The 67391-nt window shown below is 50.5% G+C and overlaps 5 protein-coding genes across 21 annotated transcripts in view; 3 read left to right on the top strand and 2 right to left on the bottom strand.

The window, feature by feature from the left end:
• The window catches only part of MFSD11 (major facilitator superfamily domain containing 11), a 17839-nt gene extending 10365 nt beyond the window's left edge, over positions 1–7474 (bottom strand). The window contains exons 1-7 of the mRNA XM_038157298.1: positions 7254–7474; positions 6874–7045; positions 5316–5371; positions 4223–4330; positions 3719–3798; positions 3528–3624; positions 1805–1863 (exon numbers count right to left, since the gene is read on the bottom strand). Coding sequence (XP_038013226.1) covers positions 1805–1863; positions 3528–3624; positions 3719–3798; positions 4223–4330; positions 5316–5371; positions 6874–6969 — 496 coding nt within the window. The 5' untranslated portion in view covers positions 6970–7045; positions 7254–7474. The remainder of the gene's footprint in view (positions 1–1804; positions 1864–3527; positions 3625–3718; positions 3799–4222; positions 4331–5315; positions 5372–6873; positions 7046–7253) is intronic.
• Positions 7475–11128: 3654 nt separating this feature from the next.
• On the top strand, positions 11129–15866 carry SRSF2 (serine and arginine rich splicing factor 2). 8 transcript variants are annotated; one of them, XR_005259345.1, is made up of 5 exons: positions 11129–11329; positions 11465–11873; positions 12412–12722; positions 13078–13181; positions 13837–15866. XR_005259345.1 is itself a non-coding variant. In XM_038157079.1 (4 exons), exons 2-3 carry the CDS (start codon positions 11512–11514, stop codon positions 12713–12715), a joined length of 666 nt encoding a protein of 221 aa, XP_038013007.1. In that variant the 5' UTR covers positions 11129–11329; positions 11465–11511; the 3' UTR covers positions 12716–12722; positions 13078–15866. The 8 variants fall into 8 exon arrangements, 3 of the variants coding, with proteins under 3 accessions (XP_038013007.1, XP_038013006.1, XP_038013008.1); XR_005259346.1 differs by having other exon boundaries at positions 11139–11329; positions 12412–13181; positions 13837–13946; positions 14459–15866; XR_005259347.1 differs by lacking the exon at positions 13078–13181 and having other exon boundaries at positions 11146–11329; positions 13837–13946; positions 14459–15866.
• METTL23 (methyltransferase like 23) lies at positions 15691–17937 on the bottom strand. 3 transcript variants are annotated; one of them, XM_038157076.1, is made up of 5 exons: positions 17244–17462; positions 17060–17164; positions 16734–16971; positions 16317–16401; positions 15691–16020 (listed from the first exon to the last, which is right to left on the bottom strand). In XM_038157076.1, the coding sequence occupies exons 1-5, from the start codon at positions 17319–17321 to the stop codon at positions 15819–15821; spliced, it is 708 nt and encodes a 235-aa protein (XP_038013004.1). In that variant the 5' UTR covers positions 17322–17462; the 3' UTR covers positions 15691–15818. The 3 variants fall into 3 exon arrangements, with proteins under 3 accessions (XP_038013004.1, XP_038013002.1, XP_038013003.1); XM_038157074.1 differs by having other exon boundaries at positions 17060–17937; XM_038157075.1 differs by lacking the exon at positions 15691–16020 and having other exon boundaries at positions 16335–16471; positions 17060–17937.
• Positions 17861–31948, top strand: JMJD6 (jumonji domain containing 6, arginine demethylase and lysine hydroxylase). The gene is made up of 7 exons (XM_038157077.1): positions 17861–18099; positions 18845–19233; positions 22105–22391; positions 23609–23744; positions 23863–24001; positions 24653–24780; positions 26361–31948. The coding sequence occupies exons 1-7, from the start codon at positions 17971–17973 to the stop codon at positions 26395–26397; spliced, it is 1245 nt and encodes a 414-aa protein (XP_038013005.1). The 5' UTR covers positions 17861–17970; the 3' UTR covers positions 26398–31948.
• A 6376-nt stretch (positions 31949–38324) lies between these two features.
• Positions 38325–67012, top strand: MXRA7 (matrix remodeling associated 7). Of its 8 annotated transcripts, none has more exons than XM_038157174.1 (7): positions 38325–38893; positions 45679–45774; positions 47915–47975; positions 51918–52017; positions 53919–53972; positions 54114–54194; positions 65588–65668. In XM_038157174.1, exons 1-6 carry the CDS (start codon positions 38468–38470, stop codon positions 54145–54147), a joined length of 771 nt encoding a protein of 256 aa, XP_038013102.1. In that variant the 5' UTR covers positions 38325–38467; the 3' UTR covers positions 54148–54194; positions 65588–65668. The 8 variants fall into 8 exon arrangements, 7 of the variants coding, with proteins under 7 accessions (XP_038013102.1, XP_038013103.1, XP_038013101.1 ...); XM_038157175.1 differs by lacking the exon at positions 65588–65668 and adding an exon at positions 60881–62583 and having other exon boundaries at positions 38326–38893; positions 53922–53972; XM_038157173.1 differs by lacking the exon at positions 65588–65668 and adding an exon at positions 60881–62583 and having other exon boundaries at positions 38326–38893.
• Positions 67013–67391: the final 379 nt, after the last annotated feature.

Here is a 67391-nt window from a genome sequence, read left to right as displayed (position 1 = left end):
GCCAATTAAAGGAAGTGCATAAATTATTAGCAGAAGAAAGTACATCTTGGAAGACTTATATAATTCAGACTGAACATAAACTGCCCCAAACCCCTTCAGATTTCTAAGAGAATCTTTTGACCAGCATCAAAACCATGAGCACCATGACATCATAAACTGTAGGCATTAAAATCACCAAAACCTCAGTGACTGCCACAGCAGCTGGAGGGGGCAACTCTGCTAAACAAGTTGGTTACAGCAGCACAGCACAGTCACATCTAATACAAAAGCCAGCCCCAATTACCAGGGTTAAGCAGGGAAAAAAAGCCAGTAACACCAAAGAGTTGTGATTGAACAAATGCATGACCCTGAAGATTTTACCTATGCTTGTATTTCCTTCCCCCTTAGCTCAACAGCAAATGCAAACTTGTCCTAAAAATAACTTGGGTATGATCACAGATCCAAAAAGAGAAGGTGTGCTTCACAGCTTGAAATGACTCTGCTATTTTTATATAGGTAGTAAAATAAGATTTGATTTTTAAACGCTGTTTGATTTTTAAGTGCTGTTAGGGTTTGATATAAAATTTTCTAATAAAGAGGAATCTCAAGACACTTAAGATGCAGGGAAATGTAACAGCAGAACTGCCTCATAGTTAATTGCTCTGTTCTGTGGTTAGCAGAGCAGTGAAGTTTGGAATGCACAGAATTTGAGACCTCCCCCAGGTTCAAAGTGTCTCCAATATTTCCAATAACACTTAAACCTTTGTATTACAGGTGAGAGAATGCAGAAAATGACCTTTAAATTTAGCCAGTGTGTCATTACCAAACCTGCACCTGTGGAGAAACTGAAAAGATGGAGCTAACAGAAACAAGAAGTGAACTGTTCTCTCTGTTCTTTCTGAAACCTGATAATTATTGTTTAAAAGTCAACATCTTATTCCTGATTGACCAGAGCAGAATTAAATCATCTGTTAAAGGTTAAAAGAATTGACCATTCTAGTAGATATTCAACATTAGGACTAAATAAGGAAAATTATCAGTAATTATAGAACAGGAAAATCAAACTTACCTGTTTACAGCACACTGCCTTCCTAGCAGCACTCATTTTTGGTTATTAAAATCTATTTTCACCACTTTTCTTAATGAATTCCCACCCCCCTACTTTGCCTGGCCTAAACAGTTGACAGAAATCTTTGGTTTAAAATCACAATCTCGACACTGTCTGGCTCAAAAACATGAATAAAATCTACTGTTACTCAGTTCCTGCTCTTTGCCAGTGAAGCACAACATCATATGGAAAAAAATACAGCATTAATTTCAATCCCATCAGGAAGTTCATCTCATAGACTATGCCAAGAAAGGGAGTTCTTTCTCCAGTCTCCCAGCAGGGCTGCCTCACCTCAGCCTCTGCCCCCAACAGTGCTTTGTGCCAGCACAATTAATGCAGACGTGAAGTAAAATCTGAGATGGTTTTCCTTTATTTTCCTTTATTCCATAGGGTTATCAATCTCCAATATGATTTAAAGAACCGTCCACACCAGGAGCTTACTTTGGAATAGGACAGTGTGTACAATATTACACACACAGCCAGAACACTTTCCCCAAGTGTATTTTGGCACCTGCACAAATGTGACTGCACAGGGAAAATCCCAGAGTAGCTATTGTGGAAAATCTCCAAGAAGAGACTACCTACAATAAATTACAAGGGGAAAAAAAAAAAAGTCTGCTTTTTTATAAGCTTCCTGCCACTTTGGAGCTCATTATTTCATCTGTTAATTCATGCTACTGTATTTAAAGGTTGGCCATATAAACAAGCACTACCCACCTGATATGTGAGTTTTTCCTTGCCAAGCCAAGTATATGTACAGATTTCCAAAAATCAAGCTGCAAACAAAAAGAGCAAAGGTCAACAATACATTCTATGAAAAAATAGGGTTGTAGCACCACATGACAAACAAAAAATCCCAAGGCTGTGCAATCATGAAAGAAATAAAGACAGGAGTCACTCTCCATGTCAACTGCTTCTATATAAAACTCAAACAAATTTGAGGATTCTGCCCCAAAATGCTGGCTATTTATTTTTATCAATCAAGACACAAGGTGGTGGCAAAAATGATTAAATCTGCATCGAAGCTGCTTCTAATTTTGGAAGCATGTAGGTTAGAAAGCTGACGTATTTCTGGAGGTGATTTTGCAATACTTCCTTTGCAGGGTCATGTGCTTTGTCTGAAGGATTGTTTAGGTCAAGGAAATTCTGTGTCCCTAACTACCATTTCCCAAAATACAGTTCTTGTGAATAAATTATTTAAACCATTTTTAAAGCCAATTTTCCTCTTACTAACTCATGTATTTTACTCACTGTAAAACCCACAATCAGCTGGGTTTGTGGAAATTGCTACTCTGATAATATACTGAGGGGTTAATTCTGGAACTGAAAACTTTAGAAACACAAAGTTTGACAAATGCAGGCTGATTCAGGCTAATGTCCTCCCAGCCCTGGATCCCATCCCCACTGCAGCATTAGCAATGCAGGCTCAGCACCCTAAGCATTTTTTTATTCATTCCCCTGGTTATCTCCCAGATTTATATCCTGGGAGAATATTCAGAACTGCTGTATAAGAGGTGGTAAAAGGATCTCTCTTCAGGAACCATTTGTGCACCTGTCTCCCATGAATTTGTTTGATTCCTTTTCAATCCTGCTCACACCGTCCAACTCTACACACTCCCAAGGCTGCAAGCTCCAAAAGTTTAATCACCCACTGTGAAAAGCACTTTATCTGTTTCAAACCAGCCCCTCCTCACTCTCACCCAGTGACCCCAGTCCAGCACAGCAGCATTTGGTGAGCAATAGTTCCACACTCAGCTCCCCTGTGCTCACATTTTGGGTGACACATTGGAATAATCTTCCTCAGCTGCTGCTCCTCCACAGGAAGAGTCCCAACCTTTTCAGTCTCTCCTCAAGCCATCAGCTCTATCTTCTTGTATAATTTCATTTTTTTCCTCTATATCCTAATGGTATTACACTCCCATGAGAGGCATTAACTGTCTCTGCACAAAACATTTAATGGCCACAACACAGCATTCCCTGCCGTGTTCTCACTGCCCTTCTTGATGCTGAGCTTTTTGTTGACTTTTTTAGTTGAGCAGCACTCAAAGTTTAATATCAGAAAGCTGTCAAAAACAAGATTTCTTTTCTGGCTTCTGGCTGCCAGGTCCAACTTCAGTGTCTTCACCTTGGCAGTGAGAACTAGCTCAATAAAGGACACGAATTGGAACAGCCCTCCAAAGCCAAGATTGCTGTTACATCCCTCAAATGCTCCCTTAACAGAAAGATCTTTTTAGCAGCTCAAGAGCTGAGATTGCAAAACTCAGCTTTCCTTCATTCCCTGTTCTGTAATGCACAACACCAATAAAAACATTGCTTCCATCTCTCCTTCCCACTGACTGCAAGGTCCCAGGGGAGTAATTTTAATGCAGTCTCCCACTTTTTAGATGTCAAAGGCAGAATGTGTACACAACAAAACAAAAACTTAACAAATAAAGTTTACCTGAACTGTAGGAGTGCCCAAAATATCCCACTGTTCCTTCCAATGGTGTTTTCATCAGAATTTTCAGTCAAGCAATTTCCCTGGGCTGTCCAGAGGACTGAAACAGACAGAATATATTGCTCAGGAAATAAAAATATTTTAAAGGTATATTGAAATCTCATAAAAAACAGCAGAGTAAGAACAATGCTTACCAGCAGCTGCAATGCCAATAAGCACAGAGGCAGTGTAGAAAGCCCATGTAGCTGGCTGGATAAAGACTGCAATGTACAGGCTGGAACAGAAGAGATCAGCTCATTGAACACTGACCTAGAGTGGACAATGCTCTTTAACAATCAGATCAAAGCACTTGGGTCCTTCTAAATCAGCTACTCTCTCCTAAGGGATGTTGAAAAACAGGGTGTATGTGAAAAATCTTTTTTACCCTTCTAAGCACATAGAATTTTTTATATTGTTATTAATCTGAGACCATAACCTCAATTCCACAGTCAGCAAAGTCTGGAAATGCTGTGGAAAAAAATGTGCTGTTTCCAGTAGGCTGAAGTACTCTGCAGGTGAACACCTGGAGTGTCTCTGTGAGAGGCTTTTCTTAGCCAGTACAATTTCATGTATGGCACAGAAGCCTTAGATGTGAAAAAAAAAATAAATTAAAGAAGTATTTCCAAGGAAGCAGGCAAAACTTCAAAATAAATGCTTACCTATAAAACACACCACTAACAACCATGGAGAACTGAGGTCCCACTATTGCAACCAGTGAAGGTGATATAAGATTTGAAGCAGACAATACTCCATAAATAATGGACATGCTACAAAAAATAAAAACAAAGAGTATTAAATACTTAAAATAAAATATAGGCTAAAATATTATTTAAGAGTGATCAGTGGATTTTAAAAATATCCAGTTAAGTACATATATAACTTAACAGCAAAACTTCAATGGTTCATTTCCCTACTTTTTTCTGTTCCCTTCGCCCATGGCACTGCACCTGGGAATACAGGAGTGAACAGTATTCCCTGGATTGCTGAGTAGAGTCCCAAACTACTGTAGGCAAAGACATCTTGGAATTTACAGCATGCATTTGTCAAACTGCCTGAACAGCAGTTATTGTATTTTGTACCCTGTGTGTCTAGAGGAGAGTGCTCTAGAACCTCATTTATCTGTCAGTGAGGTTTTCATCTTCTGCCAGATACACCACAGAAATTCTACAGACATCTTTTGTGCCAGTGGCAGTTTTAGTTTAAATTAAGGCAGTATACCACTCAAAGGAGCAATGAGGTTTTCCTACAGGACAGATTAATTTGGAATGCAAAAGGTCCCTGATCATGCCTGACAAGTTTGACTCTGCCAGTGCAACAAAGGGAATGGTTTTTGTGGCTTTGCTTGTCTTTCTGACTGCTCCTTTCACATTTGTGTAGTATTTCCTGGGAGCTGATCCACACCACCTGCCCTGCACAAACACAGTGTACAAAAGCAAACAACCAAGGCCTGAGTTAGCAGTTTTATTTATTTTTAAACTTCCACCTTCTTTGCCTCCTAAGGTAAAATGTTGAGAATGTGATGACAGTGGTTTTTTACCCTACAAAGAAAACATGCAAACCAGATATGTAGTTCAACTGGAAATAGTTCAGAGCAGAACCGTGAGAAGCCTGTTTTAAACTGCTTTAAGTGTGTCAATAAATTATGAAGTCAGCAGAACTCTGCAATCTCTTGAGAGTGTCTCTCTACTGGATGAAACTGTAACTAAGTTCACTCTGCAAGGAGCAAAGTAAGAAGAAAATCTGTGTAATTACCTCGTGTAGCCACTTCCATGAAAGTCTGTGTTGTTTAAATTCGTGATAACCGTTTGCTGCGAGGAGAAGATCATACATTGTGATATGTTAGAATCTATCTTGTATTTTGAGAACACCTGCATCCATCTGAAGTCAGTATCAAACATCAGAATTATTCATTAATAGACACTACAAAGTACTTAAAAGAATTTAAAATGTTAATTACAACTGACACCACCTCCACAACAAAGATGCAGGAGATATTTGGCAAGGAAACGTCTATGTTTGAAGAAGAAATTAGTACTTTATTATTAAATCATGGTTTCATAAAAGACCTAAAATACTTCACAAAACTTCTGTTTCACTTAAGACCTTCCTTATGTAGATAGGTATGACTATCTTAATTTTAAAAGTGGGGAAAAAAGGAGAAGTTTCAGAACAGTCTCAACTTGACCTAACTATGAATCTCTGATAAGAGTTTCCATGTTTTTCAGCTTCCCATTATCTCCCTGTTCCTTTTTTTCCCCTTGAATCAGCTTTAGTGATCATGAGACCATGTAGTTAGTTGGACTGGCAGGCAGATCTGATTGAAAGTCACTTGTAAAGACTTTTATGACAATGAATTACATGATTGCATGATCACAAAGTCCAATTCAGTGAGGTGCTGAATTCATTGCAGAATTTCTGAGATCGTTGGGCTGCCTTTGAGAGCTCACAGAAAGTATCACACTGCACTGGAACTTACAAAAACTACCCCAAGTAGTTATTTCTGTAATATTTCTGTATTATTCTGTAATATTCTGTCTAAATATTTCTGTAATGCAGTGAAGGACATTTATCTGTCTGAACGCAGCAAGGATCTCTCTTGCATGCAAGAAAAGAGCTGTAAGACCTGTGGGCTCAAAGGGGATGTTGAAACCTAACTGCCCTGCAGGAGCAGAACTAACAATACAGCTCAGGAAGTTAAAGGGCTAAACCTGGCAGTAACAGGAGTCTAAAAATTTAAATAGTAGCAGTAAATTTGGATTATGCTGTGCTCAGTTTTTGCTCTGCAAAGATACTAAATAGCAGCAAATAACTCCTTCAGCTGGAAGGTGACTTGGCAGTTTAGCAATTGTAGAAATCTATTTGTCAGGTGTTATCCACATACTCCCCCTCAATATCTAGTTTGTTAGATTATGAAAATCTAGTTAATAATAGCATGGTTAATAATAACTTAGGCAAATATTTTGAAAGGGACAATATAGAATATGCAAGGCTCAATGTAATTCAATTGTCTAACATCACAAGTGTTAAAGCAGACACTATTTTAAAGCTCAAACATTTCATAATATTATTTTTATACTTTCTAAGCAATCAGGCTCAGTTTTATATGTAGCTATGCTATCTTAAAGAGATAACCTGCTGAATTACTTGGTTAAACACATTAATCTACTTCAAACTAAACCAAAAGAAGATAAATGTCAAAGTATTGTGCACATTAGGAAATCCCAAATAAAGCAACATTAGAGCACACAAAAGACAAGCCAGGATAAATAACTGAGATGGAAACGTGGCACAAATTGAAAGTGACACCTACTGCGATATTTCCACAGGACTGGAAAGCAGTGAATATAAACATAAATGAGACTCCCAAAATAATGATGTTGAAAAGCTTTTTTCCTTCCGGAGACATTTTGTGTATTTTTTCCAAGTCCTCAGCTTTAGTCTGGAAAAACTCCTTTTTTCTTTTAAAAGTTTCTTCTTAACCCCTGTTAAAAAAAATAAAAAAAATTAAAAATAAAAAAAAAAAAAAAAAAAGAAAGCAAGCTTCAAAAATAATGATTACTTAGGGCTACTTATTAGCTGCTAGAAAATATCAATTAATCAAGAATCCTGGTAACCCGTTTAAATAATGTGCAACAAAACTTGAAAAATAAGAAGGTGTGGTACAAAAGGTGAAGCCCAATATTCCTCTACCTGTTCCCATGAAGTTCCCAGGGCTGACTGCAGTGTGTTACTCCATGGCATCCCTTTCTGCCAGAGGAGCAGCTTTCCCAATACCGAGCAGGTGAATCGGCTCAGCTTCTCGGCATTGTTGCAATGAGAATTGCGGTCCCCGGCCTCTCAATCCCCTGACGAAGGAAGGATGAGCCGCTCGCACATTTCCATGCACTGCACAGGAAATAAAGAACATTTCAGAGTCTCGATCAGCTGACCCAGCCCCGAAAGCCCTTGTGCACTATGGGAAATGCAGTTTCAGCAAAGCAACCTTTTCCTGTTTAAAGCGGTGACAATCTCCCAGTCCTTAAAATAAGAGTTATTTGTACCAGTTTTTGAGAATTGTAATTTCTGGCTGCTAAATAACACCTGGCAAAAAAATAATAAAAATATTTTTTGAAAAAATTTAAAACACACACACACACAAAAATAACTCTCACATACCAAACAAAAAAAAAAAAAATAGAAACTCCCTTCAACGACAGAATCATGGAATCACAGAACGGTGAAAATTTTGATGGAAAGGACCTTAAAGCCCATCTTGTCCCACCCCTGCCATGGGCAGGGACACCTTCCCCTGGACCAGGTTGCTCCAAGGCCGCTCCAACCTGGCCCTAAACACCTCCAGGGATGGAAGTGATACCATTAATCTTTTACTTCACAGTATTTCTAAATAATAGATTTAAGATTAATTGATCTTCAAGTCATGAAGATCTCTGTTAAAACATCAGCAAAACTGAGAGAGGATCAGACAGTGACCAAATGGCTGCTTTTGCCTGTTACCATCCTTTGTTCTGTTGGATTGGAGAATTCAGCTAAATCAGTTCTACTTTAATGCTGGCCAAAAGGACAGAGAAGGAAATGTCGAATTGATTGATGTAAATCAAACAAATCACCACATTTTTCCTCTGCTGTCTACAGTAAAGGGTTTAAAGAAACAGAGGTCTCAAAGGGGAAAAGGATATTAGCCCAGGAGTTAGATGGGCTCAATGAGAGAGTTCAAACTAGATCTGAAGTGGGATAAGGTTTCCTTGACGAACCTGATCACCTTCTGTGATGAAACAACTGCATGGACGGATGAGAGGAGGGCAGTGGATACTGTCCATCTTAACTCCAGCAAGGTTTTTGACACTGTTTCACAACACCCTCCTGGGGAAACTCAGGATGGGACGAGTGGGCAGTGAGATGATTGAGCACTGGCTGAATGGAAAATCCCAGTCATTATCAGAGGCACCAGGTCTGTTTGGAGGCATCTCACTGTGTCCCCCAGGGCTGTTTAACCCTTTTACCAATGACTTTGATGACGGGTCGATTCCTCCTCAGCAAGTTCACTGATGGCACAAAGCTGGGAGGGGTGGCCAATAGCCCAGAGTGCTGTGAGCCCTTCAGAGGAGCCTGGGCAGGCTGGGGAGAAGGGCAGAGAGGAGCTGCCCGAATTTCAGCACAGGCAAGTGCAGGGTCCTTCACCTGCGGAGGAACAGCCCCGGCACCAGCACAGGCCGGGACTGAGCGGCTGGAAAAGCAGCTCTGTGGGGAAGGAGCTGGGGCTCCTGGTGGACAAGGAGCTGTCCATGAGCAGCACGGTGCCCGAGGGCACGAGAAGGGCACTGGTGTCCCGGGTGCATCAGGAGAGCATTTCCAGCAGGTCAGGGGTGATGCTGCCCCTCTGCTCAGCCCTGGCCAGGCCTCCCCTGGAGCAGCGTCCAGCTCTGGGCTCCTCGGGATGGGAGACACGGAGCTCCTGGAGAGGGTCCTGTGGAGGGCCACAGAGATGGTCTGGGGACTGGGGCATCTCTGTCCTGGGGAGAGGCTGAGGGTGCTGGGCTGAGAGGGACCCTCGTCCCTGTGTGTCCCTGTCGCTGGGAGGGCAGAGCAGGGCCCAGGCTCCGCTCCAGGGGCCCAGCAATGGCACCAGAGGCCACGGACACCGAGCGACACCCAGGAAATTCCATCTGGACGTGAGGCAGAACTTCTTCCCTGTGCAGCGCCCAAGCCCTGAACAGACTGTCCAGCGAGGATCTCCCTCACTGGGGATATTCCAGAGCCATTTGGACACAGTCCTGTTCCATGAATTCTCTAGGATGACCCTGCTGGAGCAGGGAGGTGGGACCAGATAACCCCACTGTGGTCCCTTCCAACCTGACCCACCCTTGTAGCTCTGTGAAATAAAATCTGCACCCCAGCCACAGTTCCATATATTTAGTACATGCATTACATGTTCTTCTAATTACTAAACTGCATTTTTTTTAAATGTCAGTGTTTTTCAAAAGAGCATGTAATTTTCACTTTTGGAGGAAAGTCAGTGTGATTATTCAGAGGCTGCTTTACAAAGATGCAATTAAAATATCAAGGTGAGGGGTCTTAACACAAGAAAAGCTCTCTTCTTCCTTTTTAATATTATTAATTTGTAGTAGCAGAATTTTAAGATCCTCTAGGAATAATGTCCCACTCATGTCTTTTCTCCCTTATGCCAGTACAAACTTCCATCCTGCTGCACAGCAAACTGGGCTGGTGGGCTGGAACAATTCCTTTGGCAACAGCAGCAATGTGTTGTTGAAGTGACTGAAACTGGGAGGAAGGGGTATAGGAAATGTCTTCTGTTATTTTAAGAAAATCACTGTAAAGATAAACTTCAAATTTCTCCTTTGGAAAAGGGTTTCAGCAGATGAAACACCGAATTTTTTAATCAAAATTCTCTGGTGAAAAAATAGAACATGAAGCAATACAAAATGTCAAACCAGCACCAGTTTCTTTGATTTCTGAAGTAATTTGTAGCAGGAAACAAACTGTTGCTTCTGGATTTGTATTCATGGCACTGTCTATATTAATACTTCTTCAGTGCAGAAAAAAAAATTCAGTGCAGAAAAAAAAATTAAACACAATTATAGTAAAACTAAGAATTTAAATTCTAATACTGAAATAATTGTTCATATTGATACTGCCATTGCAATAAACAGATTAGTAGAAAATAAATCTCATTTCCATTCTGTTTTTAACATAGTGTTGTGGAACAGCTGGGTAAAAACTTTCAAAATTGTTTTCAGAATGAAAACCAGGTATTACAGTTCAGGAGTCTGGGCATTTTATTCATGCCTGAGGAGACAGAGCATCAACTTCTGGGGTGGGGGGAGCAGCTTTCACAGAATTCCTTGGACTCTGAGAAGTTACTTGTCACCCTTACACGAGGGCTGTGCAAATCTCCAACAGCACGACCTTGCAGAGCGGGCCGGTGCGAGGATGATTTTTGTATTTCCCTGCTCGGCTCTCACAGGCACCGGGGGCCGCCCGGGCCGCGGCGCGGATCCACCGCGGCACATCCAGAGCTGGCGGGGCCGCGGAGGCTTCCCCGGGATGCCCGCAGGGATGAAGGAGCGCCCGCAAGAGCCCGCTCCGGGCTGCCCGGCCCCCCACAGCCGCCACAGGCACGCAGCGGACAGGAAAGGCACCGAGCTCCCACAGCAGCTGCTCCGGGAGCACCGCTCTTACACAACCCCGGCCCCATTCCCCTCACGGCTCTCCCCTCCACGCCCGCCATTTTAAACCGTCCCCGCCCGCCCGCGCCACAAGCGATTCATTTCACCATCGCTTTTTTTTTCCCGCGACGGGGTTTTGTCGCCCCTCTCTCTCTCCAATACACACTGCTGTGCCCTACTTTCTTTTCTCTTTATTGTTATTGCTATTTTGGGGTGGTTTTTTTTACGGTTTTCAACACACATTGTTCAAAAATTTCCCCGCCTCCACCGAGCCCTTCCGGGTCACGGCGGCGGCGTTTTAACAGCCGCTTTCCAACCACAGGGCGAATTATTAATTTAGAAGGGGATTCCCCACGCTCCCTCCGGGATCACCTCGGGGAAAAATAGGAAAAAGGGATCGGGGGTCGCTCCCGCGGCGCCGCGGGCGGGGCGGTGCCGCGTTTCCTTCCGGGGCGCCGCCGGCCATTTTGTGGCGTTAAGCCGCGCGCGCGGGCGGTTCCCTCTCATTTCCTCGTCGCGGCGGGACGGGGCGGCCGCTCCTGGCGCTTCGCTCCGGCCTCGGGCCGCCCCTCGGACCCTGAGGTGGGTGCTGCTCCCTGCGGACCACGCGGCTTTCCCCTATGCGCTGTAGCTCTCCTCCTTTTTGGACTCGCCCTGCGGCGTGAGGCGCGTCGCCCTCAGGGCCGCGCCGGCTGCTGACCCCCTTGAACTCCTCAGGTTTATTCTCTTCGTCCGCCGCCGCCCCTCAGGGGCTCCTGCCCACCATGAGCTACGGCCGCCCGCCGCCCGACGTGGAGGGCATGACGTCCCTCAAGGTGGACAACCTGACCTACCGCACCTCCCCGGACACCCTCCGGAGGGTCTTTGAGAAATACGGCCGCGTGGGCGACGTCTACATCCCCCGGGACCGCTACACCAAGGAGAGCCGCGGCTTCGCCTTCGTGCGCTTCCACGACAAGCGGGACGCGGAGGACGCGATGGACGCGATGGACGGGGCGGTGCTGGACGGCCGGGAGCTCCGCGTGCAGATGGCCCGCTACGGCCGCCCGCCCGACTCGCACCACAGCCGCCGCGGGCCGCCGCCCCGCCGGTACAGCAGCAGCGGCTACGGCCGCCGCAGCCGCAGGTGAGCGCCGCGGAACGGGCAGCGGAGTTCGGGCAGTAAATGAGATGAACCTTAGCTGTGCGCCTGTGCGGTGGGAGCCGTTTGTTTTCATGTCGGTTGCCTAGAGAGGTAGTGAGGTCTCCGTCACTGAGTGGCAGGGGCACAGAGTTGAGCCATGTGCTCTAGGCCGATCCTGCTTAAGCAGGGAGGTTGCACCGGATGATCAACTGTTGCCCCTTCCAACCGGAGCGATTCTGGGATTCTGTGTCCTTTTCCCAGCGAGTTTCGCGGCGGGGCTGGGAAGAGGAAGTGAGGGTTTACTAGAAGTTTACTAGCACAGGCACGTGGGGTTCTCTCGGCGTGGAAGGGTTTCGCCCTGTAGTAGATTTAGCCCCCGGCCACTCGCTCTGAACAATGGCGCCCTCGTAACGCTCATTTTCCTGCCCACGTGCGTCCTGTTCCGCCTTCCCTGTCCCGCAGCACTCGCTGACTGGAGCGTCACCCGTGAGCAACTTCTAACGCGCCCTTCTTTTTTTTCTTTCCTCCTGGTGTGTTTTAGCCCTAGAAGACGCCGTCGCAGCCGATCTAGAAGCAGGAGCCGCTCTAGGTCCCGCAGTCGGTCCCGCTACAGTCGATCCAAATCCCGGTCTCGCACACGCTCTCGGTCTCGCTCCACCTCCAAGTCCAGGTCTGCCAGGAGATCCAAGTCAAAGTCCTCATCTGTCTCCAGATCCCGCTCCAGGTCAAGATCCCGGTCCAGATCTAGAAGCCCTCCCCCTGCCTCAAAGAGAGAATCCAACTCTAGATCCAGGTCTAAGAGCCCTCCTAAGTCTCCGGAAGAAGAAGGAGCTGTATCCTCCTAGGAACATGGTAATGTACCTCGGGATCAGCACAGGATGCATGTTACTTTATTAGAGCACTTAGGTGGGGTGTTGGGTAGTTCTTGGAGCATTAATAGCCTGAACCAAGTGAATCCTAGTGGGGCACATTGTTAGTTGTTGGTTTTGGTTTTTGTTTCTTGAGCAGTGATTTTTTTTTGGTTATTGATTTAGGGAAATAATTACTGAAGGGTTTTTTACGGAGAAATTTTTTTTTAAACAGAGAAAATGTTTTATTGCAAGATTAATGCCTTGGTTTTAATAAAATATTGTATGAGACGCAACCTATGATGAAAATGACTATTTCTTACTGTATTTATCCAACATCTGCATTTTCCCCTTTAAAGCTGCGGTCTCCTGTTTGCTAAAAGAATATTGGCCAGTATTGCAGATTTTAACTGATTTGGCTGATCCTCCAGGGACCAGTTTCTGTGGGCGTGTGTTGGAGCAGGTTTGTCTTACACTGTTAAAGATACACTATCCTTTTAGAACGGAAGATCGGTTCAGTGGCCGTTGTACTGACTGGAGGTAATAACTGTCCTAGAAAAGTGGTAAATTCCTTGCTACCAGAAAACCACGGAAACTAGTTTTTCCTCAAGTCGACATCTTGAAGAGGCATCTAAGGATACACCGGGTGGGGAAAGGATAGTGTGTCTTTAACCCTTCAAACTGTTTGGTCCTGTTTTTTAAAAGGAAAGGGCCTGAGCTAGCTCTGGATTTTAGATAATTGTAGCAAAAATAGTCACATTTTCGGTTTTGAATACTAAATAGAGCTTAGTTAAGTCTTTATGAAGAAGTATTAGTTTTGTAACTTTTATAGAATTCTGAATAATTGAGTGGTGAACAGGCTGAATTGAAGTTAATGATGGCTTGACCCACAGCCTGCTGCTTATTCTCCTTTGTAACTAAATATTTTGATCAAACCTTACATTTGGCCTCTGAAGTAAAGCAACACATGGGGGGAGGTGGAACACTCTGGAAATTCCTAAAACTTAATTAAATTAGTCAAAGCCAGTTGAAACACAACTAGAAATATCCTTGAAGTCATCCACACCCTAAATGGACAAGGTAGAAACCTGGCTGAACTTTTCTCTCTTCAAACCTAGATGCTTCAGCTAAATGAGAACCCAGATAAAGGACGCCTTTGGGGGGAAAAGATCGCTTGAGTCTTCAGCCCATTGGAGAGACCCTGGCCGAGCAACCAGCTGTTGAAAAGGTTATTTTGTAACATTTTGTCTAACTTTTTACTTGTTTAAGTTGCGCCTCAAGTGGCAGATTTTACATTTTATGTGCCATTTTGTTGCTGTTATTCAAATTTCTTGTAATTTAGTGAAGTGAACGACTACCGATTTCAATATTGGCTTGGATATTTGAGGTAAAACTTCATTTTTGTTTATATAGTGCTGACATCTATTGGAAATTAAAGTCGATGGTAACTTGCTGCCTCCAGTTTCATACTGAGGAATCATGCAGCCATTATATGCTGATAGCTAACTGTCAAAAAGTACCCTCAATTTTATTTGGATTCCTTAAATAAGTCCACAAAACTTCAACTTGAAACTTACTGTAAATGCTTTTTTTTTTTTTAAAGAAAGAAAAACTTTGACTTAAAATAGCATCTTCAAATTCAAATTGGTAGAAATCTTTTCAGGTGACAGTTGATATTTGCACGGATTGTTTTATCAGACTCAATTCTAATCTCTTCTCTTATGTATTTTTGTGCACTAGGCGCAGTTGTGTAGCAGTTGAGTAATGCTGGTTAGCTGTTAAGGTGGCGTGTTGCAGTGCAGAGTGCTTGGCTGTTTCCTGTTGTCTCCTGATTGCTCCTGTGTAACGATGCCTTGTCGTGCAGAAACAAATGGCTGTCCAGTTAATTAAAATGCCTGACAACTGCACTTCCAGTCACCCGGGCCTTGCGTAAAAAAAATGGAGCATACAGTGAGCACATCTAGCTGATGATATACACACCTTATTATTTCCAGAATGGTAAAACTACCAACCTACATATATGAACTTACATATGAGAATTGTAATGTTAAGCAAAGAAATGGTTCATTCCTTTGTAAGTACTGATTGGTGTATCTTTTGCTTAAGACATTCTGTACTATACCCACTGTCTCTGTAGTTAATATTAAACATTTTTTTCTGTGTTAACTTTTCTCAACTTAATGTCTTGGGTCAGCTTATTTTTAGCTTGAAAAGATTTCTGCGATTAAACTGTCAATGTTTAACTTCTATATAGTAACTAAATGCATTCTACTGCTTATAAATTTTATCCACGGGGGTTGCTTTGAAATTACTGTGGGCAAACTTTAATTAGTATTGTTACTAACCCAGAGTTGTGTGGCAGGTGGTAACACACCAGGCCACGAACACAGAGCCAGCCTGGGCTGGTGTTGTGGGAGGTCCACACTGAGCAGTACTAATAATTGCATTGCTGTGTGCTTGCCCTGGCTCACCAGGCTGCTGCTTGACAGGGGCTGATCTTTACAGTGATGATTTCTCTTGATTTGGTACCAAATGACTTGTAACTTCAAACATCCTGTGTCAAGGGTCATTGTAATGCCTTGTTTTATCTTATGCATGTATGTTAAATGGGAATGGAAACATCTGAACGCTGGCAGTATGGCTTTGTTGAGGATTAAAAGTACTTTTCTACAAACTGAGGAGTTTGTATGTTCTAGGGTAGTGCAGTCTCCACACTCATTTACCAACAGAGGGGCTGGGTTTTGTATGTGCATCTTTGGGAAGGATTCTCAGTCCTGGGCAAAGGATCTTATGGGAATGGGTGTTTTTATTTTAAGAGTACAGTTACCTTTTCATAGCTGAAGCTGTGGATTTAAGTTGGATCTTGTGGATTTCCAGGTTAAACTCTGTTGTATAGTGGCTCCCATGATGGAATTGAGGCTCCAAACTATTGCATGGACTTGGGGGAGGAACACAAATTCAAAAGCCATAGCTGGAAAACCAAATAGCTTTATTTTTACAATGCATGTTTTAGGAATCGCTGCTTCCCCAAAATATCCATGAGGTTTGCTGTAACCAGGACTGTTCTGTGCAGCTCTGTGCTGCACTGAACAGCTGAGTATCACCTTGTACTGCAGTCTAAAGTGGAATAAAGTGAAGTGCCCTCTGACTGTGCTAGTGAGATGATCATCATTTCAATTGTGTGTCTTCCTGGCATGGAGGAGCTGGCCAAGTGCTCTTTGTCTGCACCAAAGGAATGCAGGGGGACGTGGATGCTCTTCAGGTTCCATTTGTGGAGCAGAGCCTCGACAGACCAGTCAGCACTGAGAGGAGAGGAAATGAAAACCTAACCCAGGGTTATCACTGCTCCAGTAGCTCAGCAGGCTGTCACCAAACTAGTACAGCACAATGGGCTTGTATCAGTTTTCTACTTAACAGCAAATGGGTGGTTCTTGGATCATTTTCAGATTTTGTTACCTCCAGGGTTTACTGGGCAGATAGCAGCCTGACTCACACTAAAGAGCTTTTCTGAGTCAGTGGTGCTGCCACAGAGGAGTTGATGCTCGTCCACAGCTGAGACAGGAGTTAAAATTTGAGTTTTAAACATGTAAGAATTTACCTTCGGACTTGGTATGTTGTCCAGAATAGAGCATGTGGGTTCTTCTCCAACAAGAAGTAAATTGTAGTTAAAATATCTTCAAAGTCTGTGTAGTTTGGGGAGATAAAGCAGTCTGGGTTAGTCTCGATTCCAGGTGTGGATAAATCTGCCTGGTTCTATGAAATGGTAATTACAAATCAATGCAAGCACAGTGCAGCTGTGTATGAGACCCAAGCATGGCATGAAGGGACTGTTATTGACTAAATCTGCTGCTCCCACACCCTCAGCCACATTTATGACAGCTCTAAACTAGAATTACCCCAGAGTAACAAGGTCAGTAGCACAGTGGCACCTGATCTACTGACACGGTTCCCTGCAGTACTTGGACACGAACGCCTTGCAGTCACAAACCGAAGATACCTAAGAGCAGAAACGTACCTTTGGGGTCAAAAAAGACATCTGAGCCTAAAATGATGTCTATGGGTGCAAGCGAGAGCAGCTCTGGCGACACGCGGCCCCAGGTGAGGCCGAGGACGGGCACGTGGGGCAGGCGGTTCATGAGGCAGCTGCTGCGGCAGCTCTGCAGGCACTGCGGCAGCTCCTCGCTGTCCGACAGGATCACCTGGGCACCGCACCGGGCGGCCACCACGCCGGGGAGACTCACACCGGCACCGATCTGAAAGCAGAGCGTGTTCGCGGAGCCCGCGGGCGGAGCCTGACCCGCGGGTCACGAGAGCGGGAACCGGGCGGGGAGCGGGCGGTACCTCCAGCACTCGCTTGCCGGGCAGGCTCCGCCTGTGCGCCCACAGGTATTGGGCCAGGACCACGGCGCAGGGCCACACGTACGTGCCGTACTGCGAGTCCAGCACCTGCGAGACACGGGGCGAGGCGCTGTGCCGGGGTCCCGGGCGCTCCCGCCGTTCCCCGTGTCCCGGCTGCCCCCGGTACCTCGGGCACGCGCACGGCCAGCGCCGCCGGACCCTCCTCGAAACGGTACCGCCGCGCCCGCCGCCGCGGCGCCGCCATGGGCCAATGGCGGGCAGACACGTATTGGCGCCAGGCCGCGCCGGCCAATCGGCGCCTCCTGCCGGTGTGACGTCACGCGGAGCGCCGCCGCGGGCGCTGATGGCGATGAGGCGCTCGCCCGGCCGCGGCCTGCCCCCGGGGCCGCGGTTAAGCCGGGCCGCTCCCGCCCGCACCGCTGCCCCGGCGGGGCGGGGCGGGCGCCTCCGCGGGCTGCTTCCCAGAGAAGGGAGGAAACCGGGTGACACGCGGTCGTCCCGCCGCTGTCCGGGGAGTAGCCGGCGCGGGCCCACCGCGGGAAGGGCGGCGGCGGCGGTGGGTTCCCGGGGCGGCCGCGGAACTCCCTGGCCAAGAGCGCCCGGTGCCCGCGCTGCCTCCGTGCCGCTCGCGCTGCCCTTCCTCAACATGGCGGCGCGGGGGCGCCGCTTCCCCAGTCTCGGCCAATCAGCGCCGAGGCGTGGCGGAAGCCGGGGCGCAGCCGGCCAATGGGAGTGCGGCGGGGGCGGGGCCGCGGCGACAGCGGCGGCACGGGGTGAAATTTCTGGAAGGTGCGGCCGGAGCGGGGCCGGGATCGGGATCAGGGTCCGCATCGGGATCCGCATCAGCGTCGGGCCGGGGGCCGCGGACGGTGACGGCCCCCAGCGCCGCCGCCATGAACCACAAGAGCAAGAAGCGGATCCGTGAGGCGAAGCGCAGCGCCCGGCCCGAGCTGAAGGACTCGCTGGACTGGACCCGTCACAACTACTGCGAGACCTTCCCCCTCAGCCCCACCGCCTGCAAGGTGCGGAGGGGAAAGGGGGGTGAGGAATGAAAGGGTGGGAATGGGGAATGGAGGGGGGGGAAATTCGGAATGGAGGAGGGCGCGACTGAGCGAGTCCTGCGGGGAACGGGGAAGAGACCTGAGGGGAACGGAGGGGGCTGGGGGAAGTGGGGTGGGGGCACGACTGGGGATAGGGGAGCCCTGAGGGGACGGGGATGGAGGGGGGCGACTGAGGGGATTGGGAATGCCTGAGGCGAAGGGGGAGCTGCGGGACGACTGATGGGAAGCGGGAAGGGGCCCATTCCCGAGGCTGGGGTTGCCTCAGAGCTGGCGGCAGGGAGAGGCTTGGTGAGGGACGGGACTTTCTTCCCTCCACGTGGCGAGGCGTGTGGGAAGGTCAGGGCCCGCCGGGAAGGAACGGGCACCCGCCTGACTGCCAGGAGCGCTTCCCGCTGTCCCGAGGGAGGGAAATGCAGCAGGGGATGTGTCAGCCGAAAGGGCAGGGTGGCCTCTCCGCCCGGGGAGCTGCCTCGGTGCGGAGCTGTGCCAAAGGCTTCGGGCGGCGGGTGTCACTGATGTGTGCAGGGAGCGGGCCAGGAGAAACGGGGCTGCAGCCGCGGGGAGCTTAAAATAACACAGAGGCAGGTGCGTAGCCGCGTGGTGTGTGGAGCAGAGGATATGTGTGAAGCACCCCCACGAGCGAGCGCAGCCCTAGGACGTCAGTCTGTCCTAATATCTGCCCTGCTTTCCTCCCTTGGTTTCCCAGGATAACGTGGAGAGGGCAGATGCACTCCAGTTAACAGTGGAGGAGTTTGTTGAGCGTTATGAAAAGCCTTACAAGCCCGTGGTGCTGCTGAACGCTCAGGTGGGCTGGTCTGCCCAGGAGAAGTGGACGCTGGAGCGGCTGAAACGCAAGTACAGGAACCAGAAGTTCAAGTGTGGGGAGGACAATGATGGCTACTCCGTGAAGATGAAGATGAAATATTACATCGAGTACATGGAAACCACACGGGATGACAGCCCCCTGTACATCTTTGACAGCAGCTATGGAGAGCATCCCAAGCGAAGGAAACTCCTGGAGGACTACAAGGTCCCCAAATTCTTCACTGATGATCTCTTTCAGTACGCTGGGGAGAAACGAAGGCCGCCCTACAGGTAAAGTGACAGCAAGACAAAACTGGGTATTTTCCAGCTCGCTGGTTGTTCCTAAATACCTGGGATTGTCTCATATAAAAAAGGGGTATTTTTACATCATCTCTGAAATGAGTGTACGACTGTAATCCTGCAGGAGAGAAGGGCAGATTTTTATTTATAATAATTTTTTTTAAAATTTTAATTATTTATATCATAATTTCTGCTTTTGCCACCAGTGTTGCTGTAGGTTTATGGTGTAGGGTTGTTTTTCTTCCATTCTTTTAAGTCAGTTTACATCACTTCTTAGATTTTCTCAAAAACTACGTAGTTACTGAGAGCTGTAAAGATCAGTTTCTTGCTGTGTGTGCATTCTAGTATTCAAATTTTAAATACCTCAGGAACAGCTCCTGGGTTTTGCACCAGTGGCTTATGTACAGTGTGGAATTTTGTTTAATTATGAGTCACTCCTTTTAAGGTAAAGATCTTAAGCTAGATTAGGATCTAATATGGGCACCAGTTCTTAGCTCCCCTTCAGATGGTTTTGAGAGAGAACAGTATTTCACATCTATGTTGTCTTTTCAACCTTTATTTTTGCTTCAGCTTGGAAGAGGCTGAAATGACATTTCATTCATAAATTCAAATGCAGCAACCTTGTATTTGAGCTTCTAGATAAAAAGCCATTTTTATCTATGTCACTATGACACTCTCTCCCAAGTAATTAAAGTCTTTACAGTGCCATTATAATTGTCAGACAATGCTCTTTGAGTGACATGAGGCTGTGATGTGGTTTATTTAAATAAAATTGAGCAAGAGCTCATCAGTAATGGCACTTTCCTCTCCACTCTGTCATGTGTCTGCAGTCCAGTTGTGCTTTTTGCAGGAGTGAAGCAAGGACCTGATTCCATTCGAGATCACTGAAGGAGGTGTTTTTACAGTGCTTTTCATGATTCTCTTCTCAGAACACACAATGCTGTGGTCAAACACAAAACCACACTGGGTGTAGGAGAAACTGAATACACTTACTGACCTGGAGATCATTTACCTGAGTTAGACGTAAATGAGAGAATCTGCTTGTGACTCATTTATTTTGCTGTCTGTTCCCCCACACCCTCCCCACCTACATGCACATGCTGAGCTCCTTGCTCTTGATCTTGGTATTGAACTTCTTGTATTTTGTTCTGGAAAATGTGGGTATTTTTCAGGCTGTCGAGGTTTTTTGAGAGGTGAGTGATGCACGAGAGCACAGTAATATCTCCTGGAGTTAAAGGGTTCATCTAGGTACAGAAATGAGTGTGCAGTACTTTTAGAGCATAATTGCAAATCTGACAAGAAGTGGTGCTTATCATATGAGGAGGATACGACCTCTGCAGGTTGATCTCTGGGTTGAGAGGTGTGTGATAGTGTGTAGACCTTAAAAGAACAATTGGTGCTGTTTTGGACATTTTTATTGGCATTGTTCTTCTTTAAAATAAAGACAGTAATTTCTGGAAGCCATTTACTGAAGCAGCTATTTTAATATGAGGAAAGTGGCTGGGGTTTACTTTCAGATTGGATTTAGGAATTCTGAAGTTTGTAATGGTAAATTCGATGTCTTGGGGCAAACTGCGTTTTGTTCATTGTAAATTAAGTATTTGGAGGAAGGTGCTGGTAAATGACAGCGTTGCTAAATAAGGTTTTTAAAACCTGTGTGTAGATTCAAATTATTGTCAGAAAAGGGGTATTAAGCAGTGCATCTGTCTGTGCCAGACAGACCTTCATGTGTATAATTTCTTCTGATTTCTTAACAAAAGCCTTGACTGTTCTACCTGCAGTTCAATCAGCTGTCTAAGCATAATATGAATCTAAAGAGTGAATTGGCAATAGAAATGACAAACACCTGCTTATTTACAGCTCCTTTGTGAAGCAGGAAGAAATCAGCTTGATAATCAAACTTTACTCTCCTACAATTGATAGTGACAAATGATCCTTCAAAAGCAGTTTGATTTACACCGGTACTGGAAAGGGGAGATGGAGAACTTGCTGTATTTTCTGAACCTTTGCATTCCTCTTGCTGAGCATCACCCTCCTGTCACACACCATGAAGGGATTGTGTTGGTGCTTTAGTTTCTGCACTCTCTGCTGCCAGTTAAACAATTATTGTCATTTTTTCCTCTTGGTGCCTGCTATGAAGTCACCTCATACACCTTTTTCTGGTGTGCTTGGTCTTACTGCTCTGTTCCGGGGAAAATGAGCAGTTGAAGGTGCTGCTGCAGTTAAACATGTACAGCAGATAAAGTTCTCCACTGGGAGAAATAAACCTTGTAAATGGGCAGTGGGAATAGAAACCTCAAATCCTGAATGGTCGCTGGAGAATAAGCTCCATGTAGTTAAGTGTTGGAATGAAAAGCCTCTTGTGAATGAACAGAAGGCGAAGAGAGAGGCCGGGGTTGTGTAACTTGCTCTGTTCCTTGTTGTTGCCTTTTGTTCCTCATTGTTCTGCAGTTCCGGTGTTTGAGCAGCAAATTCTAGAAAACCATAGGAGAATCCCCCTGCCTAGGAAGAATTCCAACACAGGCAGTTGGGACTTAATCACGCTCAGAAACTTTGAAATCACGATTTCATTGAAGAACTGTTTAAAACAAAATACAGCTATGACATATAAAAAGTCATTTTCACTTACTTATCCCACAGCCATTCCTGTCCCAATTCATATTCGTGTTTAGGTTAAACTCCTGTTAAATCCTTTTGCTGCAGTGTGAACTTAACAAAATCAAGAATGTAAATGAAGGAACTGTAGTTACTTTAATTAATTTCTAACTGAACGTGCAACGAGCTGCTGTAATTGTCTGTCTAACATGAAGAAAAGGAGCTACCTGCTCTATGACTAAAGGACTTTTCTTCCCCTTAATGCAGATGGTTTGTGATGGGCCCACCTCGTTCTGGAACAGGAATTCACATTGATCCCTTGGGAACCAGTGCATGGAATGCCTTAGTCCAGGGACACAAGCGTTGGTGCCTGTTCCCAACCAGCACTCCCAGAGAGCTGATCAAAGTGACACGGGAGGAGGGGGGGAACCAGCAGGACGAGGCCATCACCTGGTTCAATGTCATCTATCCTCGGACACAGCTTCCCACCTGGCCCCCTGAGTTCAAACCCCTGGAAGTCTTACAGAAACCAGGAGAGACAGTCTTTGTGCCAGGTATGTGCCAATCTCTCCAGGAAGGAAATCTGGGAGGAAAAAAAAGCATATTTGTACCATTCCTGTGCCATGGAGATGAAGGGAACATTTCAGCTTTCTTAGATGGCCCATTTCTTACAAAACAAACTGAGCTCATTTTGGGACTATTCGTGTATGACCTGTGGCATAGGATTGCATGTGATACAGATGGCAAAACAAGTGGGATTTCAAGTGCAGCATCACAGGAATGTAGTCTGAACTAAATTGCAGTAATAGAAAGCTGTCAGGGCATAAAATAATAGAGGCGTTTGAGCCCCAGTAACTCTTAGTCAAAAATGTTTGAGTTTATACACGCTGGAGCAAATTCATGGCTGAATTTTGCATGTGAATGTTTCTTAGCTGTGGGAAATGAACTACTTAAAGGCACTGGCACCTTCCACCCACCTCTCTGTGGTTATGCTTCATCTTGCATTTGAAATCAAAAGCTAAATAAAGCTTTGCTGAAGATGCCCTTCCCTCCGAGTGCCTGCACACTGTGTGCCCATTGTAAGTGGGGTGAGGTGAGTTCAGTAGCAGATTCTAACCTCTGAATCTTGCATCATTTATGTGCAGCACAGCCCATAGTTTCTGTCCACATTGCTTGTCTCTAACATCCAGCTGACTTGGTGTGTGAAGGGTGCCTTGTGATTGTCTTGGCACTTATTAGTGACTCCTGACTGTACCTTCTGTTAAGAGTTTGTAGCTGTCGGGTTCCATTAAACTGTTCCCTCAGTCTTTTCTGAGCCTCCAAGTGGGTTGTAAGAACTCCACTATTTTTACCCCGTGTGGAAAAACAATTTTGCAGCTATGTTTAAATGAAAGGTTAGTCTGTAGTCATAAGAACCTTGCAAAATCAGCGTGGAAAGTGCTCTCCAGCTGAACAGAAAGGGCTCTGTGCAGTCTGGGTTACAATGGCTGCTGCTGTTAAATAAACTGTCAGCAGCCAGCGTGGTGCTGTCAGGTCACATCTTCAGTCCTGGGTGTGAGCTGGGTAATTTGGTCAGAGCGTAGAGCTGCCTTCTGTAACAATAACCTGTCAGGTGCTGGAATAAGACAGGAAAGATGATGGGTTGGAAAACTCACCTGGGTTTGGGAGATAAGGTCCAGTTCCACCTGCACTGTGGGAAAGGTGTTCTTGGCTGTTCTTGAGCTTGCTCTCTGCCATGCAGCCACCAATGGTCACTGGTGTTGTGTTTTAGGTGGCTGGTGGCACGTAGTCCTCAATCTTGACACAACAATTGCCATCACACAAAACTTTGCCAGCTGTACCAACTTCCCAGTGGTGTGGCACAAGACAGTACGAGGGAGACCTAAACTGTCACGGAAATGGTACAGGTAAGAGATTCAGTAGCTTTCTTTGTATATTCTCCATTGAAAACAAAAACCTAAAAATATTCATTAATGTGCAGTGGTACAATTCAAAGGCTAACCCTGAAATTCCAACTGTATTTAGGATCTTAAAGCAGGAGCATCCTGAATTGGCAGCCTTGGCTGATTCAGTTGACCTGCAGGAATCTACTGGTATTGCTTCTGACAGTTCTAGTGATTCTTCCAGTTCATCAAGTTCCAGCTCCTCAGACTCTGATTCAGAGGTAATGCTTTTTACTGCAATAGGTGATCCATATTCTGCATATTTACATTGTTTTTCCATACCTTATCATGTGCCTTCATCCTGATATTCATGCCATATGGAATGAATTAATGGAAAGCAGCTAAACCAATCTACGTGGTGGAGGAGCCTGTGATCTTAGCAGGTTCTGTTTGCTGAAGCCTCTCTTTGCTTTGCTAAATGGACTCAATCTGTTTGATCTATGTCTATGTTATATATGAATCTGTCAGTCATTTAGCTGGTGGAAAATAGCTGCAAAGTGAATGTTCTAAAAACTGGGAGAGGGGGAAAAATCCAAAACAGGTCAGTTATGACACAGGACTCTTGTTGACACCTAAATCCTTCAGAAGCCAAAGTCCTCTTGGAGGATGAGGTCCTTCTGGGGGCCAAAAGGAACACATTCATTGTCTTGCCTCAAGTCAGCTTCAGCCAGTGATGAAATCTAAAAATGTTTCTGTTCCTGACTTTTAAATGCTTAATTTAAGATTTCCTTGATGTGTCTAGCCTAAAACAGCACTTTCTTTGAGCTCAGCAACGCTGAGCTCAAAGAACTCAAAGAACTTGTGGTGAATTGCACAGCACAGAGAGTTGTTGAGGTTCCTCTGAATTGTGGCTTCATCTTTCCACCCCGCAGTGTGACTCTGGCTCTGAGACAGAGGGGATGATGCACCGCAGGAAGAAGCGGAGGACGTGCGGAATGATGGGGAACGGGGACACAACTTCCCAGGACGACTGCGTGAGCAAAGAGCGCAGCTCCTCCAGGTGACCCCGGGGCAGCTGTTGGTTTTAAACAGGACAACACAAGGGAGAGCTGGCACACTTCAGATAGGGGATTCCTCAGGAGAGAGGGATGGAGAGCAAGGGATTCCTTACAGGAATTGACCAGTGGTATTGTCCCTCCATTGTTCCAAACAGAAAACTAAGATTATTGCTGGTTTTTTTTAAATCAGGGGTTTTATTTAATAAACGGTCTTATTACTTTTCCTAGTTGTCTCTTTTAATAGATGAAAGGATTTGATTTTATCGTTGTTTAATGAGAGAGGTGGGATGTTTAAACTGCTCTTCAGAGAGCACAGATGAATATTGAACAGTTAAAGATGAAGAATGATCAGGCAGCACTCAGGTTTCAACCTTCAAGTAGTTGTATGGTTTCTCTTACTGCTGCCTGGACTATTTTAATTTGTTCCCTGCTTTATCTGTTAAAGGCAAAATTCATCCTAAATTCCAAATGCCTGTGTTTACATTTTAAATAAATAAATAAATACATAAATATCGAGCAAGTTTCAGTCAGTGTGAAAGGAGGCAACATTAATATTGCAAAATCAAGGATAGACATGCTTAGGGTAAAGTTGCTGAGGAAAGCAGTTCTCTGCACAGGCCAGGTTAAAAAGAGTGGAACACTGGGAATCTGGGAGTATACTGCAGGGAAGAACTTAAACATTCTCTGCTAAATGAAGCATTTTTCTCGTATAGCAGAGGCTTGCCAAAATTCTTAAGCAAATTCCTTGCAGCTTGGTTAACCAGTGCTGCTGGATTGGCTGCCTGCCTGCAGAGAGTGCTGGCCAGCTCTTGAGCTCTTGGATGCTCTAGGTTTGACAGGGGTGCAACTGCTGTGGTGGCTTAGTGTGTGGCTTGCTGAAGAAGGTGTGCAGCAGTAATCTACCTGAGGAAGTCCATATTCCAGCAAGATTCCAGCCTGACTTCCTAGTGTGGGGACTGCCTGGAGGCCTGTGTGCTCCTGTAGATTGCTCTCTTGTTTCCAGCAGTTGCTCATAACTGAATACAATTGAATTACAAGTACACAGCATCATTAAAGGTTGGGGAGAGCTGTACTGACTGCTTATTTTGCCCTGGAGTGTTATGCTTGTTATGACATTGTCAAATCCCATTTTGGCAGCCAGTGTGACTTCAGGCAGGGAATGAGCAGCAGGAAAGAACAAACCTTTAATGCAGACCCTGGTCTAAAAGGAGAGCTGTAAAAATGCAGATCACGATGCAGATCTGTTCTTCTGAAAAAACTGTGCACTTTTAAATTATTTGCCATTCAAATTTTGAAATGAATACCCTAAATATTGAAAATTAGCACCTTGCCTAGAACATTTGCTTTCTGGGTTTCACTGTTCTGCCTCCCATATGTTGATTGTTTCACTCTGTGAGGGTGGGTGGGCGTTCTGTTCCAGCTGTGTGATGGCTTAGTTGCTAGAAATGCTTCCAAACATGAAATCTTAACCCTGCTTGTACAATGCTGGAGGAAGGATAAGCCTGAGATTAATCTGCATGCTGGGATCTTGTGCCCTGATCCAAGGGGAATGCTTAAAGGCAGTTGTACCTTTTTTTGACAGGATTAGGGAATCTTGTGGAGGCCGCAGCTATCCCTGAGGGATAACACCACCTACCCAGAGGCAGCTGCTGATGGAAGCTCTGTTAGCAGCCAGCCAGCTCTGTTCTACTCCCTTCTGCTTCTGTTTCTCACACTCCTTAAGTTTTTGTTACTCTTCCTCGACCCAGACATCTTCATTTCGTGCTGTCCAAGGTTGGCTCCTGAATAACCTGTAGGGGAACACCCTGACTGTGTCCTTTGTGCAATGCTTTGTCCCCTCTGCACCCCGGGTGAGTGCACTATAACCCAGCAGTGGGTAAGGACATTTCATGGGTCACAGAACTGGCAAGGAAGGCAACGGTCAGTTTTTAAAGAACTCTTTTTAAAACCAGCAGGTAAATGTAAAAACCTGCCTTGCTTTGACACTGTCATATGTTTACATGTTGTCCTGTACACTTGAGGAAAGGAGCACCAGCCCTTTTGGCCTGTCGGAACGACTGGTGGATCTCACACCAGAATTTTGGGAAGAACAAGGAGGAAATGAGCTTCTGCAAGAACTGAGCTGTGGAAAATGAGTCCTTGGATCTTACCCTGCTGCAGGAGAGCAGAGCTGTCTGGGCTGATGCTTCCAAGTGTGTGTGTGTCATAAAATCCTGGAATATGGGCACCTGGAAAGAACCCATCAGGATCATTGAGGTCAACTCCTGGCCCTGCACAGAAACCAAGAACCCCACCCTGTGCCCAAGAGCATTGTCCAAACACTTTGTGAACTCAGACAGGCTCACTGCTGTGACCATTGCCCCAGGGAGCTTGTTCCAGTGCCCAGCCACCCTCGGGGTGAAAAACCTTTTTGTGATATCCAACCTAAACCTGCTGTCACTCAGCTCCAGCTGTTTCCTTGAGTCCTGTCACTGGCCACAAGAGTGAAGAGATCGGTACCTGCCCCTCTGCTGTCCCTCATGAGGGTGCTGAAGACCCAAATGAGTTCTGACCTCAGTCTCCTCCAGGCTGAACAGACCAAGTGACCTCAGCCACTCCTCATACAGCTTCTCCTCCAGACCCTTCACCATCCTCATGGCCTCCTTTGGACGCTCTCCAATGGTTTAATGTCTGTTAGATGTTGTGGTTCCCAAAACTGCCCCCAGCACTGAAGGTGAGGCCACCCCAGGACAATCCCCTCCCTTTCCTGGCTGGCGATGCTGGGCCTGATGCCCCAGGAGGTGGTTTGCCCTCTGGGCTCAGGGCACTGCTGACTCAGATCCAGCTTGCCACCAGCCAGGAGTGCCTGGACCCCAGTGCAGAATCCAGCCCTTGCCCTGGTTAAACTCCACATGGTTGGTGATTGCCCATCTCTAATTTGTTGAGGCCTCTGTACCCTTGAGGGAGTTGACAGCTCCTCCCGATTCAGTGGTTTTGGCAAACTTAATATTCCTTCCAGTCCTCTGTCCAAGTCATTAATGAGGACGTTGAAGAGCACAGGGATGAGGATGGAGCCCTGCAGAACCCCACCAGTGACCAGAGCCAGCCTGGTGTCACCCCAGTCACTGTCACCCTTTATGTCAACCTGTGAGCCAGTTGCTCACCCATCATGGGACACAGTTAACCAGCTGTGGGCTGGACAGTTTGTCCAGAAGGTCACTGGGAGAGACAATATCCAAAGTTTTGCTGAAATCCATAAGGTGACATCTACTGTCTTTCCTAGATCAGTGAGGTGGGTCAGCCTGTCACAGAAGGAGATCAGATTCAACAAGCAGAAGTTCCCTTCATGAAGCTGTGCTGGCTGTGACTGATGCCTGCATTGTCCTCCAGGTGTTTTTCAGTACTTCCCAGAGTCATCTCTTCCATGGTTTGGCCGGGCACAAGCGTGAGACTGACAGGCCTGTGGTTTCCTCCTTGATGTTGAAAACTGGGACATTTGCCAGCTTCCAATCAGCTGGAACCCCTCCAAATTTCCAAAACTGCTCAAAAATCATGGAGAGGTTTTGCCATGACATCAGCAGCATCTTGAGGATTCTTAGATGAATGCCATGAGGCCCTGTGGATTTGTAGGCACCCATGTGGAGCAGCAGATCCTGCTGCTTTGGGGTCAGTGGGGAGTTGGACATTCTCACAGTCACAGTCCTCCAGCTCAGGGCACTGAGACCCCCTTGGTCAATCATCTGTGCTGAAGACAGGCAAAGAAACATTAAACACCTCTGCCATGTTCATGTCCCTGTTTGTGAGGAGGCCATCCTCCTCCTGGAATAGGCCAGTGTTATTTCTAATTTGCTTTTTGCCATTAATATATTGGAAAAACTCTTTTTTATTTCCCTCATGGTTCTGGCCAGTTTTGTCTCCAGTTGAGCTTTGGCCACATGAATTTTCTCCCTGCAGTGGCAGCAGCATTTCTGTATTCTTCCCATGTCACCTGACCTTGCTTCCACTGGGCAAGCACCTTCCTTTTTCATCTTATTTCTGAGAGAAGATCCCTCTTCAGCCAAGGAAGGGAAGGTGGTGTGAATGCCCCAAGCACTGAAGTAGCTTCAGCAGAGGTGCCCACCAACCTGAAGCATCTTTTGTGGTCTGAATCTGTGTGCTCCATGCACACACCTGAGGTGCAACACCCGAACCAGCAGCAGTCCATCTACTTCCACTCTGTCAGGGTGACAGGTAACAAAGCTGCCCCAGCACCTTGTGATGGGAAGCTCAGTGGAGCAGGAGAATCCTGGAGTTTCTTGCACAGCAAAAACTGTGGCAGGACAAAGCATTTGCCAGTACTTCCAATCCTTCAGATGTGATGTTTAGCACAAGGCAGCTGCTGACAAAGTCTGACTCTGGCAGGATCACATTTGCTGGGCTTGGAACACCAAACAGTTCTGGGGCTGTGGGCCTGCTCAGTGCAGTTCACATCCCCAAATGGCTTTTCTTTGAGGTGACGTGTTCAGACCTTTCTGAAAGTTGCAGTGCCAATTTTAAAGGACTGAGGAGGGGGACGTGTTGTTGTTTTATGCTTTTTAAAAAATGCATTGTGTTGTTTAAGTCTGTGTAGATGCATTTGTATTATGCCAGGTAAAGCTCTCGTCCCCAAGGGATCTTTTGGAGCTGCTGGTTTGTTACGTTAGCAGAGGCTTGTGCTGGTGGTGTCTCTGTGTGGCTGAAGGTGCTGCTAGGAAATCTGAGCTTCCCATGGGCTGCTTCAGTGGGTGCTCTTCTGAGTCCTGGGAGGTGGGTACAGAACTCACTTCAGCCGTTCTTTGGGAGAGGAAACTTGACAGCAGAAGTGCTGTGCATGTAGTAAACACGCAGCAATGCCCAGGCACTGATGAAAGAGCAAATTAAAGAGAGATTAAAGCCTCAACTGTGACTTTCTTAAACGTGTTGGGTTTGGAGGAACCTGGAGTGTTGCTTTTCTGAGCTCTCTGATCCATTATTAACCTTGTCTGTTCCTTATTTAAACACTCCTGGGCCGTATCCTTTTGTGCAAAGGAATCCTAAATATGTTTGTGGGGATCTCTGTTTTTGACTCTTTTGTGCCAGTCAGTTTGTGGAAGAGCAGCGTGGTGGTGGGGAGATGGAGAGAGGGAATGTTTATTGATACATTCTTTAGCTGTCCAGACTCCCAAATTTCCTGTGATAGGTAGGCAGGCATAAGCAAGCACACTTGCTCTGTAGCCACTGCAGATTCTTCTGCAAGATCACTTAAAAAATCCTCCAACTTCTCCAACTCCTGGCATTTCTGGCCAAGGCTGAACAGCCTGGGAGCCTGCACAGTCTGTGGTGTCCTCTCAGAGATGTCAGCAGCTGCTGCCTTTTGGAATCATGTGGGGCCTGGAAAGGTGAAGGCTCACAAGACTCAGCTCTGTCACGGTGAGGGGAGTCCTTGGAGAGCTGCCCCCTCCTCTCTGGTGGCTGGGCAGCACCTCAGTGAGGTGCAGCTGCATTTGGCACACGTGGTTCAGTTTGCACAGTCTAAAATCTAATGTGAAAGCCTGATTGCTGTGCTGGGAAAGCCACAGCTCTGCCTCTAGAAGCACAGTGGGAAGATGCAGTGTGCAGAGCATTCTTCCATAGTGTGAAATAAAGCAATCCCAGGTGAAGCCTGTGTTGGTGTGAGAGCCCTCACAGAAAAGCAGTGTGTTTACAGCAGGCAGCAGCCATCGTGATACCAGCAACCCTCTCCTGACTGCTCCACAGGGCACTTCCTGCTGTGAAACAGCATCTGTGCAGGCTTACCTGGGAAGCAGGACTCTGGGATCTCCAGTTCTTCCACTTCTGGCTTTTGCCTCAGCCACTTTGGTGAGTCTTTGAGCAGTGAGGAAAACCCCTACCTCACAGGGCTGAGCTGCAATTGCTGTGTAAGACACTTTGAAGCCATCCACCCACAAAACGTGTTCCGTTCATCCTGAGCAACCTGAGACTTCTGAGCCTGGTGGGAGCTTTTTGTAGCAGAAAACATTGGGGATGTTGTTCAACACTCTTGGCCACGTGGTGTTCTGTGGTGGCCCTTCCAGAATTGCTGTGTGGTACATAAATTGTAGCAGAACAAGACTTCCCGTTTTCCCCAGGGCTGAGCTGTTGCTGTTCCATGGCCTGCTCAAAACAGGAGGTGCTGCTAGAGCAGGATCTGGTTTTAAATAGGACTAGATGCAATTTTCTCATCAGGGAGTCAGCTTCTCTGGCCTTACAGGAATGGGAGGAGCTGGTGCTTCCCGGGCTGGGTGAGGGAGGAACAGTTAAAAACTGTGCTCCCTTTGTGCCTCACTGTGTGCTTGTGGGAAGCTGGCTGTGGAGAGTGGGCTCTGTGCTCTCATTTCTCCAGGCTTGTGCTTCTTGGGACATCCTTGTCTCATTCCAGCCCTGCTGCTTTTGTACTCTGGAGGCCCTGGATGCAGCTGGTCCAGCACCATGTGGACCCCTCATTTCCTTGAGCCCCAGAGCAGCTGCACAGCTCTGCCTCGCTTCTCTGGGGCTTTGGAGCTGCCCTGTTCCCCAGGGATGGGCAGGGAGCCTCAGGCTGGGTGTCATTGTCACAGTCCTGCCTGCTCTGAGAAAGGTGATGGGATTTGGGAGCTCTGCCTGTGCTTTAGAGCCTGGTGACAGCCACAGGCTGGGAGAGTTCAGGAGGAAATGATCCAGCGCTGCATCAGAACCACAAATACGGGCAAGAGGCACCAGTGCCAGCACCTCTTCCCTGTGGGAGCAGGTGACACCAAGGAGCCTCTGGCAGAGCTTCCTCCCCTCTCAAGCTGGTGTGTGCTGGCTCCAGTTTGTCTTCTCAGTTACATCAAACCTCTCCAAATGCTTCAAGGAAAGACAGCAGCCTCTTTCATAGTTAGCCTCTACTCTCCTCCCTGAGTCCCCAGCCATTGTGGGCTGGGAAGTGAGACTGTTGGCTAGCTCCAGTCTGGAATGCCTCTGTGGGCACGTCGTAACTGAGGTTTTTGGCATCCCCCTTGCAGAGGGGGGAAGGAAAGTGTTACCCATTAGTGTGACAGTCCCACTGTCAGCTCCAAGCCCTGCCACTCCCCTTAGCTGCTTTTATCACCCATCCAGCAGAGCTGGGATACTTGTCTTGTTCAGATGATTGTGGTTTTGCTTTTTATTTTAAATAAAATCAATTATTTTGCATTATCCTGTCACTTTCTTTCATACTGTGATGATCTGAAAAATCTTACAGGTGTGCACCTGTGTTTCTCAAAGTGCTAAATATGCTGGGAACAGCTCTGGGGATGCTTGAGGGTTTGCCCGTCTGTGCTGGGCTGTGGTTTGGAAGCTGCTGGGGTTGCACTGGCTCTGGGAGGTGAGTTTTGTTGCTTGGTTTGTTACCAGACTGTCCCACCTGCTCTTTGGCCCTGCCCTGGCCTCCCCAGTCTGTGTCACAGGAGGTTTCTGTGTCGTGTTTCTGGTGCCACCTCACACTGCCAAGAGGGGCTTTCATCTTCCAGGTGTCTGCTTTAGAATGGCCTCTAGGGTGATCAGAGGGATGGAGCACTTCTCCCATGAGGAAAGGCTGAGAAAAATGGGATTGTCCAGCCTGGAGAAGAGAAGCCTCCAGGGTGATCTAACTGTAGCCTTCTGCTTCCTGGAGGGAACCTACAAGAAAGATGGAGAGAGACATTTTACAGGGGCATGGAGTGGCAGCACAAGGGGAAGGGCTTCAAACTGACAGGGAGTAGGTTTAGCTTGGATATTAGGATGAAATTTTTCCCTGTGAGAGTGGTGGGGCCCTGGCACAAATTGGCCAGAGAAACTGTGGCTGCCTCATTCCTGGAAATGTCCCAGGCCAGGGTGGATGGGGCTTGGAGCAGCCTGGGATCATGGAAGGTGTCTCTGCCCATGGCAGGGGTGGTACAGGATGAGCTTTAAGGTCCCTTCCAACCCAATCCATTCTGTGAATCCATGATTCTGAATAAGCCCCATGGTGCAAAGGGGTTCTATGGAAGGGCTGCACTCCAAGCAGAGGGGCAGAGCTGCCTCAAGGAGCCTGGCTGTGAGGTGGAACAAGGACTGGGAAGATGGGAGAACTTGTATATTTTGTCAGTGAGTGTTGTTGAAAGCAGTAACTGTAGGTAAATAAGCTGGAACAGAGCGTGGGACAGCAGCCCTGAGGCTTTTGAAATATTTATAGCAATATATTGTAAAATGAAACACCTCGAAGAGTAAATGGCTTTGTGGCAGCAGACAGGCAGTTCACTCATTTCCACATAAACCTCTGTCCTCCCCTTCCCAGACACTGCTGGAAACATTCTTCTTTAGTGTCACCTATAAAGCCTTTTTTTTCTCTCCTTTCCAGTTGCCCTTCAGCAGCTCTCCCCATGCCCAGCTCACCTCTCCTGCTCGATGCACAATTAGCAAATGAGCCCCTCCTCTCCTTGTGGATGATCTGGGTGTGTCCATGCCTGGCATTTAACAAGCCCCAATTCCAGAAAATGCTGCAAGTTAATGGTGGCTGAAAATTGTACAGCCACTGCAGAAATGCTTTTATAATTGATCTCTCTTGTTTTTCAGTCTGGAGAGGCAATTTAGAGACAACCTCACCATTCTTCCTCATTTACAGGTATTGCTGCCACCTCCTGCAGTCCCTCTGTGGCCTTGCAATCAGGACTTGATTTATTTTTATTCCTCTTGATTTATCTACACATCTTTCTTTTTGTGACAGCTGCAATTTCATTTCAACAAGGAGGATGACACTCTGATACTTTAATCCCTGCTGGGGAGCCTGTGCTGCGCCTTTGCCAATGTTCCTGCTCCTTTCCTCCAGCCTGATGCAGAAGCAAATAACTCTTGCTTTTTCTTTTGTGGCAGTTGGAAAGCAAGTCATGGAGCGGGGCTGTGTCCCTCCTGCAGTGCCAGGCATGGCACTGAGCAGCTGCATGTTTTAAGACTGGTTTGGAGTTGAATGAACAGGCTTGCAGCACATTTTTTCCTTCAAGGCACATAAAGACTCCTCTGTGGGGCTTCACCTCCTCTGGTTCTGGAGCAGTGTGGATCCAGGCAGGTAGAGCTGGTCAGGAATGTGTTCAGAGGGAAATAATCATTCCTTGTCCCTTCTGGTCTGACACCTGGTGGCTCCCACCTGTGTGTGATGCCTGTGACTGTGTCCTGTCCTTCAGCAGAGGGGCCTGGAGCTGGGGGTGCCCCTGGAACAAATCCTGCAGCCTGTCCAGAGCAGGAGGAGGGGCAGGGCAGCTGGAGCAGCAGCAGTGTCCTGCCTGTCCCAGCTGTGCTGACAGGGAGAGGTGAACTGGGCTTTTTGCTGCAGGACTGCCTTGTTTAGACCCAAGGCTGTGTTATTTCTCAGCTGCTCCACTGCAGCTGGGGCTGGAATGGCTGCCAGTATCCAGGAGCTTCTGGAATATCAGCTTGTATCAGTGTGCTGTCAAGGGCAAGGCCAGTGTCCTGCTTGAAGACTTTGAAGACCCTCAACAACAACTCAGAGCTTGCCCTGGGTCAGGGATTAGATTGTAAAATGAATTAAGTGGTTGGAAAAGCTGTATGGGTGACAGCAGAGGCCTCACAAGCAGAGGGGGTAGTGACAGGAGCTTGGGGAGAAGGTCTGAAACAAATACTTCCAGGAGAGCCCTTGGGTTGGATCATTTTGGTGGGAGCAAGGTACAGCCATCCCCACCCCTGGGCTGAGCTCTGCTATTTGTGAATTGAACCCAAATATCCCTGAGCCAGCACACAGCCAGATGTACAAAAGGCAAATGAGAAGCCAGCCAGGTAGGGAAATGATCTGCAAGCCTGAAGAACAGTGAGTACAGGGGCATTTCTTGGGATAGCTTCTCATTTCTGGCACCAAAATGGAGAGGGCTGTGTTCTTGGCAAGGAAAAAGTGGCATCCATGACTGGGAGCGTGACTGGGGCTTGCAGAAATAATCCGAGTTTGGAGCAGTTGTAAGACTGGTCTGTTCTCAAACTTTATGTGAGGGGAAAATGAGTTCTGGGAGGATCTGGGAACATGAAATCCTGACTCTTCCCCTTGGAACACAGCATCTATCTGCACACCTCCCTGCACTGGGGCTTGTGGAGCCACACTTGGGTTGTGGCTGGGATGCAGAGGAGGGTATTGGAGCTCAGTGACCTCCTTGCTTTGGGTGGGAGGGACGCAGAGGACCTCGGAACAGCACCTGCCTGCACAGCTCACAGGCGGCCGGGCACTGAGAATGTGTGCTGTGTAGAAGGCTCTCCCGACGGTCCCACAGCCCATTCCTGCATCCTGGGGGTGGATGTGGTCCCGCAGTGGCCCGAGCAGCAGGAGCCAGCCCGGCTCAGTCCGTCCACAGGCAGATGTGCAGCGCAGCGTTTTCCGTGCCGGGGCTCTTTCCCGGAGCAGTTGTCACCGCGGCTCTCCCGAATCCCCCTTTGTTGGCAAAGCTCCTCAGCTGCTGCCGCCCTTGGCTCCCCCGCTCGGCCCGGGGCTGGCAGCCGTGTGAAAGCGGCTTCTGTGCGGGGTCGGGGCTCTGGGGACTGTCCCCTGCCTGCCCGGGGCTCTGGGGACCGGACCCTGCCTGCCCGGGGCTCTGGGGACCGGACCCAGCCTGCCCGGGGCTCTGGGGACCGGACCCAGCCTGCCCCGGGCTCTGGGGAATGGTTTCCAGCCATCCCCTGCCCAGACTGGGCTCTGGGGAAGCCATTCCCGGCCATCCCTCCCCTGCCCGCCCGAAACTCTCGGGGACCGTTCCCGGCCGCCCCCTACTCCTCCCGGGTTTAAACCCTGCTCTGCCGGAGCTCTCGGGAACTGTCCCCTGCTCTACCGGAGCTCTCGGGGACTGTCCCCAGCCATCCCCGGCTCTGCCGGGCGCTGCAGGGCGGTTCTCCTCCCGAGAGAGGGCAGCGCGCTCCAGCTGCTGCCGCCGCCCCACTCCGGGCTCAGCCCAAGCCGGCGCTGGGGCTGGGCCGGGGGTGCCGGGCCCAAGGGACCCCCTCCCCGAGCCCCCACTGCCAGCAGGCTCCGAGCTCGTCTCTCCTGGTGCTGCGGGCAGGCCCAGGGCGAAGGTGCCTGGCGGGGAGCCTGCCTGGCTGAGCCGGAGTGTGAATCCATTCCCTCCCGTCCCACAGCGTGCATGATGAAGCTGGAGGTGTCAATCGTGCCTTGTAAATTGATAGGGGAGCCCCAGAGATACCTCTGTGCCTCCCAGCAGGAGCTCTGGCCAGGGACCAGGCCGAGTGTACTCCATCAATTCCCTCTTGAGAGCCATGGAGGGGACAGATCAGCATCACACGGGACCTGCTGGGCCCGAATTCTGCTCAGGGGATCATCCCCATCAGATCACGTTCTGCAGGAGCTCTCACCCCAAGCGTGGACACGGGGAGCTGAGCTCTGTTGCTGATCCTGTCACCTCGTTACTGCATGAGTTTGGCTCAGTTAGAGCAGCTCTTCTGGCAGACACGTCCTTGCTGCTCCTGCCTGCTGCTCTCAAGACCAGGAGTGTTGTTTTTCACAGGCATCCAAACCCGACAGCTCTCACAATTCCTGTGAGTGCTGCAGGTTCTAGCAACCTGAGAGGGCATTGCTGCAGGTCCAGAGCCAGGAGCTGCTGCTACTGAGCCCCTCTGAAGCTCCTGTTGATTCCCTTGTCAGGGATTCCAACCACTGGAGAAGCTGTCAGGACCAGCTTCTCTTATTTTAAGGCAGTGATAAATCCTGCTCCGGAGGGTGCTGGCTGAAGTGCTCTGTCTCCGTGCTGGGTTAATGCAAGCCACATGCTGCTGCATTCCTGTGCGGGCAAACACCCTCCAACACACTTCCAACCAAGAGCTGTGGAAAATTTATACTGCCAGGAGAAAGAGCAGGAGGTGTCCTGGGTGTTGGCAGTAATCAAGGGCACTGTGACAGCTGGAAATGTAACACCTAAACACCCCATGTCACCCTATTAGCAGCTCCCGGTGCCCAGTTTCCCTCAGTCTCACCCAGAATTCCTCTTTGTGCCCAAAACTGTCAGTCCATGAGCACAGGAGCAAGGACCTAGACCCTGGAACTTCCCACCCTGTTTCTGTCTCTGGCCATGAGCCATTCCCAGAGCTCAGAGGGAGCCTCTGGAAGCAAGTGATGCACTGGACTCGGGACGATGCCTTCATGGCTACTGGGATTAGGGCAAGTAGGGGGCAGAAGGGACCAAATACACATCGAAAAGCTGCTGAACCAAAGAGCGCTGTGACGCTGCCAATCTCCGGGTGATTTGGCTGAGCTCTAGAGCAGCTCTGACGATCGAGACCCAGGAAATGCAAAGCTCTGCGGGAGAAGGGGAGCTAAGTACCGTGGTTGGTTGTTGCTAAGAATACAATTATCCATACGCTAACGATTGCCTGCCTGATAGGATTACCCATAAAGACAAACGCAGTGAGGATCATGGCTTCACTTCCTTCCTCCCACCCGGGGATTTAATCCCATCTTTGTTTGAGTTTTGTCTTTGGTCAGTCAATAAAAAAACTCTGCTCCGGGTGGTATCTCCGGAGCCTTTTCCCTGGAAGAAACTTCCTGGGGTGAATTCCATGTCTGCTCCCCTCATGTGAATCCCGCTCCTTGCTGGTTTCACCCTGCAGGAATAGTTTAGGCCTTCTAATTTCAGCCTGCTGTGTAAAAGGTTGGCTAATCCTCCCAGCAGTCTCGAGAGGCAGGAAATCCTCAGCGGCAGAGTCTAGAGGAACCTGACAACTCCTTGGCCACTCTGCTTGCCAGTTTGTGATGGCTTTTGGACACATCCTGGTTTTTCAGTCTCCTGTTTTTTCAGACCTCACAGCAGCAGAATGCTCGGGGGGGAGGCTCTGGCAGCCCAGCTGCTCTCGGCACCAACTGTACCTGGTGGGTATCACAGCAGTGTATGGCACTGCTATCCCCTGCAGCTCCTGGGGAAGGTGGAGTGATGCTCTGGAGCTTGGCATGGATGTGCTGCCAGCTGCTGCTCACCCAGGGCAGTCAGGACAGCCTTCCTGGCCCTGCCAGCCCCTCCGCTACCCAGCCAAGGGCTAAAAGGTGCAAATGCTCATTAAATACTGCCCGGAGGCCAGCCGACACCCCAGCGTGTCAGAGCTCACCAAGCCCTGGGTGCCTGCAGGGAGCGTCCCGGGAGACTGGCACCTTCCCATTGTTCGAATGGGATCCGTAAACGAGTGACAGGACAAGAGGAAATGTCCTCAAGTTGCGCCAGGGGAGGTTTAGTTTGGGTATTAGGAACAATTTCTTCACTGACAGGGGTCATCATCTTAGAAGTCTTTTCCAATGTAACTGATTCTAGGATCGGACGATGCAAGGCACTGCCGAGCAGTTTGGGAATGACTTTGTGGATATACGGCAGTGTCTAATGAAAGATCCTCTTGTCCCCGAGCTGGACTCTCGCATCAAGCAGAGCCGGCTTGCCCGCAGCCCGAGCCTTCCTCTCCCGGTCGCCCCTTCCCAACTCCCACCCCTGGGTGCGGGTGGGTGCGGGCGCGCATCCCCGGCGGGCGGGGAGCGGGGCCGGGCTGCGGCGGCCGGCTCGGAGCGGGAGGTGGGTGCCGGGGCCGGGGGGGCCGGGGCGGTGGGCAGGGCCGGCGGATGACGCCGGGTAAAGCCGGCCGAGAGCCGGCCCAGCCCCGCCGGCCGAGCGCTGCCCGCGCACCCCCCGCGGCCGCGCAGTCGGGTCGGGCGGGCTCCGGCGGCAGGGCAGGATGGACCTGGCCGTGGACTGGTACCTGGCCGTCCCGCTGCTCTTCACCGTCCTGGCCCTCGTCCTCGCCTCCGTCTTCCTGAGGCTGCGGGGAGGCGGCGGCGAGCGGGCGGCGGAGCGGCCCCGGGAGCCCGCGGCGGAGCCGGCTCGGGAGGGCGGCCCCGGGGGCGAAGCGGCGGCGGCGGCACCGGCCGCGGCCGAGGGGCCGGAGGACGAGGGGAGCCGGGTGCCGGTGGAGGAGGTCGGAGTGGGCGACGAGGGGAAGGAAGCGGTCGCCGAGCAGCGGGAGGCGGCGGCGGAGCCGGGCCCCGCGGCCGAGAGCATCCCCAGGCAGCCCCCCGAGGAGCCCCGGCAGCCCCCCGCGGAGCCCCGGCAGCCCCCCGAGGAGCCCCGGCAGCCCGGACACCGGGAGGATGCGGAGAGCAAGGTGAGGCCGGCTCCCCTAGGTCCCACAGCCGAGGTCCCCCCAGTCCCCCCGTGATGTCCCTTCTCCATCCCTCTGTCCCCGCGGGTGGCGGGGAGGGAGCAGCGCTCGGGGTTTTCCCCTAAACTAAGAGAGGTCCCGGCAAACCCCGTGTTTTGTCTTCGGGTGGGAACAAGCCCGTTGTCCCCGGGGAGGCAGCGGTTTGGGAGGTGTTCCTGGCTCCTTCCCTCCCCGGTCCGCCGAGGAATGCTCCTAAAAATAATCAAGAAAGTGAAGATTTAAGGGAAGAGAAGCATGTGTCAGTGTGAGCCTCTCCTGTGTGCACATCTAACCCCCGGGAGTCTTTTCCTTTCCCCTAGAGCTTATCCAGGTGCTGGGGTATGTGCTTGTGTTTATTCTTTCCATCCGCATCCCTTTTCTGTGGGTTACAGAAACTGTCCCCGGGCCAGCGCTGGTTCCTTGCTCTGTCCCTGCCTGCCCCAGGGAAGGGACCGCCCCACTCCTTCCCAGCCCCAGCAGGATGCTGGCCCCAAGCTCTGACCCCTGGCTGAACTGGGGGGGCTGGGGGGGCAGTGATGCCTATAAACGCCCGATAAATCCTCCTTCTCCACCGGATCTTGTTTAAAAATAAAAGAGCGACCCAGTGTCCACGGGAAGATCTTGTTCTGCTCTTGCCCAGCCTGGATGGGACTCGGTGACAACCTGAGGCACCTGAACTCCTTGCCCTGGTGGCTTTCTCCCATGTGGCTCCTTGTCCCAAGGGTGGGAAGGGAGCGCTGGGGTGGCTCGGGAATGCGAGAGCGTCGCCGTGTGCCGGCAGCGTGTTTGGGCCGGGGCACAGGGCTGGGGCCCAGTGGCCTCCTGACTATTATTAGCAGCATTTGTAATCCTCAGCAACTGTTTCCAGGCTGCCGGGCAGTGCATACTCAGCCCTCGCCTTGGAAAGCATCTCCACTGACTCACCGGATAGCCTTGGGCAGGTCCCGGGGGCTCGCACACCCTGCTCTGTGCTGTGATGCTCTGCAACACCCACGGGTGACCTGCTCGGGGCTGCCATGTGGCTCTGCCTCCCTGTGCTCCTCGCACCTCCCTTGGTGGGTTTTGAGCCTCGGAGCTCTCCTTGTCCCCTTCCCAGTGCCCCTTGCCCTTGGATACAGCTCTCGAGCAGCCCCGTGCCTTGACACAGCATCCTGGAAGCCACATCTGTTTCTCTCTCGTGTGATTTATCAGTGCCTGTGAGCAGCAGGATCTCTGGAGAGCTTCTGGGCCACAGTTAGCCAGCTGGGTCCTGGCTGGGCCAGCTCAGCACCAAAGTTGGCTGCTTGGCTGGAGCTGCTCTCTGGTGAGGTGCAGCACCCATCAGGACAGATGGCCAGATTCAGGGCTGCCAGAGCCCACAGGTTCCTCTGCTGCTAGCTCATGTCTTCGGAATGTTTTCCTCCCCCCGGCTGCTCTTCAGGCCTGATTTCTTTGAATAGGCACTGCTGCAATGCTTGTTGCCTTGAGAAGGGCTCAGCTCCTTTGTCCCCACTCATCACAGGTGCAGTACCAGGGTTTTGTGTGCCTGGAATGAGTTCTTATTCAAGAAACAGGGAGTGGAGTTCTGTGTCCTCCAGAAGCCTGGCTGGGCTCTATGGGTCTGGGGCTCCTCACTGTCCTCAGCCCCTCTTACAGCGAAGGAGCAGCACAGGGTCCTGCCCAGCTTTCCCTCCTGGGAAATTGTTCCCTCACCGTGTGAGCAAGGCAGGACAAGTCACCCTGGGCCTGAGCAGCATGTCTCTGGGAAGGTCAGGGAGCAGGCCCGTGTGATGTGAGCGGTGCTGGGGAGCAGTGGGAGGGGGAGCAATGCTGAGTAAGTGTTTGGGAGCCGTGGCCAGCGCATGATCCCGCGGCTGCCAGCGCTGCCTGGCCGGGCTGGCCGGCCCCGGGGCTGGGTGGCACGGCTGGCCGAGGGACTGCGAGGGACTACGTGCACTTCCAGCAGGCACCACACACGTGTGGCAGTGCCCGGTCTGCTGATCCACTCTGTGGGCAGAGTGGGACAGACTATCCACAGCTCTGCAGGATCTCCCTGGATTCCCTGGTTTTGCTCCCTATGAACATCCTCAAAGTTGCTTCATCCTTGCCCTCCTCCAGCACCACCCAGACCCAAGCCCATTAGATATGACAGGCAGGGATGGGACAGGCTCTGGGCAGAGCAGGGAGTGCTTTGCAGGCGGCTGCTGATGGAATCGTTCCCTTTCCAGCCTGTCTTGGCTCGGGCAGGGCTGCAGTCCCCTGATGTGACTCAGCAGACGAGGCTCCCAGACCCTGTCCGGCTGCTGGCTCCTGCACGCTCAGGGCTCCTCAGTACATCAGCAGGCAGAGGGCTGTGCCTGCCACTCAGAGAGCTTCCTCTCCTTATTTATTTTCTTTCCTTATTTATTTTCTTTCCTTATTTTCTTTCCCCCGTTTGCTTAGCACGCACTGTGCCAGGCTGGCTCGCATTGCCCGCAGCCATTAACCACTCGACCAAAATGCTGATGGATGAACCCGCCCAGGGAGAGCAGCCTCGGTGCGTTAATGATGGGCTGGAGCCGCGCATCCCGCTGCCTCCTCTTCCCTGCTCCCTGCCCGTGCAAACTGGGATCTGCTGGGGCAGCTGCGTGTCTCGGCCTCCCTCCTGTTTCATCTCCTTCAAGGCTGGTAAAATGGCTAAAGTTGAAGGCTCCCTGTCCCTCTCTGCAGTGACCAGTTCACTGCAGCATCACGCTCAGGGCTACAAAATGACCCAGTGGCAGAGCAGGAAAAGGAGCCCAGGAGTCCTTGTTTCCCTTAACTGCTGGTAATGCTTCCCCTTGTCTCTGCTGGCTCCCATCACTGCAAAAAAACTTAATTAGTCTGTCATTGTCTGTTCTCATCCCCATCCCCAGCTCGTTAATGGATGAGGCAGTGCTGTCAAAGCAATCCCGTAATGAAAAGCTGCTGGGTGGGAACTGGGTGGGAGCGGCAGCCGCGCTGGGGCTGTGGAGCGTGGTTCTGGTGAGAAACGGTCAGAAACTTCAACTCCCTAATGAGCCATTCTGTCCTGAGGTGGCAGGTGGTAGGGACCGGGCAGGGTTTTCAGTGTTGGACCAGAGCCACCTCCGGGATGCCATCCTGGCCAAAATATTCTGGAGATGGGGAGGGTGAGGGGGCAGTGCCTGGGCACGGCAGCCTGGCTGGTGTGCCAAGGGTTAATTTGCAGCTGAGGGCTTCAAACAGAGCGGGTGACAGTGGGGAGAGGGGACAGCAAACCCTGCCTGAGCAGGGCAGCCTGGGGGCTGTCACCTGGACAGCAGAGGCACAAAGGCTTCATCTGTCTCGTCTGCCGAGCTCCTGGTGCATTTCCCCGTGCCTCCCACCCCAGGCTGTGCCTCCCTGGGGGCTCCCGGTGCCGCTGGACACACCAGGCAGCCCAAACCACCCAGCTCCCACCAGGAGCCCCCTTTACATTTAAAAAGTCATCATTTCCCCCCCGATGCCTCCTGCCTGCCCTCCCTGTGCTGCAGGGGAGAGGGTGTCTAATTAAGTCTGGCTGTAATTGGCAGCTGTTCAGGCTGTGTCTGCACTGCCAGAGGGCTGGGACAGGAGCTCCAGTGTCCCACAGGGCACTGGGGAGGGATGTGGTGATGTGCTACCCCTGTCACTGCCCTGGCAGCAGCACTGCCAGGGGAATGCAGGGCTCCCCACCCAGAGCCCTGCCTGCTCAGATGTGCCCAGCTCTCACCCAGAGCAGCCTGTGCCAGGGACAAATGCATCATCTCCTGCAGTGAATGGAAACTGGGAAGCGAGACAGGACGTGTGTCACCCCCCAGGGAGCCTGTGCACGTGTCCTGCCCACCCTGAATGCCACCACGGGGCTGCTGCTGGGACGTGCGAGGGGCAGGGTGGCAGTGGGGTCTGTGCTGTGTTCCCTGCACGGGTCGAGGAGCTTGGGCTGCTGCCCAGGTCCCCGTGGGCTGGGTAAAGCCCTGGAGCTGTGCCAGAGCCAGGGCGCTGCTGGGGCAGAGGCCATGAGGACTCTTTGCCTCCTGAAGTGCCCACTTGTGTGAAGGGCTGCCAGCTGAGGGCCAGCTTTGCCTGCCAAGGATGCCATGCAGCTCACCTGGGCAGCAGGGGACATCCTGGTGTGTGGTGTTGGCTGTAGCAGAAAGGGAATGAGCTGGCTGGATGTGATCTGGGGATGTGATGGTGCCTGCAGGGATGGGTGCTGCTGAGCTGGGCTCCTCACCCTGCTGTGGGACACACCAGAGTTCTCCTCACCAGCCCTGGCACTGCCTGGTCCTCATTAAGGGCTGGGTGGTCCCAGAGCTTCAGAAATGCTCTGCCCAGTCTGTGGCTTGTCCTTGCCTGTAGCAGTTGCAGGGGAAGTGGCAGGAGCAGATGCTCCCACGCTCTGGGGGGCTCGGACCTGCAGAGCTCCATCTCCATATGAGGGACATCCTCTCCAGGCACCCCAGAGCTGGCAGGACCATCACCAGGGCTGGAAAACTGCTCTTGGTCTGCAGCTGCTGCTCTGGCCAGAGGGAGGATGGAGAGCCCCAGTGGTGGGTGAAGGGGAGCTGCTGACACAGCAGCTGCTTTGCTCTGCTAAACTCTGCCCAACGTTATTATTATTCAGTATTTTTTAAAGGTTTCTTACTTCCCCTTTTCTCCTGGCTTTTCTCTTTCTGGCTGGCTCTCTCCTGTCTGCTTTCTTTCCCTCTTGCAATGTCTTGCATCAGGCTTGGAGCAGAAAGTGCAGCCATAAATGGCAACACATAGGGCCCAGGAGTTTAATCCAAGATAATTTTCTCCCATTGCTTAGCAGCCTGGGATCTTCCCTTTTCCTGAAGCTGGAGCAGGGCACTCATTTGTCCCCAACCTGCCCATAAGTGCCAGGGCTGTCCCTGAAGAAAGGATGAGGGACACACCACCCCTAAAATCTCCTCTTGTCCTTTCTGAGAAAGAAGCCCATTGCTCAGAGGGGTTTGCAGCAGGGATGGAGGAAGTGGAGAGGAAATGACCAGAAATGAGCTGAAAATCAGATGCTGCTGCAGTGGGAAGCCTGGCTCCCATCTCCCATAGGCTGGGAGAGGGTTCAGTGCTGGCAGAACTTTGAGGGGGCATTTTGGGGTCACGATGCCAAGCTCCTCTATCCGAGCCATCCTCCCCAGGGAGACCCAGGGCTCTCCACGGGCAGTGCTGGCTGTGTCCAAGACGTCCCTGAAGCCTTGTCCTGGCTCTGCTTTGCTCCAAACCCCGCTGCCGGAGTCAGCTTCACACATGGGTGTCTCGCTCGTGGCCATGGAGCTAAAGGGCAGCAGCACGTTTGTGATGATCCAACAAATGCTTGGCTCCGCAGCCAGGAGCCGCCGAGGCAGATGGATCGCTGCCTTGTTATTCAAGGTGGATGACTTGCTGGAGTTTAACCCTGGGCTTTCCGGAGCCCCGGTGAGCTGTGCCCCGGTGCGATGCAGGGTGCCGGGGCACGGGCTGGCTCCGCAGGGAGCGCTCCCAGCCCGGCGTGGCCCCGGGGCCCGGCAGCTGCCGCGCCGCGTCCCTGGCTCGGCAATGAGATCTTTGTTTGCCGCAGCAGCTGCTCGGGGCGGCCCGTGTCAAGTCTCCTCCAGATGCTCCCGGATAATGACGTGCACGGCTCCCTGCAGTGCTGCTCCTCGCCTATTTTTTTTTATTTTTTTATTTTTTTTTCCTGCGGGGAGGTTTTCGTGGCCAGTGTGCACCGGAGAGATGCTGATTTGTGGGCTCTTGGACAGAGCACTCCTTTCTTCTCCAGTTGTTCCTTGCTCACTCCCAGCTGCTCAAAACTCTCCCTGCATTCTCCCTGGGCTGTGCTCCCCACAGAAGAGCAGCACCTGGGGTGCCTTGGTGCCCTCTGTGGTGTCCAAGTCTCCCAGTGTTGTCCAGGACCTTCCTCCTCCCTGCCTGGGCTGCCGGATGCCGGGACAGCAGCACCCACTGGCCACGGCAGGGCTGAGAGCTCTGAAACTGGGGGCTGCTCCGGGCAGAGAGGGCTCTCCCCTCCTCCCTGCTCACAGGGGCTGCGGGCACAGCCAGGCTCGAGGTGGGGCTTTGTCCCTGCTGGCATTTCCAGCCGGCCCAGAGCTGCTCCCAGCCCCATGCTGGTATTCCACTGCAAGGCCAAGGGACACGGTGTCCCTGCTCCCTGCCCACGCATATCCTCCTCCACAGCCCTCCAGGCACAGCAGGGAAACCTTCAGCTGAAGGTTTTGGCCAGGGAAAGCTGGCTGTACACGGAGGTCCAGGCCACCCGCAGCTGCTGTGGGGCTGGGAGGGCTGGGAAAGCCCAGCCCCAGGATGGCAGGGTGGGATGGGGAGGTTTCCGGGGGGTGTTTGCCCGTGATGGAGAAGGCAGCTGGCAAAGCATTAACAAAGTGAGCATGTCCTCTCCCTTCTGCTGCATCAGCATCCTGGGCAGCTGCCTGAGCCCTGCCAGGACACACGGGCAGCCCAGCCTGGCACTGGCACTGGTGGCTCCTTGCCCTGGTCCCACCCACGGGCTGGGGCTGCCACAGGGAGCAGCTCCTGAGCTCCAAACCCTGGCTGCAGGGTGGGGCGCTGGAGGTCTCTGGGGTTCCTCACTCCAGCAGCCATTCGTGGCTTGGCACGTGGCACAGGCGTGGGGCAAGGTGGGCTCTTGGCCACCTTCAGCGTTTGTCCACGTGCGCTGAAGCTGCCAGGGCTGGTTGGTTGAGCACAGGGAGGGCTTGGGGGTGTTTGTGCTCAAAGCTTTTGTCCTTTTCCAGATCCCACCGCTGGGTGCCTCGCCTGGATCCGGCCTCGGGCACACAGGACAAGCAGAGGACACAAGTGGCCACCAAGCACTTTCCAGCCATGCAGAGGTGTGTGGGAGGGAGAGCCAGCCTGGGGAGGTGGCCCACGGTGTGCCAGCGTCCCTGCGCGGGTGGGACATTGTCCCAGGGTGGCAGTGGCTGTGGGGAAGGGGGCAAAGCTTGCCTGCTGTTCTCCCCTGGTAAGGTTGGGTGGCCTCTTAATCACTCAGCCCATTTGGAGCAGAAAGAAATGGTGTTCCAGGTGCAGGTTTGTGACTCTCCAGGGATGGGGGTCAGTGAGGTGGGTCCCTCTGAGGCTGCTGGACCACGATGGCTGCAGGAGGGAGCAGCCCCAGGAGGGCAGAGGGACAGAGGGACAGGGATGTGGTGTCTGGGGCCACAGCGTGGGGGGAAGGGAGGTGCTGGCATCTGCCTCCAAGCCATCCAAGCAGAAAAGTGTTGTGCTGTAGGGAGCTCCTGGCTGCCACGAGCAGGGGTTCCCAGACAGCCCTGGCACGCTGCTGTCGCCTGCCAGCCTGGCATCCCTGCCTGCTCCCTCTCTGCTCCCTTCAAGTGTCTCTTCCTCTGTGTCGGAGCAGATCTATTTTCCTTCCTTGGAGGTTTGCCACCCAAATTTCCTGCTTGCTGTCATTGTTAAATGTTCAGTTCCTAATGCCCAGGCAAGGAAGAGGCTGAAATCTCCCTCCCTGTGGCTGCTCCTGGAGGGCTGGGTCTCCCAGGGGATGTCCCAGCTCACAGGGGGAGATGGATGTGAGGGGAACTGCTGCTCTGGGCTTGTGGCCGAGTCACCAGAGCTGTGTCCCACCCCGTGCCCTCCCTTTGGGTGCCTCCCAGCCATCCTCAGGGGAAGCCCGGGTGTCCAGTGGGAAGTGCCCATGTTTGGAAGCGTGGCCCAAAATAGCCGTGGCTGCAGCGGGTGGGGGTCCTGGCGGCATCTCCTTCTGGGGGACAGGGTGGCCAGAGGAAGCCAAGCAGCAGTGAATAATGCACATTCCTCCCCCATGACAAACTAGCCCAGTTCTGGGCTGGGGCTGTGCTCCAGCAGCTCCTCCAAAGCTCTGCCCCGCACAGCCAGCACTCGACTGCGTGGTCCTTCTTGGGGCAGTGTCATTCCTCTTGGGTCTCCTTCCCTCCAGCTTTTCCCTTCATAATGGGAGGCTTGGCAGCCTCCTCCCATGCCGTTCCCCTCTCTGCAGCTGCTTTGCCCTTCTGCCAGCCCATGGGGTGCACAGGGCCAGGAGGCTGCAGGAAACACCCCGGGGTGCTGCTGAGCCCTGGGCTCAGCTCACAGGGGTTTGCAGCTGGAGCACAGGGCTGTGCAGGAGGAAATCTCTCATGCAGGGGCTCTGCCATGGGTCCTTGTCTTATCTCCAGAGCTGGGGTGCTCCCCTCACTCATGCAGGAGCTTTGCCATGTATCCTTGTCTTATCTCCAGAGCTGGGGTGCTCCCCTGTCTCCTTGCTTGGAGATTCTGCACAGGACAGGGAATCTGGGCTTTATGAAGTTTGTTGTGTCTTGTAGAAGGGAGCCCCAAAACTTCCAAAATTGCTTTCTTTGCCTTTTAAAAAAACCCCAAGATGTGCTGTTGCTGCTCCCAGCTGTGGATGGCTCCTGGAGGGGTCCCAGCACAACCCCCAGTGCTGCCTTTACCCCTGGGCCTGGCTGGTGAATGTCCCTGTGCTTCAGAGCAGCTCCTTGGCCCGTGGCTGCAAGGTGGCTTTGGCTGGGGATCCACCTTTTCCTCCTGCCAGGACAGCCTCTCCAAGCCTGGCCTGGTGGCACGCAGAAGTCCCCGTGGCTCTTGGCTCAGTCCCCTGCCTGTCCCTGGGCAGGAGGGGTGGCAGGGGTGCAGCTGGGAGGAAGGTGCTCAGGCACAAGGCTTTTCTTAAAAACCTTAATATATCTGATTATAAACGTTAATATCTCTTTGATTATGGGGAGGTACTTGCATTTCACAGCCTTTGGGTGGGCCAGATCACTGGGGCAGACTAGTGAGAGGGAAGCAGACTAATGAACCTCACCCATTAGCAAGCATCCTTTTGTCCTGGGCCTTGGAGGAAGCAGGGAAGGGGTGCCCAGCCCTGTCACTGGAGCTCCAGGCTCTGCATCCCAGCCCTGCCCCAACCAAACGTGGGTTATTCGGCACAGCACCTTCTCCTCATGGCTGTTGTGTTTCTCCCTCCTCCAGGAGGAAGAGGTGGACTCAGAAAACGAGAAGCTGGTGGTGAGAGAGCCGGAGGATGAGGATGGTGAGTGCCAAGCAAGCCAGAACTCTGCAGGGAGATTATGGACAGGTCTGGAGCCCTGAGTGCTTGGGGATGGTCTCCTTCCTCCAGGAAATTCCTACCCCTTGCCCAGATGCCCTTGGGCTGTTTGCCATGGGGTGGCTTTGTGATGCAGCTGCTCCAAAAGCTCCTTGCTCATCCAGGACAATCTCCAGGGGGCTTTAGTCAGGGCCACGTTTAACTGATTAGCCAATTAGTTGATTGGAAAATGATTAATTGTCTAATTGGGGTGACAACTGCTGCAGTCCTAAGAAAATGAAACAGATGGTGCCTGAATGTGTGTCTGAAGGGGACTCTGCTCTCCTGAGCAGCCCCGGAGATGCTGGGATGTCCCCAGGAGTCCTGACTTGGGGTGGCTGGGGACAGCTGGGGCAGCAGGAGGCCTTGGGGTGTTCCCCCTTCCCTGCCCCACTTTCTGCCTGGCTCTTTGAAGGTGCTGTGTGGCAATCCCCCAGCTCGGGAGGATTATGCCTAATGCCACAGAGAATCAAATTTTAATCCTGGCGCCATTCCTGCGAGGCGGGGGAAGCTCCTTTGGAGACAGGGTTCCCAAAATACCCTCATTCCACCCTGCTAGGCTTCCTCGCAGCACTGGTGGCTGGGGATGTCACCGTGGGGGGCTGTGGGAGGTCTGGTTTGAGGATTGATGGGTGGATCCTGCCACATGGATGCTCAGCAATGCTGCTCTGCTGGTGTCTGCTTCTGCAGGTCCAGCTCTGTTTCAGGGCTGCCCTGGCACTGCGGGGCATCCTCACAAATGGGATGGGGCAAGGTGATGGCCCCTGGCTGTGAGACCAGGCTAGCACTCTGTCCTCCCTAAGCACCCCTGGCTCCTCTCCTGAATTATTCACACCATTTCTGAAGTATTTTCTAACAGGACTGGGCAAATCAACGGCCTGGGCTGAGGGATGCAGCTGGGAACACCAGCAGTGCCCTGGCACCAGCCCTGCTCCCTCCTTCACTGTCTCCTGTGTGTCCTGGTCCCACTCAGCCCACGAGCAGAGATTCCCCTGGGGCATGTGGAGATCCCACAGCCTGGGATGCTGTCCTGTGACCAAAACCACCAGAGCAGCCCTCCCTCCACTTTGGGCAGGGATATTGTGTGGAACATGCCACAGCAAGCCTGTTCAGGGGAGAGGTGCTCTCTTGGGGCTGCTCTCACCCTGCCAGCTCAGGGTCACAGCCCTGGCAATGTGAGGGCAGAGAGATGAAAGACAAATGTTTTCTTTAATATGAACTCATGGAGGCTCTCAGTAAGTAGGTCACTCCTATTCCTGTCGTGTTTTCCCTGTCTACATGAAAACCCAGCCTCCCCTTTTCTGTGTGTTTCCTGAAGTTTGTTTTCGATCTGCAGAGAAAGTTCCTGAGCTCAGAAACCAGCCAGAGGTTTCCAAAGCCACACACCATCTCCTTTTTTAAATCTCACCGTGTGGGCAGGGAGATGGGGACCTTCCTTGCCTCCCTTCTCCCTTATTATTTACTGGGGAGGTGGCAACTAAACTGCTCTTTTTGGGCCAGTCTAAATCCCAAATCTCACTTGATTTGGCAGAAAACCATGTGAGGGAAACAATCTTAATTGTCCTTGAAATCCTTCAAGCTTTACAAAGGTAATGAGCAGCTCCTGCTCTGCACCAGCCTGAGGAACAGGATGTTACACCCTTTTCTTTTTTTTGTCCTTTCTCCTAATATCTCCCAAAGCAGCAGCCAGCTGAATTTTCACTCCGTGCACTTTTATGGTCACCCAAGGTGCTGATAAGCTGCAGCATTCCTGCTGGTTTCCAGCTAGCCAGGTTTGTTTGTTTGCTTGCCCATGGGGAGGGTTTCCCACCGAGGGAAGTGGAATATGGCCAAGCTGGATGTTTGGGGCTGCACACCAGAGCCTCGGGCTGCTTGTGTGCAGACATTTGTGACCAAGCTGGGTAAAGGGTTTGCATCCCCTGGGAGCCCCAATGGCATTTAGGGATTAGAGAGACACTCCAGATCAGTAACTGAGTAGTAATCCACCAGGACTCCCCAGGGAAGCTCCCCAGGATCAGGAGCCTGGAGATGTAAAGAAGTGAGGAAATGTGGGCATTAACAGGGGACAGGTCTCTGGGAAATTCCCATCCTACTCCTGTTGCTCCAGGCACCGTGTCCTGGTTTAGGGCAAATTTGGGAGAGAATATCTAAAGGGGTTCTTCTAGAAAGTAGATGTAAGTGGGGGTTTTTTGTTGTTTTGTTTGTTTGTTTGGTTGGTTGGTTTTTTACAAAAACTTACCAAATTTTATTAGTAAATTACACTTTTGACGTGTAAATTGGTAAAAGTTATTGTGCTTCACTCCAGTGAAGCCTTGCACTGCTTGTTTCTGAGATCTCTGGTTTCCCCACCTACAAAATCAGGCTCTGACTTACTTTTTACATGGAGGTCCCCAAGGTCTGGCAGCAGCTGAATGTGGGCATGAGCTTGGGTTTGGAGAAATCCCAAAATCAAGGCACTGGACCCAAGGAGAAAAATCCTTAAGGGCAGTATTGATTGGAAAACAGAGGGAAGCTGGTGCTGAATCCTGCGTGTGAGGAAGGGAGGGGAGGGCCTGTGAGGGGTTTTCATTTGGGCAGGTGGAGAAGGAGAGACAATCATGAAGATGGCCACAATTGCAGTGGAGAGTATGGGAAGGGGCTTGCTGTGCTCCTGGGAGCAGAGGATGCATCCATGTGCTATGTGCAAGTTGGGGTTTCTCTCCTGCCAGGGGAGTTTCACCCCTTTAGGGGTCCTGCTGGTGTCATCCTGGATACTGGTTTGTGGATAATGTGCAATTTTTCAGGGCCGTGCAGATCATGAAGTAACAGCTTCCTTTTGTGCACCCCTTGGAAGCATCCCCAGGGCTCTGAGGGTCGGGGGAAGCAGCAGATATTTCTGGGAATGTGCAAACCCCAGTTTGCTGGATGGTTGGACGTGAAGCAGCCAAGTCCTGCAGTCCTTGGGAGACAAAGGCTCTCGGATAAGAAGCCCACAGATAACACATATCCACAGCAGCAGCTCCTCCTGGGCCCCCTCTTGGACTGACCTCCCCTCCTGTTGTTTTCTCCTATCTGTAGGGAGATAAAGCACGGGAGAGGTTTTTAAGAGCAAATAGTGCTCGAACTAAATCCGATTGGAAAAGGATCGGCTTTGGCTCAGAGTCTGAGCTTTGGTGCTCTAATTAGCACAGGCTGAGGCCGGAGAGCTGGCTGGGAGAGCACCCAGGAGAAGGGAGACCTTGGCTTCCTCCTCTGGGCTGGTGACAGAGGCAGTGTGTTGGTGCTCCCGGGGCTGCCGTGGCTCGGTGCTGTTTGCAGCCCTGGCGTTTGCCATGTGGCATCTTCTTTTCCCAAGCTTTGTCAAGGGCTGCAGGAGAGCTGGGACAGCTCTGCTTGTGGCACCATCCCTGAGCCCCAAGCTTGGGAAGGGGCCCCTGGATGAGGAGAGGGAGGAGGAATGCAAGTCTGGAGAGGAGAAGCGGAAAATGCTGCGAGTTAATCAGGGCAGGATTAGCATGTCTTGATAAGCCAAGATGGGCCTGCAAGGCTTTGACTCCAGGGAGAACAATGGCATATGGTTCCTGTGCTGTAGGATTTCCTTGGATCTGCTTCCAGCAGGCTGCTCACTCACAGCAGTCCTGGCTGTTTGCAGTGCTGGCTGTGGCCAGGCTCCTGCCATCCTCTGGCCAGCAGCACCTTGGCTCTGCTCTGGGATCCACACTGCCTCCCTGACAGTGCCCAGCCTTCCTGCAGGCTGGAGCTGACTCAGCTGACTCAGGCCAGAGCATTTGGGGTGCAGGAGCAGAGCAGAGAGCACCCAAAGGAACAACCCCACTGCTGGGAGTTGTGGCTCTCGAGAGGTCTCTGGTTCACAGATTTCTTGCTCTTTTTTTTCTCTCCCCTCTCCAGCTGCAGATGAGACATTTTCTTTCAAATACAGTCCTGGAAAGCTAAGGGGAAACCAGTACAAGTCAATGATGTCCAAAGAAGAACTAGAGGAAGAACAAAGGTAAGTTTAGCTTCCATTTTCTTCTTGCCCAAGCCCACCTGGCTGATGTGCCCTTGCAGCAAGCTGGGTGTGCTCAGACTCTCTCCCCACACTGCCCTCAGTGTCTCACTGCTCTGGAGCTCCAGACTTCTCCCACCCAGGAAGATATAAGAACAAATCAAGTCGCACTGATTTAGGAGATGGAGACACTGTGGCCCTAAATACCTTTGGAGCTCTTCTGGATGCTTAGACCAAATTTTCCAGCTGATGCAGCTGGCGTATTTGCCCTGATCCCATTAGTTCTGTGCTGATAGGTATCTCCTGAGGGGCTGACCTTTGGTTACTTCCCCTCCCTTGGGCCTGTGGATGACATCCCAACCAAGGGCATGGGCACAGCTCAGAAACACTGGGGCAAAGTGAAGGAGTGTGAGATTCTAGAGCTCACTGAGATGGGGCTGACACTGCAAGTGTCCATCCCCAGGGCTGTCTCCTCAGCTGGACGTGGTGGGGATTGACCCAGTAGTGGGCCTGGTGGAGATGGAGAATTGTCCATCTTGCACTTTTTGCTGAAGTATCCCCCTGAGCCCTGCATGAAGAAAGGTCAAACCTGTCCTGTCACTTAAAACAAGCTTTTTGGCTTGAGATTCCCCAGCCTATAGAAGGAATAACCCCACAGCTGAGGGCTGTGTGGCAGGCTGCTCCCTTACAGGTGTCTGCAGCTCACACCCCTTCCCTGAGGGTGAGCTCCAAGGAACTGATTTCCCCGTGGTGGCTCAACAAGCCTGGGAGATGGTGCTCTCTCCACTGCTGTCCCAAGGGCTGTGGGACCCAGAGGTTTGCAGAGAGTGATTTAGGGGCATTTGTCACCCCTTGCCTGTCAAATCGTGGTCTAAATACCACCACAGCTGGTCTGGTGAAAAGAACCAAGCAGAAACTGGAGCACAGCAAGGAAGGCAGGGATGGGGGGATCACAGCTCACCCCCAGCTCAGGCATCTCCTGCTGGCAAACCTTGCCTTGAGGCTCTTGGGCATCATCTTTGTGATGGCACCAGCTGGGCTGGCTGAGGTTCGTTTATCTGTGTGAGGTGAGCAGGGCACTGTGGTAGGCAGAGTAAATCCAGAGACCTGCCCTGCTCTGGGGTTAGCAACAGAAATGAGCTCGGGTTTCCTCTGGCACGGGGTTGATTCTGCATTGGTGGCATCAGGAAAAAATGTTTGCTTTCTTCTTTTCCATGTGTCTGTTGTGCCTGAAGCCCCCACCCTGTAAACTGCTGAGCAGGGCTGTGAGTGTCATTGTATTTTTCACTTGGGGAGGGTGGTGGGGGGATGAGACAAGTGAAGGTCAGGGACACCCATGGGGCTAGATGGGATTTGCTTTTCAGGATCCTGCTAAACACCAATGCAAAAATCTACCTGCAGCTGGCAAATTCAAACCCTTTGCGCCAGCAGCTCCATCCAAACCAGCTGAGCAATCACTGCTCAGGTTTTCAGGGCCAGGAGTCCTGCAGGGCCTTGGGCTGGTTCCTGCGTGGCAAAAAATGCCCTTGTTGTCACCTGAGGACACTGAAGGGACATTGCCTAAGGACAGCAGTGGGATGGGGGTTTTGTACTCAGGACTCAGAACGGGCTCCAGGGGTGATGGACCTGTCCTGGGCACATGGCACCGCTGCTCTTGTCTGTGTGGAGCAGTCCCTGGGCAGGACAGTGCACCTAGAGCTGATGGGCTTCGTGTCCCTTGGAGGCTCTGAGCAGCCTTCCCCACTGAGGGCCACTGGCAGACGTGTTTTTCCTACTGCTCCTTTATTTCCTTCTCTTCCGTATTTGTGTTGTTCATTTCTTTAAGGCAGCTTGGTGAATTTTTTTTTGTCTTGCTTTGTTGCTGGCTTACTTTTCCCCCCCTCAAATCTTCACTGCGGCATCAGCAGCTTTTCATTGCAGGCCTCGCAGGTGGTGCAAGGGGGCAGGGCTGCTGCCAGGTAAGCTGGGCGAGCTGAGCACAGCGGCTCAGCCTTGTCCTGCATCCTTCTCCTTGCCCTTCCACCCCTCTCCCCCTCTCCATGAGCCCTGACAGTGCTGCTGACCTGCTGTGACCCGGGTTTGCCACCTTTATGTTGCAGGATTGAGCTGACCTCTGATCTCACATCTCTGTAGCAAGTACCTTAGGTCCTCGGCCACAAACATTCTTGCAAATCTTTTTGGTAAGGACACGCTGCTGCTTAGAGGTAGTGGTACCACTGGTAACACCTGCTCGTGTCTTGGGTTATTTTGCTTTTGGGTTATTCTCCAGGGGAGGGCTTGTTTTGAGCTGCAGTTGGTTGCCTGTCCCACCTCCCTCCCCACCTCCCTCCCCTTCTCTCCTCATAACAGATTAATGAGTCCACTCTCCTCTGCCTCCATCTCACTTTCCATGAGCGCTCCAGGGCTAATGGGGGCTCTCACATTTGGATGCTCACCTCTTCCAGCTTGGATGCCTGAAGCTGGACATCCCACGGCCACCTCTTTGTACTGATTTGGGAAACTGAGGCTGCTGCAGAGGGGGGCTTTAGTCCTAGGGTGTGTTATCAAAACTCAGAGAGGTTTAGTGTGCACTTTTAGCCCTGTCACTCCTCCAGCTTTCCTGTGGATCAACAGGTTCCCATGTGAAGGGGCAAATGTAAGAAACATCCCAAAAATGCAGGTCGGTCCTCAGAGGCTGCTTGCTGTGTAGTTCACAAGTCTGAATTTTGGGACTCCTTCATTTTGGAGATGCCATTGAAAATATTCCTTGCCTGTTCCAGGAGGAGCTGTAGGACTTCAGACAGGAGAGTACAGGCATGCAATACATTTGGTTATTGAAGCAAAAAACCCACTTCTGTTCTACCCTCATCCCTGCAGAAGCTGTGGTTGTCCTGCCTACAATTCACTTGAATCTTGTGGCTTCCAACTGGTGCTAAATCTGGACTAAAAGGGGAAGGAATGTGACCTTCACTGAGTGATGCAACTTCCTGCTTTTGGTGACTTCAGCCTTAAAAATTAGAGTGCTCGCTGAGGGAGGAGGACAGTAAATCCTTTTGGCAAATACTTCTGCTGGGGTGGTGGCTGCGCTTGATCACACCTGGTGGGTCACCAGTCCTTCTGGAACAGAAGCACGTAGCCTTTGCCCCCCTGGGGGAGAAAAACAGTCTGGGCAGGAAGGGGAAGAGTGCAGGGGAAGGATGCAGCCCTTGGTCCAGCCAGCACAGCTTATTCCCAAATCCTTGTCCTCTGCACCTGAGGCTTTTGGCCATCTGTTGCCAGCTGTAGCTGCCACGGTGCAAAGCTGGAGCTCAGGAAATGTGAGTCCTGGTGGTGCAGCTGCCCCTGCTCAGGCAGGGCTGAGCTGTGTGGCTGTGAGACACAACCAGGCTGCCTGAGAGGTGTTGCTCTCCTGGCTGGGCAGCTCCTGTGCAGGAGGGAGAAGAGCTCCCCAGTGTGCCTGCAGATCCTGGCTCTCATGAGTGGCTTGGAGTGGTCTCTGCCAGATGTTCTTCAAACCTCCCTTAAGGTTGAAAGAGGTTAGTGGGGATTTTTTCTGTTAGAAATGAGTATGGTCAGGACTCTGCTGAGTGTTGACAGCTGCAGCAAGGCTCCACTCCTTATAAAAGAGAAAACAATGGGAGAAGCGGCCCCCTTGGGTCTCTGCTCTCAGTTCTCTCTTTCCATGAGGCAAAGCAGGTCCCAGCCAAGCCTTTGTTGGCCTCAGTGCTGTCAAGGGGTTGAGCTCTCTGTGCTCTCTCCTTGTCACTCTTGGCTAGGAGAGTTGGTGGGACAAAGGAGAGCAGATCCCATCTGACAGGCTCTAGAAACGTCTCTCCTCTCTGTCCTCTGGGATTGAGGAAGAGGTGGGGGTGAAGAGCCAGAAGCTGCTCCATGGCAGACCCATTGAGCAGGGTCTGATGAATGGCACCAAACTGGTCCTGGCAGGGGCACTCCTGGATGATCCCCCAGACCACTGCCAGTCTCTGGAAGAGTGCAGGGAAGATGGGGATAGCTGCCCAGTTTCCCTGGCTAATGGGCTCAGTTTCCATATCCAGGGGACCCATGCAAGGAGCAAACTCTCCTCCTGCCTCTCAATCCTCTCCTCTTACCTCCTGGCCAGCCACAGATGGGTTGAGATGACACTGTTTGAATGCAGGCTGGGTTTAAGCTTAGGGCTCAAGTGAAAATTGGAATTCATGCAAGGGGAATTGAATGGCTGTAAATATCAAGCTCAGCCCTTTTCTTAGTGGTAATTGAAAAAAAACCTGGAAAACTGCCTCCTCCCCAGCTGGGTTCAGAGTGCCTCTTGCTTATGGGGCACTGAAAAAAACTGGGCTTGGACCCTGGAATTTCAGCAAGGCAGGGTAGACCCTGGTTCTAGGGAATGTCAGAGAGAAGAGACTTTTCTCTGCTCTACAAGGCATCCTGAATGAAAGTGGGATGCAGCTGTGACTTGAGGGCCAACTGTGCTGAAGTTTGAATTTTGAATGAGACAATGCTGGTGATGACAACCCTGGAGCACACAAGGGCAGGAAGCAGCTGCAGAGGTTGAATGACTGTGTTGACAGACCTTGACCTATTTCAAACATCTCCACTAGTAGCCCTCCAAAAATAGGTGGGTGGACAGGGCTAGGGGAGAGCTTGCATTCTGGGAGAGCTGTCCATTGGCATCTGTCCCTGTCCGCCCCCTGCATTGCCATCACATCACCCTGGCCTGCCTGCTCGCTCCCCTCTCTGTACAGCATGGGAACTGGGCCTCGTTCTCCTCCCTCTCTTTTGCTAACCTTCCCCCACCGAGTGGCTTTGCTGTCCTGTCCTGTCCTGTCCAGCATGGTGCTTCTTTTGGATGAGGGAAGCTGGTAAGTTTGGGCTTTTTGGGGGAGTGAGGGTTATTATTTGTTTGCTTCTCATCTTCTGCAGCACGATAGTCGTCCTGGGCTGAGGGAGGAGGAGTAGCAGCCAGGGGGGCAGAGCCCAGGGCCATGGCACTCTGCAGGGCAGTGTGGCCACTGCTTTACTGCGGCCACCAGCCACGGGAATGGCACCAGCCATGGGCAAGGTTGCTTTCAGCTCCAAACACCCAGGGCATGAGGCGTGTTTGCTTCCCAGCTGCCTCTTGCAGTAAAGGGCAAGAGTTTGGGGATTCCTGCTGAGCTCCCCCTAATACTCACTCTGTAGCTGCCCAAGTCCACTTGAATGAGGAGGAAGTCTGCTGGTGGCCTGGTGCTGTTCCCTGCCTCCGTATCCCCAGGGAAAACGTCCTCTGACCTGTAAGATGTCAGTGGACTGAGGCCCTGACCCTATTTATAGCCATGATTGAGTCATGAATCCCCAAAAGCTTTAAAAACAGAGTAAGTCAGGATGCCTCCCTCAGAAAGCCAGGGAAGGGGAGGCCAGGAAGCCCCTTCCCATCTCCTCCTCTCCCATCCCAGAGAGGAAACCCTTGCAAACTCCCCCGCAGCCTTTGCAGGGTGTGAGTCTCTGACCCTGCTTTGGCATGAAATTTTAGTTCAGACAGCAACTCTGCTTGAGCTCCTGGGGTTTTTTTTTTGGCTCAGGTCCTGAATTGTCCTGGCTTGTGGCTGCTTCTCCGTGTCTCCCTCACCAAGCGCTCATGACTTGTCTTCATCTGCTTCTGCTTAACCTTGCAGCATGGGCAGCTGGCTGTTCTCTGCCTGCTCACTCCCTGGGAGCCCTGCTCTGCCTGTCCTGGGCTCCCCTGCAGCTGGGACAGACCCAGGGGTGCAGGGATTTGGGCATCTTGCCAGGCTGGGAGCAAATGGTGTTCAGTGAGCTGGAGAACAAACACTGAGTGATGGAGGAAAGCACAGCCCAGCCTGTCCATGGCTTTTCCCACTGCTGTGGTGTTGGCTGGGGAGGTCAGGAGTGTTGCAAGGGAATGGGCACACGAGTGATGGATGAGCTGGTCAGGAGCCCAAGCCACCTCCCTGGCTGTGCTCTGGCCTTTTCAGCTGTTGCTGCTCTGGCTGAGCAATGTGGGAAGCTTCTGCCTCAAAACAGCTGTGGGTGACACAGCCCCTGTCCTAAAGCCAATGAGACTTGTGCTCCCTGGTCACACTGGTTCTGGTAGCCTCGAGGCACAGCAGGTATTGCCCAAAGCCCAGAGCACCTTTCAACTTCTCTGTCCCAATGGAGGGATTTCAGATCTGTGCTCATGAAGCTGCTTTTGGTACCTCTCACTCAATTCCTTCTCTCTTTTCTAAGTACTATCTCCCTGTTCTGCATTTAAGTCCTCTCTGTGTTTTGCTGATTGGCTGAAGCAACTGGCTCACACTTTTGGGACCACCAGGAAAGCTTAATTTACTGTGTCATTCCTCATATTCTTCCTGCAATACCTCAAGACTGGGTTATAGTCACCACCAGAAATGAGATGGTAGCTGTCCCCATGGTAAAGAAATGGGGCCAGTGGTGATGGGACCATCCCCAGCAGTGAGATGGGAGGGGACTCCTTGGGGAGATCTCAACCACCCATTGCCAGGTCTGCCCAGCACTAAGGGTTTTTATTCCCTGCTCTTCATCCTCAAGGGTCAATCCTGGTTTGGAGGGAGAAGAGTCTGGAGCCAGGTTGCTGTCCACCTTCCTTGCCAGGATTTCAGAGCAGAGGACTGATGGTCCTGACAAGGTCCTGAGCCAGAAATAAGGAGCTGGGAATGCTCCATGCTTCTGAAAATAATCTTTTTGAGTGAAACTATTCCTTAAAAGGGCACAAGCAATTACCAGACATGGTTACAGTAGGGCTCTCCTTAGAGTGAGTCAGAACTCCTTTGGAAGGCTGAAGTCTATGAATGGGCTACAGATTTCCTGACCTGCTGTGGATTTTTGCACACATGACAGATAGATGCAAATGGCAATGCCACCAGTAACCCCTGTTTTTCAGAGCTGAGGTGCTGTCTTCTCTCAAAAGCAAGAAGACTTGTGTCAGTGCTGTGGGTGAGCTGGGGTGGAGGGAATGCTCCTGAAGGCACCAGGACATGCAGTTTCCATGCTTCTTTGAGACCTTCAGTCCCTGAGCTGCCCTCATATTCCAGGACCTCCTTTTGCCTGGGCTCCTTGTCTCCAGCTTTTCCTTGCACAGAACCATGTCCAGCTGACAAATCATGTGATTCAGTGACTTGGACGTTGTCTTGGGCAAGAGCAGAGATATCTGGATAATCTTTATCTGAAGAAAGGATACAGCTTCTGGCAAAAGATGACCCTAACCTGGTTTGATTGATGAGCTGCTGGGGGCAAGCATGCTGATGCAAGGAGAATGGAAAGGAAGGACGAGCCAAGGATAAGCAGTGGCTCAAATCTTTGGGCCTCCATCCCAAGCTAATTAACATTTCCAGGTTCCATGGCTGAAATGCCAGAGCTCCTCAGCCTGGGGGGTTATATGGCCCCAATGTCCCAGAGAGGGATTGCCTCATGCTTTAGTCCAATTCCCTTCACAGCCTGCTCCAGGACTAGGAAGGGGTATCCCTGTTGTGCAGATGGGAATTTCTGGCTCTGATGTTCATCCTCCATTAGGATCATGCTGGTTTTGAGATCTTCTCACCCCAGCTGTCAGCCTGGCCCTGTGGAGATGAATATCCCTGTGAGGGACTCATCCACCCTCTCTGATGTCCCCCATCCCTCCCTGCTCCACCTGTGGCACGCTGGAGGAGACCTCCCCTCCTGGGCCCCCGTGGCAACAAGCTTATGCCCTGGCACGTGAAATCTGATTACGCTTGCGTGACTTGAGCGGGATGATCCGCTCCTCAGCACCGCGAATCCCGCAGAGCGATTATCCACTCCGGAAAATTTCCTTTCTTTGTCCTAACGGGACGGCCCCTGAGCCTCGGCAACGGCGCTCCGGTAACCCCGGTGCCACGTGATGATCTCCCATCCGGGATCCGTGTCACCGGCCGCGCTCGGAAGGCTGCTGGACAAGGCAAGATTTTACAGAAGAGCGAGGAAGAAATGAGGCTGCTCCTCACCCTCACGCCATGGCTGGCAGGAGTAGGGGACTTCCAAACGTGGCTCAGGTGTTATGGACCATGAACCCAATTGAATCCAGGAGGAATGAGGCTGGGGTGTAGGTGATGTGTGTTGTAGCTTCCCTCTATCCCAGTGCAGGTCTGTGTGTCCGTGGGCAGCTGTCCAGCCTTGTGCCAGGTGTTTCCTGATGTGGATGGTTCGCCTGTGAGAGATGCTGGGGCAGCAAGGGCAGAGTGTCTGGAAGATTCCGGCTGAGAACAAGGGATCACATTTTTTAGACCCTGGCTCTGCTACATGGAGGGAGTGCCTGGATGTCCCCACACATTAAACACATCTCACCCTCCTTCCCTGGGACACTGGGAGAGCTTCCCATCAAAAGGAAGTGACCTGCAGGGAGTCTGGGGATTTTACCTCCTTCCCTTGAACAGACCCATCTGTAGAAAGATTGAGAAAGGTCGAGCAGTTCAGGCACACCACCCTGTGAAATCAGCACTTGTTCCTGGCTCATCTGCCTACAGGTGGGAAGAGGAATCTGGGCTGGTCAAGGGTGCCAGCAGCCCCAGGAGGCTCTGCACGGGACCGTGAGGCAGTAACCCCTGGAGTTAATTAGTTTGGCTTCTCCAGTTCTTAGTAGTAGCTCAGAAGGGTTGTAACTTAGCTTGGTGCCAGACAAGAGGATTTGCACTTCCGATTGGGTTTCGACTATCCTGCTGCAGTTGATGAAGCAAAGTCCTTCTTAGAGGCATGAGGTTTGCAAACAGCAGCTTGTCCTGCCCCGAGGGGGAAGCTGCCTTGCCTTCCCCCCAACACAGACACCGAGGGCTCTCCCTGCTCGTTTATATGAATAATAATGAACCAACCTGAGGAGTGAAATGACTGAAATGATTTCTCTCCCTGTTTCTCTTTGCAGACCTGAAGACTATATGAAGTTGTCCCTAGCCTCCTCCTAAAGGCATCCCTTGGCATCATTAAAGGCTTGAGAGAAATACCAAAACCAACCAAACACACCCATAAGAGAAATCCATAAACCCTCTAAACTTGGGATCCCCTCTTGGTCTGAAGTTGAGTTCTTCAAAAACTCCTGTCAAGTTTGAGGATATCCTATTGTGTGGCTCCACGGACTGGGGCTGGGCCCAAGCAGTGACCTGAGTTGTGTTTGGGGGACTGGGAAGAACCTTCCTCCCTCTTCCCCAAACAAAACCCAAAGTGAACACTAAATATGCAACAAGTCTATTAGTTGTGTTGGCTTCATATATTAGGCCGTGAAACTCATGTCGTTCCTTTCCTGGGGTGGGCAAACCATAGCTCTGCTCTCAGACCAGCTGGGACCTTGTACCAGAATCTCAAGTTGTTTTGTCCTGGGGTCAAACTCCTCTTTGTTGCTGAGGGGTGGTAACTGCCTGTGATTCCCAGTGCTGTACAAAGCTGCTTTACTCTGAGGGCTGGAGGGACAAAGTGGGGTCCATGTGAGGGATGGCAGACGATGGCTGGGCTGACTCAAGTCTTGCTTCTGTAGTTATTTTAGCAGAGAGCTGATTCTGTAGGTACACAGGATACTCAAGAAGTGATGAAGTTTGATCATTTAGCTGTTCTGCTTGTGGTGGAGAGGCCACACTTTGGCTGCTGTTACTATCTGCGTCCTCACTTTTCCCTACTCCAGCTCCCAAGAGGAGAGACCCAAGGAGGCAGTTATGGCATCAGGGGTTCCCCCAGCTCAGGATGAGATAGTGGAGGTCCTGGGAGAGGCCCACTCCCCATTTGTCTGCCTGCTTGCTGTTCCAGTGCCCTCTTCTCTTGCTGGTCCATGGGAGCCAGAGCTCAGTGTTGCCCCTCAGCTCTGTCACACAAAGCAGATGAATTTGGCTGGGCACACACTCGCTTTTAAATCAAACCCAGCTGGTTTTTGAGAGAGAGAAGAGGGTCCAAGTCCTTTAGTGATGTTGTAGAAACAGCAGGCTGTGTGGGGATGTGTCCTCCAAAGCTTCTCTGTCACTGCCTCTTGGCTAACACTGCAAACATATCAGGAACACAACAGGCTGCTCTTTTTTTTTTTTTCCTTTTTAATTCCTATGCAGACAATACTTGAAACCTTGTACACAGTTGTCCTTTCCAGCGCCTGGGGTTGGCAAGCTCTTCCTAAATGGGCTCGTTTAAAGAACAGCAGGAGGCTTCAGCTTTAGAAGAGGCTGGGCTGCCCCCTCCCAGCCGACAACTGCAAGCGTGTTCAGTGGTTTGCATATGAATTTAGGCACATCTGGACCCTCTGCTTCAACATCCCGCTGGTACAGCCGCTGTCTCTCCTTGGTACTGGCTGGCTGACTGTGTCCCAAGCACCCAACTATGCAAAGAATGCCTTATATCCGTTGTGTTAAAGTTACATGGCAATGTGTACATCCAGCAAAGTCGGTAGTTAAATCCAGATTTTTGCTAGTGGCAGCAAGTCAAACTCTTTCTTCAACTCAAATGGCTGTCTGGATATTTTTTACTTTTGTTTGGTTTTGTTTGTTTTGTTTTTGTATCTGATGGTGGCTCTTATACAAAGGACTGTAATTCTAGTGGCTTGAATCTGTAAAAATTGCCTTTGTTTGGTCCAATAAACCTTTGAATAGTTTATTTGGTTTGTGCTTGTTCTCCCTACCTCCAGCAGCTTGTAACTTCTTCCTCAAGAGATGTGTGTTGAAAATCTGGATTTTAGGTTAGAAGTACAGTCTGCCCTCCTGTGACTTTTATCCCATAAATGATTGCATTCCCATAAATGATCAGAGGGAAAATCTGGGATATTCCCCTTTTTCTGCTGAAGCAATGCAGTGTTGCATTCCTGCTCTTGTTTGGCTGCAGAGCAATTAACAAGATTCCCAATGCAGAGCTCTGCCCAGGATTTCAGCTGCTGTGGGCACGGGTGCTTCACAGTTCCTAAACCCCAGATCTCTAACATACCTATGGCTCACTGCCCCAAACATCCAGCTAACTGTAAAAGTCTTGGACTGAAATGTCTAAAAAGAGCCTAAGGGAGCTAAGTATGCAAATGTAATTGCCTATGAAGAAGAATTAGGCTGCTTCAAAAATCCTTAATTAATCTATTTTGTTAGCAATAAGTAAAATCCCGTTTGACCTCCTGAATCCAAGTAGTTTTGAGGACAGCATTTATGAGAAGAGAGAATGATTTTATTTGTGAATGGGGTATGTTTCATCTGAACTCATCCAAAAAAAAACCCAAAACCAAAGCAAGCTGGATCACTACAAGGTTGTTTTGCAAGGTCGCCTCTGATAGGAGAAGCTCCTCTTCAAAGACAGTTTCATGTTTGTGGTGCCTTACTCTTCCTTCCCAGGCTCTTTTCTCTCTTTATCTTTGTTTTGCTGTCTCTTTGTAGTAGATTGTGTAGTGCAGAGAAGTAACAGCTCTTTTTTCTATTTTCCAAATGCACAGTCATGCTATTTAAAGTTGAGGGGAGAGCCAAAATACATTGATGTTGTGCTTCAAAAAAAGAGAGTGAATATTGTCTGTGATCCTGATTTTGGAGACCAGGAAATGGGCCTGGAAACCTTTGGAGAGGTTTCAGCAGCGCTGATGTCTGTGAAATAAGGAGTGAGGGATGCAGACCTGTGTGAGCACTCCCAGCTGGGATGCACTGCAGACACAGGAGGCCAAGCTGTGTATTGAATTTCTCCACACCAGACTGGCAACGTGCCCTCTGATGCCCAGTGGTGATCAAAAATAAAATATTGATCACTCATGACCCTGCTTCCCTTCCTCTCATCTGGAAAGGGCAGCTAGATGCTCTTCTTGTGAGCACAAAACATTACAGAAGAGGCAAACAAATCCAGGCTTCCATAAACAAAAGATCCCACATCATTATCAGGATTTGTTTGGCCGTAGGACTGTTGCATTTTAATTGCAATGGAAAAGAACTGGCAAATGAGCTTGCTTTAGCCAGGATCTGCTTTTTTCTTGCCCTGTTTGCTTCAGCAGTGCTGAGAGGACAGGCTGCTGTTCCTGCTGCTGCTGGGGCTTAGCCCAGGAGAGGGGAAAATGCAGAACAGGAGCTCAGGAGCACGGGTAGAATGTTCCTCTGCTCATTCCTGACTGTTTTCCTCTGATCCTATTCCTGGTGTGGTGGCTGCCGATGTGTTGATGCTGTCCTTTCTTTCTAGCAAAGATTGTGCCCTGGTTTTGGCTGTCAATAGTTATTACTGCCCCTCCTGTTACTGGAACAGATGATAGCTTGTCCACTCAGGCCTTGCAGGAAGACTACCCCAGGTTATCCAGTGGCGTGCATTTAAATGGATTAATTAAATGGTTTAAAATCCCGTGTGGGAAGCTGGTTGTGGCAGGAAAGAGGACTCTTGACAGGGTGACCACGTGGGAGTAAAAGGCAGATTCTGTGTTTTTAGCCCATGGGAGGTGCTGAGCAAGCAGGAGGAGCTGGGACTGTGGCAGGTCTGTGCTCTGAGCTGTCACTGAGTTCTGGCCTCATGCTCATGCAGGGACAAAATGAGCCTTGAAGTAACGGGAACTATATCTGCCTTGTCACAGCCATAAAGCATCACATCCCCATCAGTTCTTTCTATCTCCCACAGGAGAGTCAGGAATGAGATGTGCTAGGCAATAGAGCAGCCTGATCCCCATCAGGTAGGAGTCTGGCAACGGGAACATTCCATCCCTCAGCCAGCCCTGCCTGGAGCCACGTGCACATTCATCTTGCACCAAAAGGGAATTTTTGTGCAGTTACATCAGCTCATGAGCTACCTACCAACAAATGGCACTCCTGTGCTACCTACCCCCTGTATCCCCCAGAGATGAGCAGTATAAATCCTCCTACAAATACAGCCCTGTCACAGATACCAATCTTCATGGGATGTACAATGGTTAACTGGTTCAGGGTAGGGAAAACTCCAGATATCTTCTGTCACGGGGAGAAGGGGGTTAATCATCTACTATGAGACTGCCTGGGGATTAAAAATCTGAGCTAGGTGGTCCACTGGTCAGCCTTTGCCTACACAGGGACCACCTCACTGCTGGACTGGCAACCTGGGTCTATCTCACCACTGCACATTGGCAGACAAACTTGAATCAAAGTAAATGCCTATCTGTGATCTTATCTTCCAGAGGCTGATTAAAATCATGTCCACACAGGGAGGTAGTCTGCTCTCTAGTTTTAAGTTAGGATATGCATCTAAAATTTAATAGCTATTCCTGAATTATTCTGTATCTACATCCTCTCATTACAGAAGGAAAGCACACTGGGCTGTTGAATCTTAATCCAGGTTTGTTATGAAGTCTGCTAAATTGGCACATGTTGGTCTTATAAAATTCCACATGTCAAGTTATCTTGAAAGTTTGAGCATAGATAAACCCTAAGGAGCTCCAAAGCCAGTGTTAAAGCAGGCTGGTTTATCTCCACATTTAGGGAGCTGCAGAGAGACATGCAGAATGATGGGATAGATGGGAAGGGGGAGGAAGGAGAACCAGAGGCTATCTCTGCCTTATCTCATATGGGCAGATTTCCTGCAGCCAGTAAGGTTTGCACAGTGACCTGCCTTTGGCTCTGTGTTTCATTTGACAGTGGTGTTCTTGCTCCTGGACTGGCTATTCCTACTTCTCCTTTCTTCTCAACAGGGTTCAGAGAGAGCAGCTGGCTGCCATCTTCAGACTGATGAAGGAAAAAAGTGACACGTTTGGAGAGATGTCTGAAGGGGACATGAAGGAGCAGCTCAGACTGTACGATATATAACCCTGCAGCCAGGGGAGGTTGTGCCCAAAAGCCATCTTTGCCCTTGTTCTGCAGGACACTGGAGGCTGTAGTGCTTTAAAAATGTCTCAGTAGTTGTTTTGCAGTTCCAGATTGTTTTGCAAACACATATAGGCCTATGATATGTATTTCAAAAGACTTGTAATTCCTCAGCCTTTTAATAATTTTTCTTTGTAGAGCTATCATCTCGTACAGAGATTTTTTACCTCTTTCTGGCTGGGTCATATGTCTCAGTCCTACAAAGCAGTTAAACTCTCAACTTCTTTTCTGGCCATGCTTTATGCAAATGAACTTTTAAGCCTAGTCTTTCTCAGTTTGACATCTGAAGAAAGCCAAAGATGATAGGTATAAAATGGATGAAAATGATAGAATAACTCAGGTTGAAGGGTCCTGTAGTCCAAGCTGCTAAAAGTTGTGAGACCAAGGTGGGTTACTCAGGGCTTCATCCTGTTGGGTCTTAAAAAGCTCCAAAGATGGAGACTGCCTCCCTCTCTTGGCAGGGAGGCTTCCAACCCTACAGTTAGAAAACACCAAGAGCAAGGCATCAGTGCTCTGATCAGGGCATGCTGCCCCTCATCTCCCTGGAAGGAACACTTCATGCTCCTTCAGGCTGGCTTTTGAAACCAACCCAAGCTGGTTCTGGCTGACCGCACTGAGATCATCCTCATGCCTGAGGAAGCAGCAGCAAACTCCAACCTGGGAACACAAACATCTCCTGACACTGGTGAAAGGACCACAGGAAAGCTGCTGGGTTTATCACAAGGATGGTTGTGTCCACCTCAGATCCTGCTCTTCTCACACAAAATTATATGGGAAACTACATACTTAGGAAACCTCTGTGATTTTATCAAGTATTTTGAACAGTCTTGAGCAGCCCTGGGTGGTTTGAATAGCGTAAATCAATGAGCATTCCTAATTATAACTAAATGACTTCTGGTGTTCTTATCTCTCCTATGAAATCCTGTTAAATACTTTCTTATCAGGAAGGATTTTCTTGGTTTTAGTAACTGCTCACAAAGGGAGGCAACATTTTCTGCCCCAGTTTTAGGGAATGATCACTTAAAAAATTCGTTTTGCTTTATTTTGTGTAATCCTCTTCAGTCCAAGAAACCTAATATCTCATTATCTGGTTGCAGTCTCCCAGTGCAGTGTGTTCTAGAACATCAGACACTTAAACTTTTAAGAATCATTTTCTCTTCTAATTGTTTTCACTTAGGCCAAGGCATATTTAGAATGAGTTCAAGCTGGTTTTACTACCAATCATGACTTAATTGAAATGCAATGTCTGAAAATTACCTCTTCTTATTCAACATGAACGAATTAAGAGGGAAAAGTAGTCCCATGATGTGAAATATCACTCTAGCTTGCTGTGTCCCTAGGACACAGTTTCATTTGTCAAGCTGGGAGAAATGTGGAAAAACTATATGGGGCTTGTCCCTAGTTCAGAAAAATCAGGATCTTCCAAAACCCTTCATGAAAGCAAGGAAAGGAGAGATAAGGTGTAGCTGATTTTTAGTCTTTGTCATGCAGTTCTTCACAGTTTATTTCCAAGATATTTTTATATTTCTTATGTTGTGGTTGATTCTTCTCTGAATAGGAACATTTCTGGGGCAGAAAAAAAAAAATCCTCAAACTGCAAGCAAAGACAACATTGTACAAGGGACAGCCACT

The sequence above is a fragment of the Motacilla alba genome, chromosome 18 (assembly GCF_015832195.1).
Source record: "Motacilla alba alba isolate MOTALB_02 chromosome 18, Motacilla_alba_V1.0_pri, whole genome shotgun sequence".
Classification (NCBI taxonomy): Eukaryota; Metazoa; Chordata; class Aves; order Passeriformes; family Motacillidae; genus Motacilla; species Motacilla alba.
Note: the sequence above shows the minus strand (reverse complement) of the source record. Positions and strands in the feature narration are given on the sequence as shown.

Excerpts from the sequence above, each read along its gene's own strand:
- MXRA7 (XM_038157172.1), top strand. The coding sequence starts at position 38,468 with ATGGACCTGGCCGTGGACTGGTACCTGGCCGTCCCGCTGCTCTTCACC. Across the intron at positions 47,976-51,917 it reads AGAGCCGGAGGATGAGGATG|CTGCAGATGAGACATTTTCT; the intron begins GTGAGTGCCAAG and ends TCCCCTCTCCAG. Across the intron at positions 52,018-65,587 it reads GAACTAGAGGAAGAACAAAG|GGTTCAGAGAGAGCAGCTGG; the intron begins GTAAGTTTAGCT and ends TCTTCTCAACAG.
- METTL23 (XM_038157074.1), bottom strand. The coding sequence starts at position 17,920 with ATGCGGATCCCGATGCGGACCCTGATCCCGATCCCGGCCCCGCTCCGG. Across the intron at positions 16,972-17,059 it reads CCGGCAAGCGAGTGCTGGAG|ATCGGTGCCGGTGTGAGTCT; the intron begins GTACCGCCCGCT and ends CTCTGCTTTCAG. Across the intron at positions 16,021-16,316 it reads ACAACATACCAAGTCCGAAG|TGCTGACTGGTCTGTCGAGG; the intron begins GTAAATTCTTAC and ends CTCTCCTCTCAG.
- JMJD6 (XM_038157077.1), top strand. The coding sequence starts at position 17,971 with ATGAACCACAAGAGCAAGAAGCGGATCCGTGAGGCGAAGCGCAGCGCC. Across the intron at positions 19,234-22,104 it reads AAACGAAGGCCGCCCTACAG|ATGGTTTGTGATGGGCCCAC; the intron begins GTAAAGTGACAG and ends CCCTTAATGCAG. Across the intron at positions 24,002-24,652 it reads CCTCAGACTCTGATTCAGAG|TGTGACTCTGGCTCTGAGAC; the intron begins GTAATGCTTTTT and ends TCCACCCCGCAG.
- SRSF2 (XM_038157079.1), top strand. The coding sequence starts at position 11,512 with ATGAGCTACGGCCGCCCGCCGCCCGACGTGGAGGGCATGACGTCCCTC. Across the intron at positions 11,874-12,411 it reads TACGGCCGCCGCAGCCGCAG|CCCTAGAAGACGCCGTCGCA; the intron begins GTGAGCGCCGCG and ends GGTGTGTTTTAG.